This window comes from Rhinatrema bivittatum, chromosome 1 (assembly GCF_901001135.1).
Source record: "Rhinatrema bivittatum chromosome 1, aRhiBiv1.1, whole genome shotgun sequence".
Lineage (NCBI taxonomy): Eukaryota > Metazoa > Chordata > Amphibia > Gymnophiona > Rhinatrematidae > Rhinatrema > Rhinatrema bivittatum.
In genome coordinates this window covers 1,602,657-1,674,745 of record NC_042615.1, presented here as the reverse complement: position 1 = coordinate 1,674,745, position 72,089 = coordinate 1,602,657, and the positions used below count along the sequence as shown (strand labels likewise).

The 72,089-nt window shown below is 45.9% G+C and overlaps 1 protein-coding gene across 2 annotated transcripts; it reads right to left on the bottom strand.

The window, feature by feature from the left end:
• Positions 1-31,316: 31,316 nt before the first annotated feature.
• MAD2L1 (mitotic arrest deficient 2 like 1) lies at positions 31,317-65,748 on the bottom strand. 2 transcript variants are annotated; one of them, XM_029603067.1, is made up of 5 exons: positions 65,609-65,748; positions 59,184-59,330; positions 53,621-53,741; positions 42,387-42,490; positions 31,317-32,112 (listed from the first exon to the last, which is right to left on the bottom strand). In XM_029603067.1, exons 1-5 carry the CDS (start codon positions 65,625-65,627, stop codon positions 31,940-31,942), a joined length of 564 nt encoding a protein of 187 aa, XP_029458927.1. In that variant the 5' UTR covers positions 65,628-65,748; the 3' UTR covers positions 31,317-31,939. The 2 variants fall into 2 exon arrangements, with proteins under 2 accessions (XP_029458927.1, XP_029458115.1); XM_029602255.1 differs by lacking the exon at positions 65,609-65,748 and adding an exon at positions 65,113-65,541.
• Positions 65,749-72,089: the final 6,341 nt, after the last annotated feature.

Here is a 72,089-nt window from a genome sequence, read left to right as displayed (position 1 = left end):
TTAAATACATTTAAATTTAAATGTAGATCTGTACAGAGTAGTGGTCACAACCCTAAACAGCAGAGGCAGAACAGCATGAGGCCTCCAAGCAGGCAGAGTTGACCTGCATGGAGGGACTATGGTTAAAATCAAGTTTCAATGAACATGGAAAAGCTGGAGCTTTCTCCTTGTTTTTTGGATTTTTTAAACTAAAGTATCACTAACTTTGGTGTGGATTATTATAAAACTTGGTAATAAGATGCAGAAGGGGATGGTAGGGTACCAGTAGTAAGGGTAGAGGGGAGTATTACATTATTTGGGATTATGAACAATATCTAGAACATACTTCTATATCATTACCTAAAACTGAACCTAGAACAATGGAGGCAGTGCATGCAAATCTTTCTCACGCATATTCATTGTAGATATCCTGAAAACCTGGCCTGTTTGTGGCACTTGAGGACTGGAGTTCGCCAACCCTGACCTAGAATATCACTCTAGAACTTTAGCCTTGAGCAAGTGTTGACATCTTTGGACTTCAAATGCCACAAAACGTCAGGTTTTCAGGATATCCACAATGAATATGGCATGAGGTATAATTGCATGAACTGCCTTCATTGTATACAAATAACAACATTTGTTAATTTATTTTATTTATTTAGAAACTTTTATATACCGGTATTAGTGGGGACATCATACCGGTTTACATTTGAACAATAGAGGATTGAAATTACATTTTAACAGAGAGAAAGAACTGGGAGGGGGATAACAAGGCGCAGAGTGGAAAGACAGTGTAATGTAACATTAACAGGCATAAATAAACAGTATAGCTAGGTCCTTAATATAAGGAAGATGAGGTCACCAGGGGTGGTGTAGGGATAGCGTAGGAGGGCAAATATTCTGGATAGGCCTTCTTGAATAGTAGAGTTTTCAGTTTCTTTTTAAATTTGAATAGACATGGCTCGAGGCGCAAGTGTATAGGGAGGGAGTTCCAGAGAGCGGGGCCTGCTATGGAGAGCGCACGCTCGCGGGTGGAGGTGAGGTGTGCTGTCTTTAAAGAGGGAACGTGTAGAATGCCTGTGTTGGTGGATCTGGTGGGGCGGGTGGACTGCGGGGTATTGAAGGGGATGTCGAGCCAGTTGGAGTTGTGAGCGTGTATGGATTTGTGTATAATTGTGAGGGTTTTGTAGTGAAGGCGCGATGGAATGGGGAGCCAGTGAAGGTCTTTGAGGATGGGGGTAATGTTTTCGTATTTGCGTGAGTTAGTGATAAGCCTTGCAGCTGCGTTTTGCAGCATTTGTAGGGGTTTTATAGTGGAGAAGGGTAGCCCTAGGAGGAGAGTGTTGCAATAATCTAATTTGGATGTAATAGTGGCTTGTATTACTGTGCGGAAGTCATGGGTGTGCAGTAGGGGTCTGAGTTTTTTGAGTACTTTAAGCTTAAAGAATCCTGTTTTGAGAATGGAGTTGATGTATTGTTTCATGCTTAGTTGGTGGTCGAGAAGGACACCGAGGTCTCTAACAACGGGTTGTGCTGTGAGGAGATTGAATGTAGGGTTGTTGGGATGAGATGAGGAGGAGTTCAGTTTTGTTAGTATTGAGGGCAAGGTGTAGGTCGGTGAGCAGAGAGTTAATGGCTGTAAGACAATTTTGCCAGTGGTCGAGGGCATCAGAGATGGAGGTCTGGATGGGGATAATGATCTGAACATCATCTGCATATAGGTAGAACTTGAGTTTAAGTTCTGAAAGAAGATGGCAGAGTGGGGTGAGGTAAATGTTAAAAAGGGTAGAGGAGAGAGATGAGCCTTGCGGTACTCCTTGTTGTAGCGGGTGTGGAGTGGAAATGCTGTTTCCTATTTTAACAGAGAACTTTCTGTTCGAGAGATAGGATTTGAACCAGGCGAGGGCTAGTCCAGAAATGCCAACACTTTCTAGACGTGTTAGGAGGTGAGAGCGGCCGAGATATCGAGGAGGGCCAGGAGGAAGCTGCGACCTTGGCCTAGGCCTCTGAGGAGGTGATCAGATAGGGAAAGGAGTAGAGATTCGGTGTTAAAGTGTTTCCGGAAGCCAAATTGGGAAGTGTGGAGGATTGAATGATTTTCAAGGTGGTCCATAAGTTGAGAGTTGACAACCTTTTCCATTAACTTGGAGATGAGGGGGAGGTTGGATATGGGGCGGAAGTTGGATGGGTCTTTAGGGTCTAAGGTGGGTTTCTTTAGAAGGGGTTTGACTACTGCTTGCTTGAGAGAGTCAGGGACCGTCCCATGTGCTAGGGAGCAGTTGATGACATCTGCTAGGGCTCTTGCTATGGTGTTGGGAATAGCTAGTAGGGCTTTAGTGGGGATGGTGTCATTGGGATGTGAGGCAGGCTTGAGTTTTTTGAGGATGTTGACAATCTCTATAGAGGAGGTGAAGTCGAGTGTGTCCATTGTAGGTTGGGAGGGTGGGGGGGAGAAGGTTGAGGGGGGGAGGCATCTATTGGAGGGGGGAAATCTAGCAAGGATGTTAGAGATTTTATTTTGAAAGTAGTTGGCAAGTTCTTCACATTTGGAAGCTGCTTCGTTTTCTGGAATGGAGGGGGGGGGGGGGAGGGGTGGTGAGACTTGTGACGTATGAGAAGAGCACCTTGGGATTGTATCTGTGGTCGTGGATTCTAGTGGATTTGTTAATCAAGAGAGCAGTGAGTTAATCTGGCTGACTAACTGAATTGTTAAGGTTGTGTGTTTGATTTGATTAGGTACCATTGTTTGTTAATCAGAACAGCAGTGAGTCACTCAGGAAAACTAACTGTAGTGTAAATCTCCAAAGGGATTGTTTTGCAATAATTTACCTTAGAAGCACATTATATATTACAAGGGAAGAGCTCAGTAACCCACAATCCAGTGGGAGCACTGAGAGAAGAGGAACACTTTGCTGGTGGCTGGGGAATCAGTAAGTTTTTATTTATTTATTTATTTATTTATTAACTTTTATTTACCGACATTCGTGAAACACATCATGCCGGTTTTTTTTTTGCTTGGGACATTGTCTTTTTTAAAAATATTGAGGCAAAGTTAATTATTTGGGAATATTATTTAGTGTGTTTGTGCTTTTAATAGTCAGTAAGACAGCGAATAAACAGAAGTTAGACTGTATTTTTAAACAGTCAGTCAGTAAGGCAGCTAGTAAGCAGTAGTTAGTGTATTTATTTTTAATAGTCTGTAAGGTAGCTAGTAAGCAGATGTTAGAGTGTTTGTATATATATATATATATATATGTATATAAATAAGTATCCAGAAGCTAGAAATAAGCTAGGAGCAGTGTATACCTAAGTAAAAGGGTTGAAAAGTTCAGTTCAGTTACTCACCTTGGAAAGGTGTTGAGGTAGTGGGATTTGGTTTGATTAGGTACCAACATTTGTTAATCAAGAGAGCAGTGAGTCACTCTGGCTAATTGAAGTTTATTTATTTATTTATTTTATTTTTGGTTTTTTATATACCGATCTTCTTGCATTGAATGCAAATCAAACCGGTTTACAGTGAAACAATAAACTTGCCTAAGAGCATTACATGGAACAAAGAACATAGTACAAATAAGAGAGCTTGTGAGCATTACATAGAACGAAGAATATTTAAAAACTTTTGGCAACAAGGTATTAAAAGTAAACTTCTTATACAAGATGTAAGCAAAAAAGCCATCAACGTTAAAACGAAATCAAGCGTATAATAGTCTCGATTGAGATGGAGAACAGGGGGGGGGGGGGGGGGGGGGGGGGGGGGGGGAGTCGGAAGGCGGACGCGGGGAAGGGAACAGTGGAAAGTGGATGGGGGGAACAGTGGATCCTGGTTTTACACCCCTGCATGCAAGTACTTATAGTCTTGAATTTCTTAGAGAATGCAATAGGGAAATCCGAATAAGTCCCAGCATGCAATAGGGTAAAACCAACCTGTCCTGAAAATCTGGAGCCAGTTAGCAACCTTATGTACTGTATATGTTGATTTTTACACTGCTACCCAATGTCATCTTATGTTATTACTTAGCTTAGAGTCTCTGCAAGGTGTAGAGCTTTTTCCTGATTAGTTATTGATAGTTTCTGAGCTCCCTATAAGAACTATCCCTGTTTTGCTCCCGTTCTCTGTCTGTGTTCTTGCTCCTCTTCTTTTTGGTCCCTTTACCAAAAGCAGACTGAGACTGACTCATTTCCTGTGGGATTTTCAGCTGTAGAAAAGCTCTTAGCAAACTAAAAGCTCTCCTGTGTCCTCTGCAAGCTCCTAGAAGCATTTCTCTTTCACCTCTATTTCCCATCTGCTGCTATTCCCTACTATTCACTAGTAGCCACAACTTCTACATTAGCTGTAGCCATCTTAGTCTGGAAAATTGGAGAACCCGGGTCCATTCTGTGGCATTACTTGAGAAATTAACTCAAGTAATATGGTGCTGTACGATAAGATATGGGACCCGTACTGGAAATTCTATAATTCAAGATAGGTGACAGCGCACTGATGTTACAATGTATGCTACTCTGTATTGTATGAGAGAATTGTTTTGTTATGAAGTGGTAATGTGTCTGGTCGGACATTAAAAATAAAGTTATAAAAAACAAGAGAAATTCCTATTTATTTATTTATTAACTTTTTTATACCAACATTCGTGTGGCACATCATGCCGGTTTACAATGTAACTGAAGGAGGAAAATACAAAAAACCAGGGAAGGGGGAGGGGAGAAGCTGAGAAGAGAGAAGAACGAGAGAAGGGAGGGAAAGAAGGACAGGAGGAAATAATATAGGAACAGTACCTGAAGGAGAAGGTACAGAGAGGGGAAGCAACCGATATGCACTATAACTAATATTACAAAAAATACACTCAGAAGAGACAAAATATAACAAAGAAAATTTACAATTGAAGAGCACTGAAAACATTTTACAACTGAAAAGCATTAAAAACAACAATTTTTGATATCAATGGAGGAGGGGGTTTAAAAAAGAGGGGTGGAGGAGGGAAGAAAAATGCTGCAGGGAAAAGGAGGGATAATAAAGGGGGCATTATATACAAATTAGCCGACTTATAAGGTCGTCAACAAGGCGAGGGAAAGAGGATAAGGCAATTAGAATAGTAATGACAGGGCTCTTGATCTGGGGGATAAAGGGGAGCAGGGGGACTAAGTTGGGTCCGAGTCAGGGTAAGCCAATTTAAAAAGCCATGTCTTGACCCCTTTCTTGAATTTTCTAGAACATGGTTCTAATCGAAGCTCTATTGGCATGGTATTCCAGAGAGTGGGGCCTGCGATAGAAAGGGCTCTTTCTCTGGTGGAGGTGTGGTGTGCGATTTTAAGGGTGGGGGTGCAGAGGGTTCCTGAGAGTGCGGTTCTAGTGGGCCGACTGGAGGAACGGAAGCGTAGGCGCATCCTCGAGCCAGGAGTGATTGTGGTTGTGCAAGGAGTTATGAATAATGGTGAGTGTTTTGTATCTGATGCGGGAAGAGATGGGTAGCCAATGGAGGTCCTTGAGAATAGGGGTGATGTGGTCGGCTTTGCGGGTATTGGTTAAAATTCTGGCCATAGCATTCTGCAACATTTGTAGGGGTTTAATAGTAGAGTAGGGGAGGCCTAGAAGTAGAGAGTTGCAGTAATCCAATTTTGGAAGTATTATCGCTTGCAGGACTGTACGGAAGTCTTGGGTATGGAGCAAAAGTTTACATTTTTGAGGATGTGGAGCTTGAAGAAACCTCCCTTTATAATTGTATTAATGTGATTTTTGAAATTTAATTGGTGGTCTAGTGAGACACCCAAATCTCAGACAGAGAAGGGAGGGTAAGGTCACAGGCGGGTGGGTGGTATGGTCAGGGTGATTAGAAATGATGAGGAGTTCAGTTTTTGAGGAGTTTAAGGCAAGGTGGAGGCTGGAAAGGAGGGTGTTAATGGAGGCGAGGCAAGTTTCCCAGAACTGGAGGGATTTATTGAGGGATTCTTGAAAGGGGATGAGGATTTGAACGTCATCAGCATATAAGAAGAACTTAAGACCAAGGTCAGACAGGAGATGACAGAGCGGCAACAGGTAAATATTAGAGCGTGGAGGATAGGGAAGAACCCTGAGGAACGCCTTGGGTAAGGGGGATGTGTGAAGATTCAGAGTTAGCAATTCTTACAATGTAGTCTCTATTATTGAGGTAGGAGGTGAACCAGTGAAGGGCTGTGCCTGAGATACCAATCTCAGTTAGGCGAGTAAGGAGGATTTTGTGACTGACAGTGTCAAAGGCAGATAAAATGTCAAGGAGGGCAAGGATAAAGGATTGTCCATGGTCCATGCCCTTGAGGAGAGTGTCAGTGAGTGAGAGTAAGAGGCTTTCCGTGTTGCGAGACTTACGGAAGCCGAATTGGGAGGGGTGTAGAATATTATGGTCTTCCAAGTAGTCGGAAAGTTGGGAGTTGACTACCTTTTCCATAATTTTAGAAATAAAGGGGAGGTTAGAGTATAGGCCGGTAGTTTGCGGGGTCGTTGGGATCAAAGGTGGGGTTTTTTTTTAGGAGGGGCTTGACAACTGCAAGTTTGAGGGGTCTGGGACTTTGCCATGGGAGAGGGAACTGTTAATTATATTGCCAAGGGGTTTCGCAATGGTAGAGGGAAAAGAGAGGAGTGCTTTAGTAGGGATGGTGTCGGAGGTGTGGGTGATGGGTTTGGTTTTTTTAAATATAGATTCAATTTCTTTGGCCGAGGTTAAATCGAGGGCCCAAAGTTGGAGTGAGGGTTTTTGGAGAGCAGATTGGCTGGAGAGGGGTCAGTAGGGAAGCTTAGGATGTTTAATATTTTATTTTTGAAGTATAGTGCGAGTTCTCCGCATTTACTATTGGCTTGTTCATCTGTGGCAGGAGGGGGGGTGGATTTAGTGAGTTCTGCCACACACGAGAATAGTGCTTTTGCATTGAATTGGTAGTCATGGATTTTTGTCGAATAATAGTCACGTTTGGCTTGGAGGGTGGAGAGTCTGTAGGCGTGCAGCGAGGATTTGTAGACAACTGTGTGCTTAGGGGAGGGATGTTGTGCCAGATTCTCTCTTTATTTCTAAGGTCATTTTTAAGATTTTTTAAATCAGTGGTGTACCAGCGTTTTTTTGCTGTTTGAGTGTGGTATATTTCTTTATTGACGATAGGGCAAAATTCATTGGCTAGAGTGGTGGTGAGATTGTTCCAGGATGAAAGAGAAGAATCTGGGTTGGTAAGGTCTAGATTGTTAATGGAATTGTCGAAAGCGGAGATAAGATCTTCTGTGATGCAGAGTTTGCGAAAGGAGAATTTGTTACCATGGGTGGGGGAGATAGTGGAGGGGGCTTTTATAAAGAGGAGTACATTGATGAGGGAGTGGTCAGACCATGGGACAGGGATAGTGTCAGGTGAGTCGGGGGAGTGTATACAGGAGTTGATAAAGATGAGGTCGAGGGTATGACCTGCCTTATGTGTAGGAGCAGTGATGAGTTGTCTGAAACCTAGGGCAAGTAGGGAATTAGGAAGATCTCACATGAGGAGGTGGTGGGGATAGCATCCACATGGAGGTTGAAGTCTCCTAGTATTACTGCAGGGGTGTCTATATTGAGATTGTCAGAGATAAATTCAACAAGAGGAGATGGATCATGTTCCAGTAGGCCGGGGGGAAACATAATATAAGGCAGATTTGTAGCTCTTTGGCTTTGAAAAGGCCAATTTTTAGTTTGTGGGGGGCACTGATGTTTTGTAGTTTTGAGTTTCAGGTGTTTTTTAGCAGCAAGGAGGAGGCCACCACCTCTTTTTTTAGGTCTTGGGATGGAGAAAATGTCATAGGAGTGCATAGGCAGCTGGTTTAAGAAAACTTGGTCCGTGTTCTTGAGCCAGGACTCCGTGATAGCACAGATATCGGGATTGAGTCATTAAGTAAATCATGGAGTATGGGAGCTTTTTTTTAAGAGGGATTGAGCATTAAAGAGGGATATAGCTCGGGTAGTGAGGCCCAGAAACTGAGTAAATGGTGAAATCATAATTGGAAGCAGTGATTTTCGCTAAGCAAGGGGGGCAGGAGGTAATGAGTATGGGGGCTGCTACAGGGGAGTAGATAGTGGAGAGGGAAGAAATGAGTAGCTGAGACACTAATGGGCAACACTAAGGGGTGCAACAAGGGGCAAGCTCCTTGGTTGCGCTCCTTAGGCGCGCGACACCTGGGTCGTGGCCTCAACTAAATAGCGGCTATGAGGGCCTTGCTGCGTCTGGGCTGCGGTCAGCGAGGAGGGCGGTCCCCGGGAGGTGGAGGCATCAGGGCGGCGAATCAGGAGCTCCGAGCGAAGTAGGCCGCAGCCTCGGCCTCGATTTTGGGCTCAGACCCCAGCAGGTCTCCCACGATGGTAGCATCGAGCCGGGACATCGGGCGTCGGGGTAGGTTGCGTTCCGGGTCGGGTGCGGCGGCGAAATGGAAATGCCAGAATTAGCATCTAAGGCCTATAGCTAAACATCTCCCACCTTTGGATTCTGATGCTCAAATTCTACTCCTCCTTGGCAGAGATATCATGAGGCTACACAATGTTCGTCAACTGCACAATGGACCATACAACAGCCCCTGTGCTCATCACTTGACCTAAAGATGGGTGATAATAGATATCTGTATTGACAAAATGCATAAACCAATGTAAATACCTTAAGCAGGAGACAGCAGCCTACCTAGCTGTTTGTACTTCCTGGAGTGCAGTTGAAAGGTGTTGGAGAAGGCATCCCTTGTTTGCTGTGCAGAGCTAATGTCATTGAGAGCACCAGGGGAACCCTACAAGAACAATGGCCTGCTGGTGCACCGAAGCTGTGCACCAAAGGGACATGCACCTCTGCACAAATCCGTCTGGAAGCCATGAAAAGGAAAAGGAAACTGTAATTCCTCCAATGGTGTTGACTTCAGTAAGAGGTCCAATGGACTCTCATATTTTATCTCAATGTTTCTACTCAATCTAGTTCCCTTTGTGAATCTGTTGATACTTCTTTAAGTCCAGATACATGCCCCCCATCTTCATTAACCTAGCTTCATTCAATTGTGGATAGAAAGAAGAGCCCCATGAATAATCTGATTCTCCCTGAAAAGGTAACAGGAGTCCCAGAGTACAAGCTGTAGGTGATCTTACTTTGGGAGTGCCTTCTCTCAGGACTCCCTTGACTGAAAAGGTGATAATCTTGCCTCTAATTGTCAAATCATAAGGAAGACCAGGTGTTCAATCGGGTCTCTATTCCTGCTCCTGTGGCTCCTCTTAAAGTTTCAGGTGTTAATGAAGTTGTAGATGTACTTTCTGAACCAGCAGATATTTCTTTGAATGACATAGGGAAGGCAGTGGCTTATTTGGAATCCTCTTAAGTTCAATGAGTTCCTCAGTTGTGCTTGTATTCTTCTTGAACTTCAGCTAAACCCTCAGACCTGGATCAAAGAACCGAAGTCTTAAGAGTATCAGAAGTCTCATCTCATGTGGTTGCTATTAACACATTGCAATCTAATGCTCCCACTACAAAAAAATGATAACTTGAGCTTACATTTCAAGCAAGAACTTTTTTTATTTTTGACTTTTCAGATACATACAAAGTATGAAACAAATAGGAAATAGTATATAAGCCAAATATTGAAACAAGCATTACAAAGAAAGAAAAAAAGATACAAAAACTTAGCTTAATACATGAGCGAAAGAAAGAGGCTATACAGAGGAGTAATGAAAAAAACAAAGTAAGAAGAAAAGGCATAATCCCGAACAATGGAACTGCATAACATAACAACTAAAACATTAGATCCCTGTGAGTACTAATGCTGAGAAGAAGAATCAAGAAATACGCTCAACTGTTAAGGGGCAAAAGAAATCTTTAACAATCACTATCTTTAACAATACATTTACAAGGGTACCTTAGAAGAAAAGTTGCACCTGAGAAAATAGTTTCCTGTCTCATAGCAAGGAACCCTTTTCTCCTTTCCTGTGTAATCTTGGAAATATCAGGAAACATGTGAACATTAGAGCGTTAAGGTGATGAAAGAACCAAGACATTAATTTACTGATTACTTGTCTCTCTGATATCTGAGCAAGATAAGTGGAATGATCAATAATTTCAAAACCAGAAGATTCAAGAAAAGTAGTAAGATTTTGCATATCAAAAGGAAGTCCCCTGGAATCCACGGGTAGGTGTCTTTCGACTAAAGTGGTAGGCAAAAAATACACTTTGTTGATTAAAGGAAACACAGTCTCTGGAATAAAAAGGACTTCCCGAAGATCTCTCTTAAATGTGGATAACAAAAGTTCTCCCATAATTCTAGGAAAGTTAATTCATTTAAGATTCAGACGCTGCCGCCAATTCTCTAATAACTTAAGCCTTCTGGATACAGCATTTCTATCTTTAATTGTTGCCTCATTTAAGAAAGAACTTTTTGAAAATAGGATGAGCTCTAAGAATCTTTGTTTTTAAAATGTTCCCAAGTCAAGATTATTGTCTGGCACAGAGTTGTTTAAAAGATATGTGGTAGAGAATTTGCAGTTTTCCTCTGACAAAAGTTTCCTGCTTTCCAATTATTACATGCTAAGCTTTAGAAAGGTTCCCAATTTAGATGAGTTCTCCTGAGGTGATTGCCTCTTTCGATAGTTCTGATATGTCTAATTTTCTTCAATCCTCTCAAGATAATGTTTCCTTCTGCGGTACTCTTACTGTATCTTTTGTACTTGACTTTGATAAAGATATTGTTTTTCAACAGTATTTTAAATATAAAAATAGCTTATTCTGTGGGCAGAAAGTTCACATATTCCCAGACATCTCCAGGGAAACTCAAGTAAGGAGGAAGCAATTTTTGCAGCTTAAACAAAGTGATCTTGATATTGGTACTTCCTGCTGTCTGAAGTTCCCTGCAAATGCAAGGTGGTCTTTTAGAGAAATAAGTTTACATTTATCTCACTCTTTCCTTTGGAAACTTTTTTGATGGATAAATTGCAGGCAAATTAGGTTATTTGGATTTGGTGAGTTACACTTGGATAGCTTGTTGCAGAAATCATTTTTTTCCTGTATTTTCCCCCTGTTTCTTTATAATGAGGGCTTGAGATTCATTGCTATACCTTTTTTTTGGTTAATATATTTTCTTGATGTTTCTTTGCTTTTAGTTTTATTTCATGTTATGAGATAAAACTCTAATAAAGATAAAGTTTAAAAAAAACCCTGATCACTAATGTGCTGGAGGATGGACTCAGTTCCTTATCCAAGCCATGTCTGAACCACTTCATAAAGGGTGACCAAGTCATCATCCTTAGACCTACGTAGAAACCTTCACACCAAAAGATTGAGAGAATCATCTGGGAAATGCAGTATTACAAACAAGTCATCATCCTCAGACCTATGTAGAAACCTTCACACCAAAGGATTGAGAGGTTCATCTGGGAAATGCAGTATTACAAACAAGTCATCATCCTCAGACCTACGTCGAAACCTTCACACCAAAGGATTGAGAGGTTCATCTGGGAAATGCAGTATTACAAACAAGTCATCATCCTCAGACCTATGTAGAAACCTTCACACCAAAGGATTGAGAGGTTCATCTGGGAAATGCAGTATTACAAACAAGTCATCATCCTCAGACCTATGTAGAAACCTTCACACCAAAGGATTGAGAGGTTCATCTGGGAAATGCAGTATTACAAACAAGTCATCATCCTCAGACCTACGTAGAAACCTTCACACCAAAGGATTGAGAGGTTCATCTGGGAAATGCAGTATTACAAACAAGTCATCATCCTCAGACCTACGTAGAAACCTTCACACCAAAGGATTGAGAGGATCATCTGGAAATGCAGTATTACAAACTATGGCAAAACTGCCCACTCTATGGAAGACAAGGGGTTCCTGAAGATAATTTATTTTATTTTAAAAATGTATATTCCCCCAATCAATCTACCTCAGCAGATTCCAGGCTTCACACACAAATTGACAATAGAGTGTCTACAAATACATTCAATGCAACAGAACAGTTCAAAATAATAGTGTAGAGAAAATCAACACAGAAAATAAAAACACTGGAGACTGAAGTTCATACAGCCTTCCAATATCTATCTGCTGTCAAACCACCAACTTGATTAAATGTCAATGAGAACATGGGAGTTAATAGCTTCCTAAAATGAAGCAAATCTTTCTCCACCTGTATAATTTCAGGCAGCTCATTCCATGAAAAGGGAGTGGCAGCACCGAACATTCTCTTCCAGTGTTGAGCAAGTTTTAAAAGCTTGGTGGGGAGGTAACTGATGCAAATTCCCTGAAGAATTCCCTGGTGAAGCTCTTAATGTAGCTTCGTTTATAAAAGGTTTGGACAAGTTCTTGGAGGAAAAGTCCATAAACCATTATTAAAGGTAGATTTGCAGAAATCCACTGCTTATTCTTAACATAAGCATCTTGGACTCTATATCACTTGGGATCTTGCCAGGTTCTGTTATTGTTTGTAAGGTTTTGGGTGGACCCTTGGACACTGTGGCTGTTGACCACGCCCACAGGGGAAGTCCCGTGAGGGGTCACAGGTCAGGCTCAGCTTTAGGACACACAACCCAGATAGATTTTTTATTAACAGTATTGAGGAGCCACCAGAGGTGGCAGTAGTGAGCAGAGATGAGCACGGCTGGGCTTGTAGTCCCTCAGGGCTCTGGAACAGCGATCCCACAATGGCTGTGCTGTAGTGAAGAGAAACTGAGATAGTGAGTACAAAGAAGTATATGCAGGGTTCTGGAATAGAGCCTCGTTGGTTGAGTACTCTCACAGCGGTTTCTCTCGGTAGGAACACAGGAGCTGGAGTAGAGGCAGGCCCTCGAGGAGCGAGCACTTGGTTCCAGGGAACAGCTCTGAGAGAAGAAGATGGTAACTCACTGATGGTGTAGGCAGCAGTATCTTCCAGGCAGAAATGAAGTCCAAGCAGTGAGTCTGGGAACATGGGCCCTCGAGGAGCGAGTACCGGTTCCAGACAGCGACCTGAAAGAGAAGAGAGAGGGCCCCCGAGGAGCAGGTACCCCAAATAAAGTAAGTCCAATAATGGAGAGGCAGAGTAGCTAGGTATGGAGAGCGAATCCCATCCGTAAGGAGTTCCTGTACGAATACCTGTTGCTAACTCGATTAGCTAGCAGGAATGTAGGCTTTTTGTATCCGGGATGCGTGACATCACAGGGGGACGCCACTGAGGTTCGCGCCAAAGAAAGTATTTGAAGCAGGGCCACACGGCGTGCGCGCCCTAAGGCAGCTGGACAGCATGGCGGGAGGCAGCACCCAAGCCGGACCAGGGACGCTGGAGAGGACGGCAGGCAGACGCCGCGGCAGCCAAACATCCATCAACCGAGGGAGGAGTCGCCAGAGAGGTAAGGAGGGCGGAGTGGAGACATCGGGCAGCGACAATCGTAACAGGTTCTTGTGACCTGGATTGCTCACTGTTGGAAACAGGATACTGGTCTGACTCAGTATGGCAAGTCTTATGTTCTTATGTAAAGAAAGACTTGGCTGATATGATTAAATGGAAGAAGAAACACATAGTGGGCAAGGTTTTAAACACTAAGTGGCGGATTTTAAAAGGGTTAAGCGCGTAATATGTGCGTGTAAACCTTTTTAATCCGCTCCTGCATGCACCGAGCCTATTTTGCATAGGCCCGGCGATGCACGCAAGACCCGGGACGCGCGAATGTCCCGGGGCTTGAAAAAAGGGGCGGGGAGTGGGTGGGCGCGGGACAGAGGCCTCCGGCACAGCGGCTGTGCTGGGGGATCGCACGCCGGCACTTGGCTAGCACGCGCAACCTACACCTGCCCAGAGGCAGGCGCAACTTATAAAATAAAGGTAGTGGGGGTGATTTAGGAAGGGCTGGGGTGCGGAAGGAAAGTTCCCTCCGAGGCCGCTGCAATTTCGGAGCGTAGATTTGTGCGCATCAGGTTGCACGCACAAATGTACGCCCACACGTATCTACTAAATTTTGGCCCTAAGCATAAGAATTTAAATTGTATTTGCCAAATCAATGGAAGCCAATGAAGTTTAGCAAGTGAAGGGGTTATATGTTCCTGTGATAAAACACCAATTACTAAACGTGCAACAGAGTTTTGTATGAGCTATAAAGAATCAAGAGGAAAGTGGGAGACCTATATAAAGAGAGTTACAGTAGTCCACAGGAGAGAAGACAAGGACTAGAGCAATTAGGCGGAAATCAGCAGAACTTAAGTATGGCTCAACAGAGCGTAGCACACGCATTTTCTAACAAATTATAGAATTTGGGGTTGCACTGAAAGTGAGTCACTGAGAATGCCTAAATTACACACTTGCATGGAAATCTGAATAAGCTGGCCTTCAAACGTAAAGGTGACTGGCATATCTGGCAATAAAGTCTGACCCAAGAAGAAGATTTCAGTCTTCTTAAGATTCAAGGCCAGCTTGTTCATGGTCAATTATTTACTTCAGTCATACAACCATTGAGCCTCTCGAAAGTCAATTGCAATGGTGAACTGATAGGCATGAGGAATTGTACCTCGTCTGCATACATTCTGAAATCCACACCAAGGTTCCTCAGATCTGAACAAAGGGGGGGGGTCAAATAGATATTAAATAGCGTGGTGGATAGAGAAGAACCTTGGGGTATCTCTGGGATGAGGGGATAGAGATTAGAGGTAGCAGTAGCTATAAGAAATGAATGAAAGGAAAGGTATGAAGTGAACCAAGCAAGAACAATTGTAGACATTCCCATAGACACCAAATAACCCAGGAGAACAGAGTGATCAACTGTGTCAAAAGCTGCAGAAATACCCAAGAAAAGAGTAAGGTATTTAGTGCCTGTGTCAAACCCCTTCCAAATAGTTCCAGAGGAAGCTAATAGGAAGGTTTCTGTGTTGTGCAAGAATGAAACCCAAATTGACATTCATCTAACAGGTTATGTTCAATGTATTCTTGTAGCTGATTATGGACAATCTTTTCCAATATCTTTGAAATTGAAGGCAATATTGAAGTTGGGCAATAGTTACTTACATCAGCAGGATTCAAATTCTAATTTTTTAGTAAAGGCTGAATTGTTGCAATTTTCAAAGAAAAGGGTACAGATCCTTCTTCTAAGGATGCATTTATTATCCTAGCGATAAAATAACTAACATCAAAGTGCACTTTGAGCAGCGCCATGAAACAAGTATTGAACTCACCATAGGAATCTTTCAGTGCATTCAAGGTAGAAGCCATCTCAAAAGATGTGACATGAGAAAAAGTGTTCCAAGACTGATTGGCTGACACAGACGTGATTTGCCACAGGTACAGTCACATTATAGAACATTGAAGAGGTTAATAAAGACATCCTCAAAAATGAGTCAAACAGCTAGATGACTCCCCTCCTATTCTGAAAACCCAGACCTCAACTTCCCAACTAAAAGTTGGCTTACCTCACTGCATTAGAGCTTAAAAAGGGAGCCAGAGACAAGGGAGAACTTTGTGATGACACCAAGGACATATTAAATAAAGGTCATGCCGAGAAAGCCCCACCTCTGAAGGAAGGTGAAGAATTCAGGTATCTCCCTACCTTCCATGCATACCATCCTCAGAAACCAGGTCAAATCAGAGTTGTATTCGATTCATGTGCTCAGTTTCAAGGAATCTCTTTGAACAATGTGCTCCTCACTGGGCTTGAATTGGCCAACACCACTCTCTTAGGAATCTTAATTGGTTTCAGAAATGAGCCTATTGCCATCATTTTGTTGGACTGTAAACCGATGTGATATGTAAAATCGAACACCGGTATATAAAAATAAATAAATAAATGACCAATATCCAATAGATGTTCTACTGTTTTATAGTTTATGAAGACTATAGAAAATGAGATTTTAGTGGTACCAAGAAAATATCAGCAACAAGATTGTTTACAGGATGCATGTGCATGCCTTCAACAGCCCAGCACCCACAGTGGCTACCTATGGACTCAGGAGGACAGCACCGATGCCAGGCAATCGAAAAAAAGAGACTTCCTTGTAGATGATATATTGAAGTCTGTACAGAAGAAGCTGCTATCAACTTGTTAAAGAGAGCACAGGCAAAGTTAGCTGAGGCCAGTCTGAGGGTTCATAAAATAGCCTCCAACAATGCCAAGGTAATGAAAGCATTCCCTTCAGAAGACCATGCAAGAGATCTCAAGGACTTACATTTGAAACCACCAACACTCCAATGTAATCTTGTACTAAATTGGGATCTGAAAGGAGACATGTTCATGTTCCAAGTCTCAAGCAAGGAAAAACTATATACACGCCGTGGCATTCTGTCCACAGTAGTCAACTTATATGATCCACTTGGTTTTGTGGCTCCATACAAGGGAGGTCTTTAAGAGAACTTTCAACAGAGAAAAGAGTGGGAAGGCCCGCTGCCTCCAGAAAAGAAAAGAATAGGAAACATGGAAGGATTCCTTGCAAGATCTCAAGCAGCTCTATATTCAACTCAAAGAAAGGTAGATTGTTGGAGAGAACAGTACAGGAAGGTTTACTAGTTTTGTAATAAATTATAAAAAATATTCAGACTGCTTTACTATTTTCTGTGCCTGCCCAATTTTTTTTTTAACAAATTTTCTATTTCTTTGATTTAAACACTGTTCCTCTTTGAAAAAGACACAAATGTGGAAACACAGCTGAGTCAGGGTCTACTGCTTTTTACATAAAAGATAACTGTATAGTAATCAATTGTTCCTGGCACACCCAGCCTGTCCAGTTGTCCCCATCTACTGTGTCACCACAAACCCTACTGCTTTCCACCACTTCTGCTGGTAGGATTTTCCAGGCTTCTACCATGTTCTCATGTTTCCTCTGCACCTTCCTCCTTTTCTCCAAAGAGCACATTCAGAGTTCCTTATATTGGGGCATGTGGAAAGGAGCAATTATTTGGACTTAAAGCATTATTTGTGAGGTTTCTCACATTGGACTGTGCACTGTATCAGAGCTGGTTGGATCATGCCTGATATTTATATAAAAGTTAAAGTCTGCCTCATTTAATCATCATTGTTCTAGGCAGATAAAAATCACAAACACTCCAATTACATATTAGATACATTTTTAAAACATACTTAAATATATCTAATTATAACTAAATTTTCCTCCATTATACATAGAGCCACTGTCCAAAATAACCCAATTATAAGCACTTTGAGAAGGTGCAGGAAAAGCTTGAAGAAATAGCACAGTTGCTTCCCTGTAACAGGTGTATTCTGAGGACAGCAAAATGTCAGTCCTCACAAGTGGTGACATAATTTGATGGGGCCTGGCCTGAAACTTCTATGTCTACGTTTCTAGAACTCGGACTGTGCCTCACTGAGCATGCCCAGCATGTCATAATACTGCTTGCTCTTTATGCATGCTAAGGAATAAGGATAAGACAACTCCAAGGGGAGGCAGGAGGGTTTTTTAGAATAACATCCTGCTGTCCTCGGAGAACTTCTGTTACAGGTAAGCAACTCTGCTTTTTCTGAGGACAAGCAGGATGGGAAGCCCTCCCCAGTGGGGAATTCCTAGCTATAAATTGTCCTGAAATAAAAAAAAAGGAAATGCAGTGTCAACAGGCATAGCAATTATTTTATTTTCTTATGAGGGGCAGACTGGTTTCAAAAAAACAGGCCCTAGCAGGGAGTGGAGTTCGGTTCTACACCTTGGAGAGATTCAGCAGGACAGACTGGCCAAACCCACTGTTGTGTCAGGAACTCTTGTCCAAAGAGTACTGTGATGGGAATGTGTGGAGACAATGCCACGTTGCAGCTTTGCTGATCTTGTTCATGGAAAGCAATTTTAGGTGAGCCACCAACACTGCCATGGCTCAGAGTGAGCCTCGACATGATTCATGCCCACCTGGGCATAACAGAAGGAAATACAATCTGCTAGCCAATTGGATAAAGTGCATTTGGCAATGGCGATTCCCAGTTTGTTGGTGTCAAAAGAAACAAAAAGCTGGGTAGACTTTCTCTGGGCTTCAGTCCACACCAGGCAGAAGGCCAGGGCTCTTTCGCAATCTAAATTGTGCAGTGGTGTTCCAGGACCCGATTCAAGCTGTCCACCAGGACATTTTACATGACTGTGGACCATCCCCTGAGAGATGACCCAGTTCTATATCTGGCCAGGCTCCTGCAACAGGAAGTAAGACTGGCTCCCTGCTTGTTGATATAAAACAAACATTGCAACTTTATTGTCTATCTGGACCAGAACAACTTTTGGTCAATTGATCTCTAAAAACCGTCAGAGCATACTGAACCACCCATGGCACTAGGAAATTTATCTGGTGAATGTTTGCCTGAGCAGACCAAAGATCTGGAGTGCAGAGCCCTTCCTCATGGGCTGACCAGGTTGAATGCATTGGTGCTGAGGAGGAATGTGGACGGGCATGCCCTTGCTCAAATTGGACTTTGCCCCTCCACCAGAACAGGAAGTTCTTCAGCAGCTGTGTGATACGAATGCTGTCCCAAAGATCCTGAGAGGCCTGAAGCCACTGAGATGATGGAAGGGGTTTCCCGACTGGTTAAGGGTCATCCCTGCTAAATGTATTGAGTGGGTTCTTTGAATAGGGCATGCAGATGGTGAAGAGCATTTGGCTGAAGACATCTGGGGTAGCCTTTAACCACCCTCTCTTCCCTGACTAGAAAGGTAAAGCATGCCTCATCTCCCCTTCCATGGCCCCATGACTGCCATTAGTGCTAGCTAAAATCAAGTGTAGTAAACAAACAATTTTATTGCTGGATGAATCAGCCAGCAACTGATTTCAAGGACTGGCATAGGATAAAAAGGTAGATGCCGAATATCTCAAGAATTCACAGGAATCCGAGTGTCAGAATCACATTACCATGGCTACAATTATGAGGCTTATAGGGGCAGCCTCCCATCAGTCTTTGGAAACTCCGTGATACATTCTAACCAGATACTTTTCCAGAACCTTCCCAAATAACCTCATTTCCAAAACACCTCTACCCTGGAATGGGGTTCACCTCCTTGGATTTTTCCCAAACATCCCCTTTTCACATCCAAAAGGGACAATACAATTTATATTGCTAGCACTACTCAAGTCTCCGCAGTGTAAGACCTCTCACTCGACTTCCACACCAGATTGGGTTTCCCCAACCTTTCCCACATCATGAACCACTTGGTAAACTCCTCATCTTGGACTCACCCCAGACTTCTCTTCTCCTTTTATTTCATTTTAATAAAATGTATTAATCGCTTCACACAATAAATGGCTGAAGCGATGTACAATAAAGCATACATAAAAGCAAATATATGTATATATAACAAATAAAACAAACATATAAAAACATTAAGTAGTGAAACATTATAATATACAAAACAAAATCAGCATCTGACCCGCACATGAGAAGATCACTGCCCAATAGAGTCAGAAGAAATCAAGAGATCTGCTGCAAAAGCTTTTTTTATATTTCCGGCTTTTTTTTTTTTTTTGGTAATAATTTTTAGTTAGGTATTGTAAATGAGTTAGGGATTATATTTACACGATGTATTTTTTTTTTTCAAATCTTTTACTATATTTTATTTAATTTCTGTTTATTTTATTAATTTTTATTATTTTTGCCTTGTTATAAATTGAACTTGTAAACCGTTTTGGTCGGATACTCTCCGTGAAAATTGGTATATAAAAGTTTTTAAATAAATAAATAAATAAAAGATTTTAAGACCACTCTGAAAGGCTTTACTGCTAGGATTTAGTTTTTAAGTCAATTAGCAAGGAGTTCCATAAGGAGGCTGCTGCCATGCAGAAGGCCAATTCTCTAGTAGATGTTAAATGAGCAACTCAAACAGAGGGCACATCAAGGAGTCCAGCTGTGATGAGCGCAACTGACGAGTAGGATTAGATATTCTGAGTAGGGCATTAGCCCAAGGCATGTATCAGAATTCAATAGTTTAGCTACAATTAAGCCAACTCTAAAAACAATTATCTGATTAATTGGTAACCATTTCAGATTTAAAAGTACAGATGTTATATGTTGATTTCTCTTGGTGCCTGAAATAAGATGAGCTGCAGAGTTTAACAGTCGTTACAGTGCTTGTAGAGTAGATACAGACCAATGCAATCATCAATTGCCGGAAAAATAATTGCCTGAACAATTATTTGAACATCTGAGGCAAAAAGCAAATGCCTCAAACCTGCAATTACTTGAAGTTTAAAAAAATCTTGATCTGATCACAGATTTAATCTGGGGTTTAAAAGAAAGGTGAGTATCAAACAAAACTCCCAAACGTTTAATTGAATCTGAAACAGTAAATGAATAGTTCCCAGCAGAAAGCACTGGAAATGTTTTTGAAATATGAGATCGCTGAATAACCACAAAATCTGTTTTTGTCTTATTTAGTGCAAGCTTAAGATGTAACCAGGACTGAATTGAAGAGAGACAAATATTTAAAAGCTCCATTGTCTCCTTCCAGGTTTTACACAGACGAATAAAAAACTGCATATCGTCTGCTTAAATTTTGTATCCCTTGCAAATGGTTGCAAATGGGGCCAAAGAAATATTAATAGGCCTGCTGAACGAGCAGAACCTTATGGGACTCCCATCTCCATTGGAATTACTTATGACATTTCATTATGACATTTTACTTGAAATGATTGATTCTTAATAAAGGAGGTGAACGATTCTAAAAGGTTTCCAGTAATGCAGATTAAACAGAAGTATCTCACGATAAACGGTATCGAAAGTGGCAGAAATATCAAGCGATAAAAGGGGGAATTCCCTACCACTATTGGAGGGTATCAGTAAGAGATAAGAGCAAAAGCTCTGTACTCAGATTTTCTAAAGCCAAATTGGTGGAGTTCTAAGATCTCATTTTCTTCTAGATGAGCTAAGTATGAGAATATTGCTTTGACAGTTACCTTTACAACAAAAGATGAAGAAAGAAGTCTATAATTATTTAAAATTGGTTAGGTCAGATGAGGGTTTTATTTTTATTTTTTTTTTAAGATCGGTTTTACTATGGCCTTTTTGAAAATGTCTGGAAGATAACCTTCCTCAAAAGACTTGTTTACGATCGCAGTCAACACTGGACTCAGTATCTCTTTCAATGCTTTAAAAAAAGGCCACAAAGAACAGCTGCCACTCTACCCAGAAGCGGTCATTTCCTCGGGGGGAGGAGGAAGAAACCTCTCCCCTTGAAGAGCTCCTACAAGGTACTCTCACCCTGGGAGGGTTCCTGGCCCCACCTGCCCACAGGCTGGCTACTCTATGCGGCTACATCCCTGCTGGTCCCTTTCACACACCCCACCCTGAGAAGGGCAGGATCCAAAAGGGAAACCCTCACCAAAACTTTCCTACTTTTATACCTCGTGCTACATCTTGTCAGCCAGTTGTAGAAACTCACATATTTAAAAGGGAGCACACACCATTTTCCTCTAAGATCACATCACCACAAACAATTGCTCATGCTCTAAAATTTGTTTTTCTATACCGATGTTCATCGGACACATCACACCGGTTTACAGTGGAAGGAGTCTGTTAGAGTAGACTTCTTGTTTTACAATGGAACACTGTGTCATTTTAGATTAAACATTTTACATTGAACTATGTAACCTGTTATGTAGTAAGGCTTTACAGTCTTGTGTTGAGAGTTTGCGGTAAGGGTGGTTGCAGGTTTGTGGGGAGTCATAATGAGATATTTTAGGGGGAGAGAATATCATTGAAGTGAGAAAGCTTAGGTTGACCACAATATGTGAATATGCGGATTTGATGTGGGTGTTGAGGGAGAGGGGGTGGGGGGGGGGTGTTTTAGATCATGTGTTGGGTGGTCGTTGGGTATGCTTATTGGAAGAGCCATGTCTCTCTTGTGGTCATTTTGAGGTACTGCAACAGAAAATAATAAAGAGTTCTCAACCAAGTCAAAATTAAGTACAGGACCTCCCTTACTCAGAGCATTTTGGGCTCCTAGAACCCAAATCAATTCTGGAGTGATGACGGAAATAGCGTAGTAACTGCCACTCCATACAGGTTACCCCAAAGCTTTCTATCCATTGGGTTATCTTCATACGGAGACATGCCAATGGAGTTACACGGACTGTTGCTGCTGTGAGGACCAACAACCTCAACATATCCCACATTGATATCTGCTGACTTATTTGATTTTTTTTTCCATCAAGCTGATAGCCCTCTGTTATGGAAGGAAGGCTGTTGCCAGAGTCATGTTTAGTACAGCTCCAATAAACACCAACTGAGATGACAATCCAAGTGGGACTTGATGAAGATGAAGACTAAGCCTAATAACTCTAGAACCCAGATGGTTTTGCATATCAATTCTGTGGCATCCTCCTACAATGTGCACCGCTACCATGGCAAGACATTTGGTAAAGACAGGTAGGGCTGGCATCAAGTCAAAAGACAGCATGCAATACTGATGGTGACAATCCCCGATGATAAATTTGACAAATTTCCTGTGACATGTGAATCTCTCTATGTCTATGTAAGTGTAAAAATTATCAAGTTCGAGAGAGCATAGCCAGTCCCCCTCCTTTTGCAAATGTAGGATTAAGGTACTCAAGGAAACCAAGCTTTTGCAGAAACTTGGTCTAGGATGGGACAGTTTCCCCCCCCCCCCCCCTTTCTTTGGAATCAAGAAATACCTGGAGAAGAATCCTGCCCTCTTTCTCCATGGTGGAATGGGTTCAACTACTTTTGTCTCTTAGAGGGAGGAGGGTTCTTTGCAGCAGTTCCTAATGTGGAGAATGCACCAACTAGGGTCTGCAGGTCAGTTTGGAGGGAGACCAATTTGTACCCTTTTCTTATGATGCTGAGGACATACAGCCAAAGTTATATACCATGCCAACAGTTTACATAAAAGCTCAGCCTACCTCAAACAGGAAGGTCTACCAGCATGGGTACAGGGATGCAGCTATGCTCTCTGTGATACAAGCAAAACCCTATCTTATGTTTTGATTGCAGAGCTGGCTTGAGTCAGGAGCCCTCTGTTGCCTTGGATGGGCATGAGGGGCCCTATTGTGCATGGATCCAAAAAGGTAGAGAATAACTCCTCTTCGGCTGGAAGAAGCGTCTCCTCACTGCCATGGCTGGGTGCCTTCTGGCAGAGGAGGGTGGAATGGCTATAGAGAGCTTTGGAAGCTTTGCACAGTGCTCACAGATTTGTGTCACCGCTTCCTTGAACCTATCTTCAAAGAGATTCTCTACAGTGCACAGCACATGAGAGTGTCTTTCCTGGACCTCAGGTCAGAGGTCTGAGGTCCACAGCCAGGCAAGTCTGCAGCCACCACTCCCCACAGCAAAAACATGAGATTCCATCTTGAAAACAACAGTAAAATGGATCATGTGTTTTCCAGACTATTCCCTTGTCCACCAGCGACTGAAGGTCAACGTGCTGCTTCTCCGGATGCTGCTCAGCCACCTCCTGCCATCTGCAGGTCCTGCATATATGGGCCCATCAAATGCTGGTAAGCTAAGCAGACATTGAGCATAGCTCCCTGAACCATCTTCCTCCCAAGAATATCTAAAGTTTTGGAATTTTTCCCCAGGGACACAGGACTGGGTTCTAGTTCACTTGGCCCAACAGAGCAGATTTGACCACCCCAGATTTGGTGCTGTTGCTGCCTCTTTTCAAAGCTGGAAACTTTTAAGATGAGATAAATCTCATCTGCCGTGTTTACAGGAAGCACAGAGAGTGGGTTCTCCTAAATCCTCATTTGCAATTCCTGTAGGATCTTGTAAACTAAACTATAAGATTGCATATTCCACAACAAAAATTAAGATCAGCAAATAAAGCTTTGTTAATAATAGCAGACATTAGATCAGCGCACTTGAGTGAGGTCAGAGAATGCTCATTGTCAATCGCAGGACAGAGGTTGTGGAATCAGTTGCCAACAGAATTGAGATTACAGCAAGAGAAAGAAATTCAGGAAGGAGTTAAAAACGTGGTTATTTTGTCAGGCATATGAGATTGAGACTAAGGAAGGAGTTTGTGATCCATATAGTTATTACGATATTCCTGATCTCATCCTCCATCAAAAAGGAAAAGGAAATGACCTCTACCATTCCTTTGAATAAAGCTGGTAAAGGAGAGGTCCTCTGGAGGGGATTTTCTGTTCTCTGGTGGGGGAGAGGGGTCAGAGGGCAGACCAGTCTATCCCTCTTCTTCAGTGGGATCATTAGATCTGTAGCCGCATTCCCAGGAATACTCTAAATAAGATTCTGACTGGTAAACTGATGAACAGCCAGAAGGTGCCCATCCCACTAAGGCCTCAGAGAAGAAAACACTAGTGTGCTAGGGCTTGGAACCCAAAAAACTCCAGCATCTCAGGGAAGCTTCTTCCCCTGATCGACTGGAGATCACCATTAAGAGTAGCCACTAATGGTGCCATCAACGCAGATTCTCCCTGCGGGAACCAGCATCAGCACCAGTGAAAGGCTGCCGGGCAGCTGTATGGATTTAAGCATAGAAAACATAGGATATGTGGTCAGTAAAAGCCCAAAGCAGTCCACCCAGTCTGACCAATAAGGTTTTTTGGGAGTCTTTTTGTTAGGGGATGGGATGTTTTATATATTGTAATTGGGTATCATGTTGCTCTGTGCAGATTACTACCCACAACAGAAATCATAAGAACATGCCATACTAGGTCAGACCAAGGGTCCATCAAGCCCAGCATCCTGTTTCCAACGGTGGCCAATCCAGGCCATAAGAACCTGGCAAGTACCCAAAAACTAAGTCTATTCCATGTAACCATTGCTAATGGCAGTGGCTATTCTCTAAGTGAACTTAATAGCAGGTAATGGACTTCTCCTCCAAGAACTTATCCAATCCTTTTTTAAACCCAGCTACACTAACCGCACTAACCACATCCTCTGGCAACAAATTCCAGAGTTTAATTGTGCGTTGAGTAAAAAAGAACTTTCTCCGATTAGTTTTAAATGTGCCCCATGCTAACTTCATGGAGTGCCCCCTAGTCTTTCTATTATCCGAAAGAGTAAATAACCGATTCACATCTACCCGTTCTAGACCTCTCATGATTTTAAACACCTCTATCATATCCCCCCTCAGCCGTCTTTTCTCCAAGCTGAAAAGTCCTAACCTCTTTAGTCTTTCCTCTTAGGGAAGCTGTTCCATCCCCTTCATCATTTTGGTTGCCCTTCTCTATCGCAATTATATCTTTTCTGAGATGCGGCGACCAGAATTGTACACAGTATTCAAGGTGCGGTCTCACCATGGAGCGATACAGAGGCATTATAACATTTTCCATTTTATTCACCATTCCCTTTCTAATAATTCCCAACATTGTTTGCTTTTTTGACTGCCGCAGCACACTGAGCCGACGATTTCAATGTGTTATCCACTATGACACCTAGATCTCTTTCTTGGGTTGTAGCACCTAATATGGAACCCAACATTGTGTAACTTTAGCATGGGTTATTTTTCCCTATATGCATCACCTTCCACTTATCCACATTAAATTTCATCTGCCATTTGGATGCCCAATTTTCCAGTCTCACAAGGTCTTCCTGCAATTTATCACAATCTGCTTGTGATTTAACTATTCTGAACAATTTTGTGTCATCTGCAAATTTGATTCGCTCACTCGTATTTCTTTCCAGATCATTTATAAATATATTGAAAAGTAAGGGTCCCAATACAGATCCCTGAGGCACTCCACTGTCCACTCCCCTCCACTGAGAAAATTGTCCATTTAATCCTATATTTAATCCAAACGCACACAGTATGGCAGTTACCACTTGCAACAAAGGCATGGGGTAACTGCTGCTTTGTGCAGACCACCTCCATGCCCTCTGCCACAGGCAGCAACTGCCATTCAGCACAGGCTGCCCCACTTAACATAGGTTACCCCTTTTCTTCATTTCCATCCTCTAGCCACATGGGATCCTCTGTGTTTACCCCATTCCCTTTTTAATTCCAGTCTTCACTATTCCTGCGGGAGGGTATTCCAGGCACCACCATCCTTTGTGGAGAAATACATCCTGACATTGTTCGAGTCTTCCACCTCAGAGTTTCATATCATGACCCCTAGTTCTACAGCTTTCTTCCCATTGGAAAAGGTTTGATTCCTGTGTAAATTTCTTTCAGATATTTAAAAAAGTCAGTATCATAGCTCCTGTCTCTTTCCTCCATGATATGCATATTCAGATTTGTTTTACAGGACATTCCTTTTGTAAAACGATGTTGCTTTGGATCCAGCAACCCAGCAGATTATAAATAGTTCACTACCCTTTTCTTCAGCAAGTTTCCATTCATTTTCCCACATAAGAAAATGCCATACTGGGCCAGACCAAGGGTCCATCAAGCCCAGCATCCTGTTTCCAACAGTGGCCAATGCAGGCCATAAGAACCTGGCAAGTACCCACAAACTATCCCATGCTACTGATGCTAGTAATAGCAGTGGCTATTTTCTAAGTCAACTTGAATAATAGCAGGTAATGGATTTCTCCTCAAAGAAATAATCCAAACCTTTTTTATACACAGCTACACTCACTGCACTAACCAAGTCCCCTGGCAACAAATGGAATTCAATGTGCATTGAGTGAAAAAGAACTCTCTTTGATTAGTATGTAGCACATTTAAAACTAATTTCATGGAGTGCCCCCTAGTCCTTCTATTATCCGAAAGAGTAAATAACCGATTCACATCTACCCGTTCTAGACCTCTCATGATTTTAAACACCTCTATCATATCCCCCCTCAGTCGTCTCTTCTCCAAGCTGATCAGCCCTAATCTCTTCAGCCTTTCCTCATAGGGGAGCTGTTCCATCCCCTTTATCATTTTGGTTGCCCTTCTCTGTACCTTCTCCATCGCAATTATATCTTTTTTGAGATGCGGTGACCAGAATTGTACACAGTATTCAAGGTGCGGTCTCACCATGGAGCGATACAGAGGCATTATGACATTTTCCGTTCTATTAACCATTCCCTTCCTAATAATTCCTAACATTGTTTGCTTTTTTGACTGCTGCAGCACACTGAGCCGACGATTTCAATGTGTTATCCACTATGATTCCTAGATCTTTTTCCTGGGTGGTAGCTCCTAATATGGAACCTAACATCGTGTAACTACAGCAAGGGTTATTTTTCCCTATATGCATCACCTTGCACCACTGATATAAGGCTAGGCTATAGTTTCCAGCCTCTGCTCTACTACCACTTTTGTTCAGTGAGACTGCAACCATCCTTCTCCAATCTTGCAGCACCACGCCCATCTCCAAGGATCTATTGAACATATCTTTCAGTGAACCCACCAAGACATCTCTGAGCTTAGTATCTAGGATGCAACTCATCCAGCTCCATGGTCTTGTCCAGTTTAGTTTGTTAGTTCTACCCACTCTCCTCTCCTCCTGCCCCCCATCAGTACTCTTGCTACCCAACAATGATCTTTCACCTCGATCTTTTTTAGTGAATAGCACGATGAAGAATTTATTATTGCTTTCTCCACCCATTTTTCTCTAATGTCTTTTCAATACTATTTCTCCTTTCTCTGATATACCTGAAAACCATTGTCACCTCACTTTACCTCATTGGTGATCCTTTCTTCCAGCTGAGATTTTGCTCTCCAAGTAGTTGCTGGACTTTGGTTTGCACTGGCCCGAACCTAGCACCTTCAATAAAAGCATTGCTTGTGTCTAGGGAAGGGTAATTTGTATTGAGTTCAGAATCCAGTCATGTTTAAAAATGGAGTTCTCTTGCTGCTGATGCACAGAGGCTTCGTATTGCCTTGTCCAAAGCCTGTTGGATCTTCCGGGCCTGCTCAAAGACCGCTTCTACCAATGCTGACTGGGAGACAGGAAGAATGGATACATCGTCCCGGGAAAGCAGAGGTGGATCGATGGCTGACACCTGGACCCTGAACAGACTGGCATGGCTCTCAAGACCATTTCCAGGATAAGCTCTCATCTCCATGGGATCACTTCAGGATATTTATAGTTACAGCCAAAATGTCTCCACGCCTGGCACCAAGCGGCAGTGGAGACAGATACCTTTTATTTATTTAACAGCTTTTATATACCAAAAAATCTTGGGAACATCTCATCTGTTTACATATAACAGAATTAGCAACCAGCTTTACAGGGAACATATAACTGAGAAGGAGAATAATGTTAGAAGAGAGAACTTAGAAAACAAGAGCACTAAATAAACTTATTGGGAGGTCAAGGAGGGGGGTGAGGGGAGAAGGGGGATGGAGATGAGTTAGATTACATAAATCAACACAGAATTGCAAGGAGGAACTCATATCAAATTATATACAATATGTACAGTTAGCTCACAGTTAGGTGTAAGAGTGCTTGGATAGCCAAGTCTGCTCAATTCTGGAACTGAACAGGCCTGTCTCCTTACCAATGTATCACCAGCATCCAATGCAGCCCCTGGGTCCATCAATATCTATGCCAATTCTGATGGGCAGGTCTTTTGGTGCCTGAAGTGCTTTTCCATCAGCTTCAGCTGGGATAAATGTCCCTTTGGGTCACAGTCATGCACAAGTGACACCCTGGATCTCATGTAATGGCCCCTGGGCCAGGAAAAACCTACCAAATAGATCTGTGATAGACATAACCCTGATACACCAAGGCTAATGGTGAAAGCTGCTGGTTTATCTAGGACTGACAAAAAAAAAACAAAAAAACAAGGGAAGTAAAGTTGAAATAGATAACCATGAGTGGTTTATGCCAGCTGGTTCCATCAGCCAGGCATGATAAATAGAAAGGAAACTCAGAAAAAATGACCAAAAAACCTAAGACACAAGGGGAAGGGGGGGGGGGGGGGGAGGGGAGAAGAGTGCAGGGCCCCACAACAAACCAACCTGCCAACCTTTGCTTAAAACATCCAAAGCAAGAGAATGAGGAACTGTGATAAAGAGGGAGGAGCTGCACAGAAAAAAAAAAAAGACTGAAGAGGCCCCTGCGTGGACATGAGGCATAGTGGCATGCTGGGCATGGTCAGTGAGGAACAACGGTCCAGGCTGGGCTCCAGCAGATAGCACTCAGTTGTGAGAGCTGCCATGCTGCTGCCCTCGAGAAAAATAAAAGTCTTCCATTTCTTTCTGAGAGCACCATGTTCTTTATCTCAAAAAGTCATTCATTCTATAAAATTGGGCCAATAACTGAACGAGCTCTTCTACGAGTTGCCTAGAGCTTACACTTCCTTCACTGTGGGAATAGTTAACAGGTTGTTAGAGGAGCTGGGACATCATAATGGTATGAGTGAAGGAATCACCTAGTGTTAGAGCAGTGGGCTATGGCCCAGGGAAACAGCATTCAAATTCTGCTGTGACCCTAGGCAAGTCACCTTATCTCCCATTGCTGCAGGTACCACTTCGACCAGTGGTCACCAACCCTGTCCTGGGGACCCATCAGCCGGTCAGGTTTTCAGGATACCCACAATGCATGAGAGATACCCACAATGCATGAGAGAAAATTTGCATGCACCACCTCCATAACATTCTAATTCTCTCATGCATATTCATTGTGGGTATCTTGAAAACCCGACCGGCTGGTGGGCCCCCCAGGAGAGGGTTGGGGACCACCGACTTAAGCTCTTAGGGATAGGGACTTATACATGAAAAACATCGAGCTAAATTTGGAAAAGGTTGTCTAGAACCATTGATTTAAACAATTACTTTTTTGTGCTGATGGCTCGCAGGCCTCCCGTCTAAAACTTGTTTTTAAGCCATGCATAAGGAGACCCGAGTGTGACTCGGATCTCAAAGCTCCCCGCGAGCCTGTTTGCTGGACTGTGCCCAATTATAACAATACTATAACAACAGCCATAAACTTTTCTGATGCTGCTTTGGCTGGATTGCAGAGTACCTCAGAAAAACACATTCCTCCTTAGCTAATTACCAGGGGCTCTGGTTTTATCTAACGCAGGATGATGAGAGGCGGGCTTGTTCAAGTCAACCTCAGACTGGCAGATACCAAAGACAGCTGCTGCCTTCATAACCCCGGCTGCAGAGATGGAGGGGAACTTTAAGAAAAGCAGCGGAAACATTTCCCAAATGATTTAACAGATTTTTAACCTGGTACTGAACATTACCATGTTTTGTATGCCCTTTTGAACTCCTACGTAGGAGGCCGCGCACGCAGCTCGTTGATTAATAACTACAGCAGTCCTTCTTTATAATAGGAAAGTCAGGAATCAGAGGCTCTGACCCAATGGGTTTATTACCACAAATCCACTTGTCATGCTTTACTTGAAGGCCATGGTGAGTTATAGGGATTGCTGGTACCTGGGCCAACTGGCAGATCGTTTTGTTACAACAGATACTCTATATTTATTTTTAAAAACCGTATTTCTACTGCTGCAAACTATTCCCATACAAGAATACCACAACTGATATTTCCTAAAAAAGTAGTGCACTTGTGCCACCTGGTGGAATATGTATTGCCTGCAAAACTAGAGAATTACTGCCACAGCAACTAGGCAAGCTCGACAAGAAACACAAAGTCCAATAAAAAAAAAAAAAGGTATCACCTTCTATAGATATATTTGGATTTAATGTTACAAACTACTGTCCACAAGAAGTTTCACTTTGTCCCATATTACACTCAGACACACAGAAGAGCAATACCAGTTTCTGATTCTCTGTATTTTATTTTGATGTCATTTATATTCCACTTTTCCCACCTTCAAAGCGGATTACGCTCAGGTACCTAAGCATTTCCCTATCCCCAGGAGGCTTATAACACTGGTATATCATCTGCTTCAGTGATAAGATATGCTATTACTGATGCTGAGGTGCTGAATTCAAATATGACAATTAAGCCAGCTGATTTGCTCTTTCTATATTATTTACGTTTTTACATTTTATGTCTCTTGCAGAGGTAGAAGTGTTGTAATCACAAACTGTAAGTTTAGGTCTTTTTGTATATTTATGGTTGCATATTTGACCTGTTTATGTAACATTAAAAAAAAAAATTAAAATCGGCAAAAAGCTCATCTGCATATCCTACCCAGCAGCTATTAGGTGGCCCCTCCTATAGAGATATAAATAGTTGAATACTGTGAAGGCCTCCTCAGAGGCTCTCTCTCTCCACTCCACTCCCCTCAGCCCAGAAATGGCCAAAATGCAATTTGCACTATTTAACGCAGATTGTGTTATGGCTGTTTCGGGCATATCGCACAGCTTAACACAAGGAAAAAAAAAGGTGTAGTTATTGCCAGCATTAAAAATGTGCAATAGCATGGTGCGCTATTGTCCCCTATTTTCATTAATCCTGCCCAAACCTCTCCTGGATCCTACCCCTTCAAAACATTTGCACCATGCGGTAACAAATATTGTGAGTGTGTTATGCTATTATTGCACGTTAACGCAATAGGGTCATTCATCAAAATGCGTTATTAGTCTGAAAAGCCAAAACGCTTCAGGGGTAAGAACACACCAGCTCAAAACATTTTTAAAAAAAACCTTTTATTACTTAAAAGTACATACAGATAAATGATTGCGCACACATATACACCCCACTATAAAAAACCGTTCAGACAAATCTATAGTAAACCCGAGATACTGCAGAGGGCACAGGGTAGAGGACAGCAGACACTGTTGTGAAAGAAGCAACACGCACACACGGATAGATCAGACGCAACTGGGTCTAGGTTCAGCAGGGGAACAGCAGATCTACGAGAGAGAAGCAGAGCAGCAGTATTACCCACCATCTGCTTTCACAGTGGGAAGGGAAGACATGCTGCTAGCCCAAGAGCACAGAACAGAAGCTTCCAGCAGCCTCTTCAGAAAGAGCAACATTATCAGTTTTTCCTCTAGTCCAACGAGGAGGATCCTTTCACAAGCCAGGACCCATGCGTCATCAACCCCAAGCAGGAAATCTCCTCCTAGAGGCCACACTAAAATCTAGGTGAGGCTGGAACAAGCTTTTTTGGAAGGCTTAATCCAGAGGCAGCAAGCTATTATCTGGGACGCTGGCTACCGATTATTGCGGCCAACGAACTGAAATCAAGCAAGTCTCGTGAGCCCGGAAGACAGCCAGCAGTATCTGCACAGAACAAGTCTTGCCAGGTCACGGCAGCGAGTCGATCTTGTAGGCCACCATGCTGTTCACTTTGTGGATGGTGGTCGTGAAGGACCGCAGACGGACTTCCTCAGAGTTGGAGATGATCTGAGGTCCCGACTCCTCCCATTTCTCCGGCACTTCTAAATCTTTATCTGTGTAGATGAGCAGGTCAAAGGCACCTAAAGGAGGAAGAAAGAAGCCCATGATACTTTAGCATCCAAATGAAAGCTCCCTGCTGGAGCTCCAGCTACACCAACTTCTAGAACAGGCTCCGTTACCTTTTTTTTTTGACCAACCTAGGAAGAATGTCATACAGAAGTTTTCCAGACCGTGTGGTCTCAAACTCCTGTAGAAATATACATCTGTACTCAGCTTCTTCCAGCCTAAAGCTGAGGTACGTACCTTTTACACTTGTTAGACTCAGATGGGTTGAAAATGGCACTATCAATCTTCTTTGTAATTAATAACAGTATAGGGACAGACAGCTACAGGTAGCATGAAGTCCTGTGGCTCGAGTGACCTCCTTTACAAGCCTGTCCACTCCTCCGGCACAGAGGAGGGAACCCCGTCTGTACACAAATTTTAAATCAATGTATCAGATACTGATCTAGCCCTGAATTTGCCAGAAACGTTTAGCAATAATAATGTAGGGAACCTTGGGTACTAGATTGCTGGGCGACGTCCAGGGTAGATTTAAGAGAGGTTTGGGAACTGCAGATGCTGCGTTCTAGCTGCTTATCCTCAAGCACCAACGTGGACTTTTTACTTAGCCTTTCAAGAAGCCAGGAGCTCTCCATCTGCTGCCCCTGTGTTTCTTCCTCTTAAGGGTGGGTCTGGCAGGGTGACCCCATTTGCTGCTCTGTTACTCTTAATCCAGTTTTGGAGAATTCCCTTGCGAGAGCCTTGGTACTCATCACAGAGGATTGGGACGTCCCTGTGTAAGGCATTATCAAGGGGGAGGGTAGCCCTGACCAGTGACCCCATGCAGAGGAGTTTCTACTTTAACTATCTGCTTTTCCACCCTTCCCGTCTCTGCTTCGATTCTTGGCGTTAAATACCATGTGGTAGCTATTCAAACACATATGGCATAAGAAGCTTAGCATCAGGTTGTGATTCAGCTGGATATAAAAGGAGCGTTTCTGGGAGGGGTCCTGTTATCTGGCTAAGTTAGCCACACAACTTTAGATCTGCTCAGAATCAGGTCCAAAGTTATCAGCCTTCATGTAGCCAGATAACTTTAGACTTAACTGGCTGTATTCAAAGGAAAATTAGTTTCTTACCTGATAATTTTCGTTCCTGTAGTACCAAGGATCAGTCCAGGATACCTGGGTTGTGACTCCGCACCAGTAGATGGAGACAGAGCAAGATCTGTCGGACTTGGCTACATATAGCCACGTGCCTCACACAGCCCCTCAGTCTTACGTAATGTCAAAGTAGAACAAGCTAAATAACTAACCCCCAAAGGGTCCCAATTCAAAACCCCCAACGGGAACCAGGCTCCTCAACCAGAGAAGCAAACCAAGGAAAACCAGAAATTACATATCAGATTAGGTGAACAATCAAATAGCGAGCGGACTCTCCGTTACTTCAGAACACGGGTGGGATCCTGGACTGATCCTTGGTACTACAGGAACGAAAATTATCAGGTAAGAAACTAATTTTCCTTTCCCTGTAAGTACCAGGATCAGTCCAGGATACCTGGGATGTACCAGAGCCAAATTACCGAGGGTGGGATCCAGAGAGTCCCGCTCGGAGCACTCTCTCCCCAAAACCCCCAGAATCCATGGCCTGAACATCTAACCGATAATGCCTGGTGAAAGTGTGCAGCGACTTCCAGGTAGCCGCCCTGCAAATCTCTTGAGGCGAGACCTGCGAGCACTTCGCCCACGAAGTCGCATGCGAGCGTGTAGAGTGAGCCCTAAGACCCACGGGCATCGGCTTACCCCGTACCACATATGCCGAACCAATGGCCTCCTTGAGCCAACGTGCGATTGTAGTCTGGGAAGCCGCCCCACCTCTTTTCGGGCCTGAAAATAGAACAAAGAGGTGATCGGAAATCCTGAAAGGATTAGTGACTTCCAGGTAGCGAAGGAGGACCCTCCGCACATCGAGCTTCCTCAGTTCCCTGGATTTCGGATCCGACAAGTCTGTAACCGGGAAGGCAGGCAGATCAATCGATTTAAATGAAACGCCGACACAACTTTTGGCAAAAAGGAAGGAACCGTCCGCAAGGAAACCCCTGAATCAGAGATCCTCAGGAACAGTTCCCAACAGGACAACGTCTGTAACTCCGATACGCGCCTCGCCGAGGCAATCGCAACGAGGAACACAGCCTTCAACGTGAGATCCTTGAGTGTCGACCGCTTGATGGGCTCAAAAGGCGACGAGCACAAGACGGAACGTACCCAGTTGAGATTCCAGGACGGACAAGGATGGCGCAACAGGGGACGCAAATGCTTAGCCCCTCTAAGAAAACGCGCTATATCCGGGTGTAGCGCCAGAGACACCCCATGTACCTTGCCCCTCAGGCAGCCCAGTGCCGCCACTTGAACCCGTAACGTACTACACGAGAGACCCTTAGCAAGGCCAGCCTGAAGAAACGCTAGGATATCGGGAACGGAAGCCGAGATGTGTAGAGCGTAGCCTGGATCCTATCAGTCGTCAAAGACCGCCCAGACTCTGACATAAGCCAAGGAGCTGGACTGCTTCCTGGCCCGCAGCAACGTGGAAACCACCGCATCCGAATACCCTTTTCTCTTCAGACGCTGCCTCTCAAAAGCCATGCCGCGAGACAAAAGTCATCCGCATCCTCCAAACAAACGGGGCCTTGACGGAGGAGCCCCGGAAGACAAAGGGGAGTATCCACCGAAAGTTGGACGAGATCCGCGAACCATGGGCGTCGCGGCCACTCCGGCGCCACCATAATCACAGTGGACGAGTGCAGCTCTATGCGCCGAAGCACCTTGCCTATGAGTGGCCCACGGAGGGAACACATACAGCAACACGTCTGTCGGCCAAGGAAGAACCAACGCGTCGACGCCCTCGGCCCCTCGTTCCCGCCTTCGGCTGTAAAATCGTGGGGCCTTCGTGTTCTGGAACGTGGCCATCAGGTCCATGTGGGGCGTCCCCCACCTTTCGCTGATAACACGAAAGGCATCCTGCACCAGTTCCCATTCGCCGGGATCCAAGTGATGACGACTTAGGAAGTCTGCCTGAACATTGTCGACGCCGGTGACTTGAGACGCCGCGATGCTGCTGAGGTGGCGCTGCGCCTCCTCCGCCACCTGTGGACTTCTTGTCCCGCCCTGGCGATTGATGTAGGCGACGGTGGTAGCATTGTCCGATAACACTCGGACCGCCCGCCCCCGAATCAGGGGAAGAAAGGAGCGCAGCACCAGGCTTACCGCCCTGGTTTCCAGGCGATTGATATTCCACTGAGATTGAGCCAAGGACCACCGGCCCTGCACTGACCTGCTCAGGCAAACCGCTCCCCATCCGTAGAGACTGGCATCCGTAGTGACCACCGTCCAGTCGGGCACGAGCAGAGACACTCCACACGTTAAGTGGTCCACTTCCAGCCACCACTGCAGACTGACTCTCGCTGGAGCCGTGAGCGGCAGTGGTAGATGGAACTCCTCCGACACTGGCTTCCAACGGGAAAGCAATGCTGATTGCAACGGACGCAGATGGGCGAAAGCCCAGGGCACCAAAGCAAGCTTCGAGGCCATAGAGCCCAAAACCATCAGATAATCGCAAACCAGTGGGAGCTGAAGCGACAACAAGCGGCGCACTTGACTCTGCAGCTTGCAAACCCGCTCCCTGGAAAGAAACACCTTGCCCTGCTTGGTGTCGAACCGGGCGCCCAGGTACTCCAAAGACTGGGTGAGGACCAGATGACTCTTGTTGAGATTGACCACTCAGCCCAGGGAGCGCAACAGATGGAGGACCCTGTCTATCGTTTGCAGACATCGACTCTCGGACTTGGCCCGAATCAGCCAATCGTTTAAGTAGGGGTGCACCAGAAACCCCTCTTGTCAGAGCTGAGCCGCTACCACTACCTTCGTGAATGTGCGGAGAGCCGTGGCGAGACCGAAGGGAAGGGCCCTGAATTGATAGTGCCTGCCCAGAATGCAAAACCTGAGGAACAGTTGATAAAACGGTTGAATGCAGATATGGAGGTACGCTTCCATGAGGTCCAGGGATGTTAGAAACGCGCCCGGGCGGACCGAGGCTATTACGGACCGAATCGTCTCCATTTTGAAACGGGGAATGCGAAGACATCTGTTTACCCCTTTTAGATCCAAGATTGGCCGTGCTGTGCCGTCCTTCTTTGGTACAATGAAATAAATGGAGTAACGGCCCTTGCCTCGTTGGTCGGGAGGTACTGCCCCAAGCATTCCAGGCGCCGCAGAGTACCCTCCACGGCTTCGCACTTCCATGGACACCAGGAACTTGTCTGTGGGCGTCCTTGCAAAATCTAACGCATAGCCTCTTCTTATCACGCTGAGGACCCACTGATCCGGTTATTTTGGCCCATTCCTCGTAAAACAATTCCAGCCGAGCTCCTACGTTTGGGATGAGCGACTGGAGCTGATGCGAGGTATGGACCGGCCATCTTTCATTGGGAGGGCTTGGACCCCGAACCCCCCCCTTGCCTACCGAACCATTTCCCCCGAAAGGACTGCGACCAGGAAGAGGATCGGGAGGAACCCGCACGGTAGGAGGGACCAGAGGACCTCTGGGGCCGAGATTTCCTGTTCCCCCGGAACCTAGATCTACTAGAGAAGAAAGAACGAGTTCGAAACCTATCTTCAGGTAGCTTAAAGGCCCTGTTTTCCCCAAGAGACAACATCAGATCATCCAACTCCTTGCCGAACAATAACTTGCCCTTGAACGGTAGCGCCCCGAGGTGAGCCTTGGACGACCCATCCGCCGACCAGTTGCGGAGCCAGAGGAGACGCCGCACTGAAACTGCCGAAACCATGGATCTGGCTGAAGTGCGATGGAGGTCATATAGGGCATCAGCGCTATAAGCTATCGCTGCCTCCAGATGGTCGGCTTGCGTGGCTTCTTCCTGTGAGAGGTCAGCATTGGCCTGGAGAACCTGGGCCCAGAGCAGGCTCGCCCTCATGGCAAAGGTACTACAGATAGCCGCTCGGACCCCCAAGGCCAATACCTCGAAAATCTTCTTCAGCTGCAGCTCAAGCTTCCTGTCTTGTATGTCCCTGAGGGCCGTGGCCCCTGTGACCTTAATTGTCGACCTCTTCGTCACCGCTGACACTGCCGCATCCACCCTCGGCAACCGGAGAAGCTCCAGGGCATCCTCTGGCAGTGGGTAAAGCTTATCCATGGCCTTGCTGACCTTCAGGCCCAGCTCTGGCATATCCCACTCACGGAACAAGATATCGGACGCCGCAAAGTGGAATGGGAAACCCACGGCTGGTCCGGTGAGACCCAGGAGCACCGGATCCATGTTTGCTCAGGCCGAGATACCACCGGAGGCGCTTCCACCCCCAGCTCCTGGAGGATAGCTGGTATAAAAGGGCCCAGCTCGTCCCTCCGAAATAGACGGACCACCTTAGGGTCATCGCAGTCGACGGCCTGTGCGCCTTTACCAGTACCGGGCTGCGAGGAACCATCCCCCGTAGCACCATCGACCCCCCCCGGGGGCTCTTCAGCCAAATCTCCCTCGTCCTGCGACAAGGAATCCGAATCCGTGTCCGGCGGCATGCCTCTCAAGGGACGCGAGGGTTCTTCTGGAAACTGCTCCGGATTTTCTCTTCCGGGATCCGGAGCCGCCTCCTGATCCCTTGGCGCGAGATTTTTCCTTCCCGCGCTTGTGGCTCTTGTACTTTAGGACTTTGTGCAATAAAAGCGCAAAGTCCGAGGAAAACGAGGAGTCCGACTCCAAGAACTCACTTCCACTGGCCTCCACCAGCGAGTCAGCCCCCCCCCCCCCGCAAGTGCCCGTTGTGGGGAAAGCTCGGGAGGCAAGCCGCCATCTGCTGCGGCCTCCCGCGAAGTTTCCCGGGCTGACCCCAAAATGGCTGCCACTCCCGCGCTGACAGGGAAGAGATCTGCAGCCTTCCCTGCACGCGGTGGCGAACGTGCCACCCGGGACCGGCCCTCCCGACCGGCCCCGGACGGTCCCTCACCGCCAGCCACACACGCCGAACAAACCCCATCGCGCGAGAGATGCGCGCGGGCCGAGCCGCATGTGCGGCAGGCCGACCCTTGCGGCATCCGGCGGGACCGCGAGTCAATAGAAAAACTAACTAAATTAAATATAAACACCCGCGCCGAAACAGCCCCCCCCCCCCCCCGCGAAGGAACGGAGAGCCGGCACAACAAAATAAAGGAAACTTTTTTTTTTCTACTGACTTGGTGCTGTCCTCGGTCCTGAGCTCCTGCGGGGGTGAGTGAACCGGGCTCCCCGGTGTCACCCCCAATGCTGCTACTAGCAAGCCGGGTCCTCGACCCTAGCAGTGGCCTCTACCAGGGGGGGGGGATGGTCCCCTCAGAACCTTCCAACCCCCCCTGGGAGGCAGGACAGCCGGAGGATCTTCCTGCTGCTGTTCCCCAATAGCCAAAACTATCTTCCTTTTTTTTTTTTTTTCAAACTTACAAGAAAAAAAACTAAAGAAACCTAAGCCTAACTACCAGGCCTAGCCAGAGGCTGTGACTGCACCTGCACCATCTACTGGAGACAGAGTAAGACTGAGGGGCTGTGTGAGGCATGTGGCTATATGTAGCCAAGTCAGACAGATCTTGCTCTGTCTCCATCTACTGGTGCGGAGTCACAACCCAGGTATCCTGGACTGATCCTGGTATGTACAGGGAAAAGAATATAGTCTGCTAAGGTTTGTTCACCCACACTTACATAGTAGGCCTACAGGTCTCAAGCTGCCCCCCCTTCAGCCATCGCGCAAGACAGGACTGCCAGCAGAAGCACTGGATCATGGTAGGCAGCCACCGTGATCTGGGAGAACAGCTTCAATAAAGGTACGGGGCGGGTCGGATCTGGAGCCTACAAGATTTATGTACTTTTTTTGTAGATTTATCTACAGGATTTATATACTGATTTATGGTTCACAGTTACATTTAATTGAGTTTATGAAAGTTCTCTTTTAATAGTTTTCCTGTATACTTGTGTTAATGTATTCCGCCCCTGAGGCGACTGTTTTAATGTATTTCCGTCCTGGAGGCGACTGTTCAGTTCCTTGTAAACCGGTGCGATATGTATTCTTTACAGGAACATCGGTATATAAAAATTAAAAATAAATAAATAAGATGGACTTGTAAATAAAAGGGGAAGTAGGAGCAGGGGAGCTCCCGGCCCTAATACAATTTTTTTAAACTGTTAAATGGGCCATTTTTGGAAGGAGGCAGCACGTTTGGCCCTGTGAGGCCTTCCCAACTTGTGGCGGGGACAGATTAGGGCCTGTAGGCCCACAGGGTGAGGATTTTATTTTACTTATTTAATAGGAACAAAACTTAACCAGCTATATAGTCAAATAACTTTAGTCCTAACTGGCTAATCATAGCCAAATAATTTTATACATAACTGGCAATATTCAAAAAGAATATTGGGCTATGTTTAAAGTTATCCAGCTATGGTTCCATGGATAACTGGTCAGAGATATTCAGTGGGACATTTCTCTCACTAAATATCTCACTAATATCACTGAATAACTTGTCCACTAAATGGGCAACTGAACATGGACCCCCTATGTTTTTGTTCTTTGGAGTCGAGTGCCCTTGGTACCAGGAGCTCTGTATCCATTCCACTGGGACAGAAGCGATTTTCCTTCTGAAAGGACCAGAAGACTGGAGGAATCATTCCCAGAGGGAGTTTTGCCCATTGCAGAAAAGAAAAGGGAGTTAAGGGTTAAAGAGCTGCTGCCAGCTCCAATGAGTGGTACCTGAGAAGAGAGAGCTAAAGTATTGCAGAAGACTTCAGGAAAGGGAAGAGGCCTGGGAATATGCTCTGATAAAGTATTGGGACTGCATTGCTAGCTACGCTTCAGTTAGCAGAAGCTTGGGATTTAACTTTCGAGACCTCCGACTTAATATCGCCATGATATTAAGTCGGAGGGTGCACAGAAAAGCAGTTTTTACTGCTTTTCTGGGCACTTCCCCGGCGCCGGCAGAAATTAGCGCCTACCTTTGGGTAGGCGCTAATTTCTGAAAGTAAAATGTGCGGCTTGGCTGCACATTTTACTTACTGTATGGCGCGGGAATACCTAATTGGGCCATCAACATGCATTTGCATGTTGCGGGCCCAATTAGTTTCAGGAGCGGGTTGGATGTGCGTTTTCGAAGTGCTATTACCCCTTACTGTATAAGGGGTAAAGCTAGCGCGTCAAACGCGCGTCCAATTGCGGGTTAACAGTAAGTTGAATTGCATTTTTTTTTTTTTTTTTTTTTTTTAGAGCATCTAGTCAAAAAGAGGCTTTAGACGCTGTGTTGCCCTTACAGAGCCCTGCAATTAAGATGTCAGATTTCCAAAAAAGGATTAGTTTGCTAAATAACTAACAACCACCCTTCAAAAGCCATTGTGGACATACTATTGAAAAACTTGAATACAATTTAATAATTTAAGAACGTGATTAAAACTGGTGACCGTAACTGTACTCAAGCAAACAGAAGCACTGAATCCCAGCAATATTTCAGATGTCCGGATCTAGGGATAGGGTGATGGCTTACCTGTAACCTCTTTGGGATTGAGATTCATGTGAGATTCCTTGGCACTGTTCATGGGCAGCCATGGGCGGGATGCAGATGGGACTCAGGACTAATGGGATGTAGATACGCTACTCCGAAGAGCACCGCCCTCGCACAGGCTGTGTCTTCTTGGGCTTGGATGTCCAGGCGATAGAACCTGGAGGTGGTGTGCAAGGAAGACCACGTCACTTGTCGACGGGAGACAGTAGCTTAGCTTCCGCCCAGGATACTGCCTGAGCCCTAGTGGAATGAGCTTTAACCTGAAGGGGTAAAGGCTTCCCTGTCTCCACATAAGCTCCTGTGATGTCTTCCTTGATCCAGCGAGCTATGGTAGCTCATGAAGCTGCTTCGCCTTGTTTCCTTCCACTATGAACAAACAAGCGGCCCGTCTTGCGCCCCAGTTCTGTACGTTCTAGATACCTACTGCTGTTTAAGTGGGGTAGGAGGCAGTAGTCTTCAGAGTCCTTGCGTCTATCTAGGGATGGTCAGAAAATGGACTGGTTCAGGTGAAATTCCACGGCTACCTTGGCAAAAAGGAAGGGATGGTGAGAAGCTGCAAAGTTCCTGGGGTCAACCAGAGGAACAGCTCCCGACATGACAGCACCTGTAGTTCAGGGATGTGATGAGCACAGCATATCGCCACCCAAGAACACAGTCTTCAGCGTTAACAGGCGTAGAAAGAGCGCGCAGCGGCTGAAAGGAAGGTCCTACACTAAGAAGTCCAATACTAGATTGATGTTCCATAGGAACTCCTTTTGGGAAACAGGCCAAGTCCAGATGTGTCGACAGACTGGCTCAGTTCACCTCACCTCTGAAACAGGAGAGCACTGTTACTTGGACCTTCAAGGAGTTGAGGGACAGTCCTTTGTTCAGGCCATCCTGTAAGAATTCCAGGGCATCTCAGTTCCTTATCCTCGAGGGAGGAAGACCATATCCTGCTTGGTGTCAAACCAGATTCCCAGGTACTCTAAAGGCTGGAAGGGCTTGAGACTGTTCTTGTCCATGTTCACAACCCAACCAAGTTCCTGAAGCAGGGACCTGACCCTGCTGGTCACCTGGAGGCATCAGGACTATGTCTCCAAGCCAGGATCCAGGCAGAGGCCCTGGAGTTAGGACCCAGCCTTGCAGAGGGTGCAGCGACCTGCCGCATCCTTGGCCTACACAAGGCTGAGGCTAGCCTAGGCCTCGCCAGCGGATCCTCCCCAGAGTTGGGGGCTGGGGGAGATCCCCAGCATTTTTCCAGGAGGCCTCGTTTTCATTTTTTTTTGGGGGGGGGGGGGGGGGGGGGGGGGGAGTTTAATGTTTGATTAGGGTTGGGTTTTTTGGTTCATTTCACGTGTGTGAAACATGCCACAAACCAAAATTTGTGGGAAAAAATGCCTTCTGAAAATAATTGAACACAAATATCTCTCTGCACAGCCCTAATATTTCTGTTTTACTACTGTATATTGCCTCATGCAGTCTTTAAATCAAAATGACATGGAGTGTGGTGTCAACTATAAAAACAGGATTTCAATAGTGTCACCCCAAACCTCACTGCTGCTCCCCACATCCATACTCCTGCAGATTGCCAGGTGCACTCTGTATAGCGTGAGCTGGGCTTTATAATGCCCCTTTCTAGACTCCTTCTGTAGAAGTCCAAAACAAGCGAGATGCGCCTTATTGAAATGAGGGGTGTAGCATCTCCTTGAGACGTTTCATGACTGGCTGGCTCCCACAATATACTCACAGGCAGTCTCCAGCAAGGGCAGGAAGGTGACTGTAGCTGTAATTTGCCTGATGACAGACTTAATTTCATCTTGGATAGCTTTCTGAGATTTCTCTCTTGGCGCACTAAAAGAAAAAGGAACAAGATTCCATCAATGAGCAAAGCACCATCTACCCCTGGGCAACAGTCCCTGCAACCCTTTTGGTAGGAGAACACATGCTACAACCTAGGTACTGCCAATACAAAGTTAGATTTGTTTCAATTGTAAACTTCTTCCAGTCATAGGACAAAACAATCTAAAAAATGATAAGAGCCCAAATCTTATTTCTGTTTTAAGCTTTTAATGTAATCTGTGTTGAATATGGAAATTGAGGAACATTAAATGGTTTAAGCAAGCAAACAAGAAAAGATTAATCTAGAAACAAGATCTCCAGACTTGCTTTGTTAAGTGGTCAAAAAAAGCTACACACAAAATAGTATCACGCATTTTTGTAACCTAGAACACCAAAACTGCAAAGAATTTCATTTAAAAGGAGAAATTACTACTTACTGATAATTTCTTTTCCTCTAATGAAGGTAGGCCAATTCCCAGCAGTGGGTTATGCACCACTAGCAGAAGATGGAGATGGAGTTAAAGCTGACATCGCAGATATAAAGCCCTGCCCGGACATCAGCCCGCCAGTATTCTCTGATTATACTTGACAATGATTATCAATCACTCGTGCTTTCACTGAGTGCAGACAAAAATTAACATTCACTAAACTGAGGGTCTAGTTAAGACACTAAGCAGTCTGAACAAATTAGCAGGACCAGTACACTGCAATATTTGCAACAAAAAGGCAAACCAACGGTAAAAACAAGCAGCTGAGGCTTGGCCTGCCCTCAGAGGAAAGGAAGGTATTAGGTAAGGAGTCATTTCTCCTTCCACTGCACTCAGGCAGGCCAATTCCCATCAGTGGGATGTAGCAAAGCTACTCCCCAAGAGGGTGGGAGGCTGCCTGCGATCCAGACAACACTGCCCACGCAAAATGCGGTGTCCTCCCGAACAACTAAGCAGTAATGCGAGCACAAGGCGAGGATAGATGATGGCACTACTCAAAGCCTCAACAGAAGACAAATCAATCACTGCCCATGATAATGCCCGAGCCCTTGTGGAACACAGTCTGATTCGACAAGGGAATCACGACATCCTCAGAGACGGCAAAGACGATTTCCACAATCCAACGGGCTATAGCTGCCCGTGCCACTGGCTCAACCTGGTTACTGCCACCATGGAGCATAAACAGGCGAACATACTTCCGACTAAGTATCACAACTCCAAAACCACTTTCAACTAAAGGCGGCACAGTCCGAAATTGTACTGCTGGAGAGAAGAAACCTGCAGGTCAAAAAACAAGATATGCAGAGCAGATTGCCACTAGGAAAGAGGTCATGCAGCAGCCAAAAAAAGACAGACCTGCAGGCCCAGATTAAGATCCCACCGAAGGTTTGACAGATGCAAGGGAGGGGGGAAGATGTCCAACTCCCTTCAACCATTGGGCCACATCTGGATGGAAAGACAAAAGGGCCCACCAAAAAGACCTCTCTGCCATGCACTTGAACAGATAAGGTATTCAGGATCAAAGCATTACAAAATCACTCCTCTAAAAATCCCAAAATTAATGGTATCTCCATTTCGAGAGGCTGAGAAACTCGCTTCTCACACCAGATCTCAAAGACTCTTCAAATGCTAACAGGCATATGTAGAAAGCTTTTCCTGGCCTGAAGCAAAGACCACCACTGCCAGCAGAATAAAACATACTTCAGCAACTGAGCTCACTCAGGAGACCAGATCGACCAGGACGCCTTGCCACAACAGAACCTCCTGAAGCAGCAGAGTCTATAAAATCATATACATGACTCCCAGAGCCAATCCGAAACCACCAAAATGATGGCAAGTCAGGCTGACACGCCATCTTCTGAACAATCCTGTCTATCAGAGGCCAGGGCAGAAAGGCATACAACATGGCACTCTGCCACACCTGAGTGAAGGCATTGCCACCGAGCACTTTCGGAACCTATCTGCAGCTTAAAAAAAAACAAAAAAAACCCCACAAAACTTTCGTCTAGATAAGGACGGCTGCTGCACTCCACTATGCGTTGAAAGGCTTTGTCCACTAACTCCCACTCTCCTGGGACCATAAGAACATAAGAAAATGCCATACTGGGTCAGACCAAGGAATGTTTAAAGAAGGAAAATATGAGTGGTACTACTTTTTCTGTGGTAAAATAGATACTATTGTGTATAGGGAGCTTTTAGAAGAAATTAAATAAGTTTTGTATATAAAAAAATTGTTTTGAGAAATGTGATAACATTAAACTTATAATGTATTGTGTAACTGTGGATGAATGTGTCGTACGAGTTATTTGATATGTACTGTGAGATATGTATGTTCATGTACTTTAAAATTGATATAATCAATTTTGAATAATATATAAGCAGGTATATGGGATATATTATTTGTAGTTGTTCTCGGCCAGGTTCACCCCCCAGCCTAGCTCTTGCAGTAAGGCGACCAGCTTGTGAGGAATCAGGTGACTTTACCACATTCTGGGTGTGCATCAACCAGTCGTTCAGATATGGGTGAACTCGGATGCAGATATGCCTCCGCGAGAGCCGGAGACGTATGAAAATACTGCCGTTATTGTGGAGCATACAGCCTCCATTCTGAAGTGAGTTGCCACCAATAGTGATGACTCCTTAAAAAAATAGCAGATCCCTCATTTTATGACAGCCTGCATTTGCTTGTGATTCAGGAAAGGAAAATTAGTTTCTTACCTGATAATTTTCGTTCCTGTAGTACCAAGGATCAGTCCAGGACACCTGGGTTGTGACTCCGCACCAGCGGGTGGAGACAGAGCAAAACTTGTGGGCGGAGCCATATATAAGCCCCTGTGCCAGTCACAGCCCCTCAGTCATACGTAATGTCAAAGCAGCAATGCAACCAAGTAACAAACTGGCTAGAAAAATTCAAACTAACATCGAAAAACTCCAACTTGAACTGGGCTCCCCAACCGGGAGAGCTAAAACAAGCAAACAGCAGAACTTAAGAAATTATGAGCGGACTCTCCGTTACTGTAGCGAAGCCCTGCGGGTGGGATCCTGGACTGATCCTTGGTACTACAGGAACGAAAATTATCAGGTAAGAAACTAATTTTCCTTTCCCTGTACGTACCAGGATCAGTCCAGGACACCTGGGATGTACCAGAGCAAACCTACCGAGGGTGGGAAGCAGAGAGTCCCGCTCGGAGTACCCTCTCTCCAAATCCCCCGGAATCTGTAGCCCGGACATCCAATCGGTAATGCCTGATAAAGGTATGCATGGACTTCCAGGTAGCCGCCCTGCAAATCTCCTGAGGCGATACCTGTGAAGCTTCTGCCCAGGACGCAGCCTGGGAACGAGTCGAATGAGCCCGAAGACCCACCGGAAGCGGCTTACCCTTTACCAAGTACGCTGAATCAATAGCCTGTTTAAGCCAACGCGCAATCGTTGTGCGGGACGCTGCGGCCCCTTTCTTTGGCCCTGAGAACAAAACGAACAGATGGTCGGTTACCCGGAACGGATTAGTAACCTCCAAATAATGAAGAAGAGACCTTCGCACGTCCAGCTTTCGCAGTTCTTTGAACTGGGGATCAGTGGACTCCCCGACCGTGAAGGCCGGTAACTCCACTGACTGATTGACGTGAAAAGACGACACCACTTTAGGAAGGAAGGAAGGAACCGTCCTCAAGGATACTCCGGAATCGGAAATCCGCAAGAACGGTTCCCTACAGGACAGCGCCTGCAATTCGGAAATACGCCGAGCAGAGGCAATTGCCACCAAAAACACCGTCTTCAAAGTAAGGTCCTTAATAGTTGTACGCTTCAATGGCTCAAAAGGAGCGGAGCTTAGAGCGGAAAGAACCCAGTTAAGGTTCCAAGACGGACAGGGGGGACGCAATGGAGGACGGAGGTGTTTTGCCCCTCGAAGAAAACGGGCAATATCAGGATGAAGAGCCAGGGAGGTTCCTTGGACCTTACCCCGCAAACAACCAAGAGCCGCCACCTGGACCCGTAGCGAACTGCACGCCAAACCTTTGGTCAGACCGGCTTGAAGAAACGTTAGAATATCTGAGACTGAAGCAGAAAAGGGATCCAACCCTCGCTGCACGCACCAATCCTCAAAAACCGTCCAGACCCGGACATAAGCCAGAAACGTAGACTGTTTCCTGGACCTCAGCAAAGTAGCTATCACCGCGTCTGAGTAACCTTTTTTCTTCAGACGATTCCTCTCAAAAGCCATGCCGCGAGACAAAAGTGATCCGCATCCTCCAAACAGACAGGGCCCTGACGTAGGAGCCCCGCGAACCCCTGGAGACGAATGGGTAATGACACTGACAACTGGATGAGATCTGCGAACCACGGATGACGTGGCCATTCCGGTGCCACCATGATCACATGGAACGGGTGCAACTCTATGCGCCGAAGAATCTTGCCTATCATCGGCCACGGGGGAAACACATAAAGAAGTACATCCGTCGGCCACGGAAGTACCAGCGCGTCGACGCCTTCTGCTCCCCGTTCTCGACGCCGACTGAAGAATCGTGGAGCCTTCGCGTTGTGCCATGTGGCCATGAGATCCATGTGAGGAACTCCCCATGTCCTGCAGATGAGCCGAAAGGCTTCGTCCGCCAACTCCCATTCTCCGGGATCGAGGTGATGACGACTTAGAAAATCTGCCTGTACATTGTCGACCCCGGCAATGTGAGAGGCTGCTATGTTGCTGAGATTTTGTTCTGACCAGGTCATCAAGAGCTGTGCCTCCGCAGCCACCTGTGGACTCCGCGTCCCTCCTTGTCGATTGATGTCCAACGCAACGGTGGTTGCGTTGTCCGATAGTACTCGGACCGCCTTTCCGCTTAGTAACGGTGAAAAGGCTTGAAGAGCTAGGCGGACCGCTCTGGTCTCTAGCCGGTTGATAGACCACTGTGTTTGAGACGCTGTCCATAGCCCCTGGACCGACCTTCCTAGGCAAACTGCTCCCCAGCCAGAGAGACTGGCATCCGTGGTCACTACCGTCCATTTGGCTACCAGCAGGGACACTCCACAAGATAGATGCTTGGAGTCGAGCCACCAGTGGAGGCTGGATCTCGCTTGGTCCTCGAGTGGAAGAGGCAGGAAAAACTCCTCCGAGACCGGCCGCCATCGGGATAGTAAGGACGACTGCAACGGCCGCAGATGAGCGAACGCCCAGGGAACCAAGGCTAGAGTAGAAGCCATCGAACCCAGGACTGTCAGATAATCGCAAACTCGAGGAGTGTGAAGAGAGAGCAATCGCCGCACCTGAGACTGTAGCTTGTCCCTGCGTTCCTGGGACAGGATCACTTTGCCGTGCCTTGTGTCGAATAGAGCTCCGAGGTATTCTAGGGTCTGAGTCGGTTCCAGTTGACTCTTGCTGAAATTGACCACCCAGCCTAGAGACTGTAACACCGGGAGGACTCTGGCAACTGCTTGCTGACACAGAGGCTTGGATTTTGCGCGAATCAACCAATCGTCCAGGTAAGGATGAACCAGGAGACCTTCTCGGCGTAGGTGTGCCGCTACTACCACCATCACTTTTGTGAACGTGCGAGGAGCGGTCGCGAGACCAAACGGTAGCGCCCGGAACTGAAAATGTCGCCCCAGAATGCAGAACCGTAGGAATTTCTGGAACTCCGGCCGAATTCCCACGTGCAGGTACGCCTCCGTGAGGTCCAGAGAGGCCAAGAATTCGCCCGGCCTTACCGAAGCAATGACCGAACGAATCGTCTCCATCTTGAAGTGAGGAACGCGTAGGCATCTGTTTACGCCTTTGAGGTCCAAGATCGGCCTTGACGTGCCGTCTTTCTTTGGGACTATGAAGTAAATGGAGTAACGGCCTTCGCCGCGCTGATGGATCGGGACCGGAACGATAGCTCCCAAGCTTTCCAAGCGCCGGATGGTGTCTAGCACTGCCGCCTTCTTGTCCGGAGCTTTGCAAGGAGAGACTAGGAATTTGTCTGCTGGAATTCGAACAAAATCTAATGCGTAACCGTGTCTTATCACGTCGAGGACCCACTGGTCCGACGTAACCCTGGCCCAATCCTCGAAAAACAACGTTAACCGTGCCCCGACATTTGGGATCTCGTGCAGAGACTGAGGCGAGGATTGGGCCGACCGCATTTCATTGCGGCCCCTTGTGACCTCCCGCGGCCGAGGTTCCTCCCTGTTTGCCGAACCGCTTTCCTCGAAAGGATTGCTGCCACTGAGGAGTCCGAGAGGAAGAAGACCTGTACGAGGGACCCGAGGAACGTGGTGGACGTGATTTTCTGGAACCACGGAACCGTGACCTGGAGGAGAAGGAGGACCGCGGTCTGTACTTATCCTCGGGCAATTTAAACGCCCTGTTCTCTCCTAGGGAGACCATTATGTCATCCAACTCTTTGCCAAACAGTAGCTTGCCTTTGAAAGGCAATGCCCCGAGGTGAGCTTTAGAAGAGCCATCCGCTGACCAGTTCCGTAACCACAAAAGGCGACGTGCCGAAACGGATGCCACCATGGATCTGGCAGAGGTTCGCAATAGATCATGTAGAGCATCTGCTCCATACGCTATTGCCGCCTCTAGTCGATCAGCTTGAGACGCCTCCTCCGGGGATAGACCAGCATTCGCCTGAATTACTTGGGCCCAGCGCAGGCTAGCCCGCATTGCAAAGTTAGTACAGATGGCGGCCCGCACCCCTAGGGCGGAAACCTCAAAAATCTTCTTAAGCTGTACTTCCAGCTTCCTGTCCTGGATATCCCTGAGGGCCGTCGCTCCCGTAACCGGGATGGTAGACCTCTTTGTCACCGCCGAGACTGCCGAGTCCACCTTCGGAAATCTGAGTAGGTCCAGTGCATCTTCAGGGAGTGGATATAATTTATCCATGGCCTTACTAACCTTCAGGCCCAGTTCTGGAGTATCCCATTCTCTAAATAAAATATCGGTCGAAGAAAAATGAAAAGGAAAAGCCACTGCCGGTCCTGTGAGACCTAGCAGAACCGGATCCATGTTGGCTTCCTGACGGACCCCCACTGGCGGAGCCTCAATTCCTAGTTCCTGAAGAATGGCCGGAATCAAAGGGGTCAGGCTCCTCTCTACGAAAGAGGCGGACCACTTTGGGATCATCCCCTTCCACGGCCTGAGCACCTTTGCTCGCTCCGGGCTGAGAGAGGCCGTCCGCCGCTGTTCCATCGGCCCCCTTCAGGGGCTCTTCAGCGGAATCCGTATCTGTTGCAGTAGAAAAATCTGACTCCGAGTCCTGAGGGACGCCCCTCAGAGGCCGCTTCCCTCGCGGGGGATGACGAGCGGATCCGTCAACTTCCTTAGTCTTCCTTTTCTTTGGGGCGTGCTGGCCAGAACCCCCCTCAGGGGCCCCTCTACGCCTGCGTTTACTGCGCTTAAACTTAAGAACTTTGCGCAGAAGTGCAAAATCTTCAGAAAAAGAACTCGAGTCTGAAAAATCGGGTCCGGAGCCCTCCCGGGACTGAGACCCCTCCGGAGCGACCCCCCCAGCACGACCTGACTGTGGAGAAAGCGCGGGAGGCACGGCAGAATTTCCTGCCGGCTCCCGAGAAATTTCCCTGCCTGTGGCCAAAATGGCCGCCACTCCCGCGCTGAGCGGGAAAAGATCTTGCTGCTTGTCAGTGAGGACACTGGCAGGCGGTGGCGAACGCGCGGTCCGAGAACGGGCCCCCCGAGACGCCCCCGACGAGCCTTCTTCACCCGGGATACACGAGGCACAGAGGCCTTCCCTCGAGAGACGCGCGCGCGCCGAGCCGCAGGCCCGGCAAGCAGAGCCTCGGGGCAAAGCGGCGAAAAACGCGGGAACACAAGCAAAAAACGGCCTGACAGAAAAAATAAAAATTTAAATAGAAAATAGCACCACGAGCACCCCCTTGCGACCTGCGCCTCCCCCCCGACGAAAACGGAGCGGCAGCGCTAAGTAGCAGAGAGCCGGCACAAGAAAACAAACAAAAAAATTTAAACTTTTTTTTTTTTTTTTTTTTAATTTCCTACCGCTTGTCGCTGTCCACTGTCCTGGAGCCCTGTTGCAAGAGGGGTGAGTGAACCGGGCTCCCCGGTGTCAACCCCTAACGCTGCTACTAGTAAGCCGGGTCCTCGACCCTAGCAGCGGCCTCAACCAGGGGGGGGTGGTCCCCTCAGAACCTCGCAACCCCCCTGGGAGGCAGGGCAGACAGGACACCACTCACTAAAAACAACCAAATTTAAAAGAAAATTAAATTTAAGAGAGAAAAATCTGAAAAAACCTGACTAACTACAACAATCAGTGCAGGCAGAGGCTGTGACTGCACCTGCACCACCTGCTGGAGACAGAGTAAGACTGAGGGGCTGTGACTGGCACAGGGGCTTATATATGGCTCCGCCCACAAGTTTTGCTCTGTCTCCACCCGCTGGTGCGGAGTCACAACCCAGGTGTCCTGGACTGATCCTGGTACGTACAGGGAACTGGAATTATAGCCTTCAAGTCTAAATTATTCTGTAGTCTCCACTGCTGCTATCCTCTTAGGAGAGTTGCACGGAGAAATTATAAAGACATCGGGAGGAATACAAAGAAATTGACTAGCATAGCCTTTCCTAATTACGTTCAGGACATATTGGCCTGACGATCTGGACCCATCCCTGAGAAAATAGGAGACTGCCCATCTCATCCTAGACCTGTTGTCTATAATGCATTATCTTACCTGCTCAAGTAACCTGTAATTAACATGTAACTCATTTTGCATCCCAACATTTTCCCTTAATCAGCGCTTCAAAGTTCTGAGCCCTCCACCTAGTATTCAACAGCCTCCTAGTTTCCTTGTCTATACTTGAATGGACCCTAATCTTAATTTGTACTGAAGTTATTTATCTTGTTTTAAATGAACCTTTATTTTTTAAATGTTCCTTGTATCGCGCCCAAGCGACTGTTCTGTTTCAATGTAAACCGGTGTGATCTGTATTCTATACAGGAACGTCGGTATATAATTTAAAAATAAATAAATCTCCAGCCTCAGCAGGGGAGTCCACAAACTTCAATAAGATCGAGAGGCTCCACTCCTGAAGCCTGCATCCTTCCAGGGTTTCCTAGGGGGAAGGAAGGAGACCTCCCGAAGAAAGATGGCCTGTATGAAAATCCCCGCCCCCCCCCCCAAGAAAGAAGAAATTTGCATGCAAACTTGAAAGCAGCCACGTACCCGAAAATAACACTAAGCTGGCTTATCTTCTGGCAAACCAGGGACCCAAGTTTCCCCTCATCTATTTGCCATCTTCGCCACCTCACTGCCAAATGAGAGTACCCTTAAAGAGTAATCTTGTGAGATTGGATTAAGAAATGGTATCCGAACAATTTCATAACCACAGCAGCCACCAAGCCAAATATCACTGAAGCAACTCCATGTGCGGCAGCAGGACCAGGTCACAGCCAGCAAGCTCAGAAGGCAGCTCTCGGTTCCATTACCGCTCTATTATTGGCCCGGCTTCCTCAGGCTCCTGAGAGACGATGTCCAGCTCTAGCCACAAAATGCAACCTGCCACGACTTCAAGGCTCATTAAAGAACAGCTGCAATCCTCCTATTCTGAGCCACCATTAGATTTGTTCCTCCTTCCAACTGAATGGTGGTACGTTTTGTAACAGAACACAGTAGTGCATCTATCTTCAGGAATTACAACTGCTGTTGGGAATTATTAGAAAGGGAATGGTGAATAAAACGGAAAATGTCATAATGCCTCTGTATCGCTCCATGGTGAGACCGCACCTTGAATACTGTGTACAATTCTGGTCGCCGCATCTCAAAAAAGATATAATTGCGATGGAGAAGGTACAGAGAAGGGCAACCAAAATGATAAAGGGGATGGAACAACTCCCCTATGAGGAAAGGCTGAAGAGGTTAGGACTTTTCAGCTTGGAGAAGAGACGACTGAGGGGGGATATGATAGAGGTGTTTAAAATCATGAGAGGTCTAGAACGGGTAGATGTGAATCGGTTATTTACTCTTTCGGATAGTAGAAAGACTAGGGGGCACTCCATGAAGTTAGCATGGGGCACATTTAAAACTAATCGGAGAAAGTTCTTTTTTACTCAACGCACAATTAAACTCTGGAATTTGTTGCCAGAGGATGTGGTTTGTGCAGTTAGTATAGCTGTGTTTAAAAAAGGATTGGATAATTTCTTGGAGGAGAAGTCCATTACCTGCTATTAAGTTCACTTAGAGAATAGCCACTGCCATTAGCAATGGTTACATGGAATAGACTTAGTTTTTGGGTACTTGCCAGGTTCTTATGGCCTGGATTGGCCTCTGTTGGAAACAGGATGCTGGGCTTGATGGACCCTTGGTCTGACCCAGTATGGCACCTTCTTGTGTTCACCTTAGTTCCTCCACCTCATGAATAAAAGAGACCGGGTCATCCCTTTGACCTGCATACTCTGTAGCCGGAATAACCGAAGACACCAGGGGTGCTTGGCCAGACCCCAAACCAGTACCACCAGGAGCTATGAAAGCGTCTTCCGGATCAACCACCCCAGCTGCCTCACCCTGCAGGCGAAAAATTAAGCCCTGTGCTGAGGGAACCCTATTACTGGGCATAGAAGACCTCCTGGGACCCCCCGAAGGACCCTCAGTGGGCTGGACTGGTGAAATCTGTGGCTGTGTAGTCCCCAAGCCACTTTCTGTCTGGCCATATAGGCATCATGAAGTAACAAAACAAAGTCTGGAGAAAAAGTATCGTAAAGAGCCTGCAGCTGCCTCGTGAAGGGAGGGATCTGGACAACCAGGTTTACACCTCACGGGCGCCCAGACCAAGCACACACAAGGGTATAAACCCCTGGCTCGGCCGCCTCAACCGGACAGGGAAGAACCCTAAGGATTCTAAAAAAATAAATAAATAAAAGAAACCCCCGGGAGGAAGGCTCAAAAGAAAAAAAAATTAGTCAACTGCAGGATTAACAGCCTCTGCCATCTGCTGGAAACAGAGAAATGCTGACGAACTGCAGGTTGCACGGTTGCTTAGATACGGTGTCAGCAAGGTTTTTTCCTCTGTCTCCATCTGCTGATAGGGAGAGATGAACCCAGGTGTCTGGACTGATCTGGGTACGTACAGGGAAAGATAGGTTATTCCCACTTGCAGCTGCTGGCCAGCTTCATAAAGCCTCTGGAGTAGAGGAAGGGAAGGGAACCCACCTGTCATCCTTCATGGTCTTGTCACACTCGATGTCAAACTGCCATCTCTCAAGAACTTCTTCACCTTCAATACTGGAGATCACGACCACCAGCTTCTGTACCGAGCAGCTGTACAGCCAGTCTGGAATGGACAGCAAGAGATCATCTAACCATCAACCCTCAGCAGCATGGAAGCAGCCCAAGACACACAGCCAGCTCATGGTGGCCCGTTAAACGGACAGCATTCCTCTATCATCACACATGACATTACCATTAGGTCTGCTTACACTCAGCAAATAGCACAGCTGGGAGGGTGAGAGTTCGGTCAAAAACGAAGACCATGTGGCAATTTAAAAACTTATATTCTTCCCATGCACTAAAGTGGAGATTCTCTGCCAGCAAGGAAGCTCATTTGCTGCGACCCCCTTCCCCAAGTGCATGCCCAGCAGCTGTTTCATTTGTTACTTTGATCTTTACTTTTGCTTCAAGCTGCCCATTTGTTAGCATGCAGCGAGTACTCAGAAGCAGGTGGCAGGAGGAATCCCCCCCATTTAATGAGCGCTTCCTGCTCCTACGGTACAGCAGTTTCTGCACTACACAGGCCTATATGAAACTGACGAGGAACCCTCCCCCTCCAGAGCAAGCTAAGTGTTATTTTTTCCCATGCTTCAAAGGCGTGTATGCGCGCACCCATGCCCGGGTCTGCTGGAAGCAGTGTCATGGGGTAAACTTGGAAATCTTGACCTGCTTCAGAAGAGTTGCTTTGTTAGTGGTAAGACGACGGCAGGGGCCAGGGGCTCCAGGTTGTCTGCCATGCGTAGAAAAACAAACGTTTGACATGGTAATCAATTCTAAATGAAAGGACAGCTCAGTTCCCAATCTTTTTAAATTTGATTTATATTCCATCTTTCAGGCATTTCAAAGCAGAACACATTCAGATACTGTAGGCCTCAATCTAATTCCTAGAATGATGAGGTGTGAAAAAAAGGGGCATTGCTATATTGGGTAGCCGGCCACATTGCCGCACACTATTGCCCCCCCGTGTGCCACGGGAAAGGTGGTGTTATTTCCTGCGATGCTGTCAGTGATAATGTGGAAAACGTTATTGCCGGCAGCGCTGCCAGGCCATAACCCTGCCCAAATCCGGCCCACACTCCTCCCCTTCCCCTAATTAGCATGGCATTGCTGCGATGTGGGCATTATCGCGTGCAATAAGTCCCTAACGCATGCGATAATGGCCCAGTGCAGAATAAAGAATGACCCTGTAAGTTTTGTAACGCAGCGGTGACCATGTTTAGCTCAATTCTGGACACATCAGAGCGCCTCAGATTTAACAGAAAACCTTTGAGAGATGTAGGATGCAATTTAAAGTATGGCCACTAGAGTACTTTCAGATTTTTCCGATTTGTAGGTCTCTCCTACCATATATGCAGGGGCTGCCCCAGGCGAGATGTCACACAACCCCCCCACCCTGTCCCCCAGGTGCAGTGCAGGTAAGATTAGATCGGGGGGGGGACGACGACAATTTAAGGATCAGGATTCCCAGAGTGGCGGCAGGTAGTGCTGGTGGCAATATTTCTAGGAAGCTAGCAACTCTACACACTTCTGAGAACCCTACACACTGCCTCCCGCCCTTGCCCAGCATCTCTCCCCTCCAGATACAGGATGGGTGCTAAGGGTTTTGTGTATGGTGCAATCTCGGGACTGGTGCCAAAATATCAGATGCCCAGGTAAAAACTTTACAGCCTTAAAATAGATTTTACCTCTTCTGGAGGTAAAAATATCACTTACAAGGGTGTAGGCTTGGCCCTAAATCAGTTTATTTATAGCTAAGTAAACCTCCCATACCAAAGCAGAACTACCCGCACGCCAACAGTACTGACTGTCCAGGGAAACAATGCAATACACCTCGTACTGGGAAAGCAGAAGGCAGGCAGGCCCCTCCATGTTAACACAATACCTCCCCTCAGTCATACGTGCAGAACACAGATCCTCAAATGGAGAATAAAGAGGCCGATACAGTACAGTGTGCGCAGGCGGCATTTGGACATGCGTTTGATGCGCGCCAAACATTTTCCAGACCTTATCATACACTTGGGATATGGAACACGTCCTTGCTTCTAGTAGGGTGGCAACCCCCGCATCCGAATAGCCTTGCTTATTTAGTTTACTCCTTTCAATAGCCAGCACTTTAAGATAATATGAACCTATTCCCTCTAATAGTGTTGGGCCCTGCTGGAGCAAACCTCTGGTTTCCCCTAACTTGAGGGGCCCCCTCCTTGCTCAATCTCATCAGGTCTGCATACCATAGGCACTTGGGCCAATCCGGAGCCACCAGGATGACCCATCCATCATGGTCCGCCACTCTTTGCACTTTCCTTGAAGTCATTGGCCACAAAGGGAATATACAGTAACTTGGCCACTGGCCATGGCTTGGTGAGTGCATCTATTCCCGGTCTGGCTGAAAAACTGAAGGAAATGCTTTGGTCGGCTTCTAATGTCCAGGAGAATTGGTCTTCCTGTGATTCCATATCTTCCTTCTGCCTCTTGAGAGGACATTCCCAGCTCTACTGTCCCGAAGAGCCTGACTGTGGTGTCCTTGCCCTCTCCCACCTCTTCTTCATCCTCTGTCCGCCCCGAGGCACCCACTCTTATGTTCCCCCACATGCCGGTTCTAAGTTACATGGTGACAAGTGTGCCAGGGAGAAAACTATTTTAAATTACTACCCACCCTTCCAGCGTTCAAGGTGGGGTACAACGCTGAACACACACTAGGTAAAATAAAAATTTCAAAACTAACACACAATCAAATAGAGGAGCATTCTTCTACCCCCTGCCGAGGCAGGGATCTGCAACTCCTTTCTTGTGAATCAACCAAATCCATTCAGAATTTCATGTCGTCAGCCTCCATTTGCCCCAGTGCCACGAGTAATGCTGTTGACCTGCTTCTATATCTGCAGCATCCTCCTACTCTGAGCTCCCTGCTCAAGCAGACATCCCCTGTACTTCCCACTGCGCTGGCATCAGCTGTTCCCCCATTCAAATTCATTTTTAGGCTCTCCTTCTGGGTTCCCCAGCGTACCTGTTTCTCCACCGAGGGCTCCGAGCCATTGCATCTGAGACTAAATGAGCCTCCTGCTGCCGCACTGCATGTATTCCCTGCCTCTGACAGCCATAGTTGGGCCGGGAGTCAGGGGCTTCCTAGCCGGTCTACTTTGACTCTCCCAGCATTTTTTTTTATCTCTCTTCTTTGTCCAGTGCTATGTGGACAGCAACGTGGCTCCTTTGCACCAGGCCCAAATAGGAACAGGATTTCTTTTTAATTTTTTTCTGGGAGGGAAAGAGCCTCACCTGGTTGTCTAGCTGACCTCCCTCCTGATTGCATCCTTTTGTTTCATCTCCTATCTCACGTTTGCCGCCGCCAGCTGGACTTAGAGAACTGACAGTCCATCCTATCATCCCAGAATATACAGCCTTAAGTAACATTAGAAAAATGGAGTTATCTGTCTCCACCTGCTGGTGAGCAAGGATAATTCCACTTGTCTGGACAAGTCTAGCAGGACTAAGAGGAAATACTATTAACACCTCCAAAAGAATCTGGCATGTCAGATACATTTTACCTAATGGGTCTGGGACTTTCTCTTACTGATGCACTCAGAAAATAACATTTTATTTTGCCTTGTGTTGTGACCCTTCAGAGAACAGATGCACATTTCTGGGTTAGGCTTTCCCATCTACACAAGAAAGAAAAGCATTAAAAAAAATATTTTTTTTTTAAACTTTCAGCAAGAACTTACTGAAACCAAGGCCAACTTATCCCTTCTGCTAAAAATCACACCACAGTGAGCACGCAAAACTGCACAACATCTGAAACAAAGAAGCTAATAGTTTCCACAGCCAAAGACCTTGGCATTATCCTAGACGAAGACCTAAACTACAAAAAGCATATTAACAATATTACGAGGCGGATTCTTCAAACTACAAATCCTAAAGGGAATCAAACCTCTACTATACACCCATGACTTCCGAACGGTCCTCCAAGCACTGTTATTCTCCAAATTAGACTATTGTAACGCCCTCCTGCTTGGCCTCCAAACAACCACTCTCAGACCGCTGCAGCTACTCCAAAATTCAGCAGCAAGACTACTCATGAACAGCAGAAGATCGGACCACATCTCACCAATCCTCAAAAACCTACACTGGTTACCCATTCAATTCAGAATTCATTATAAAGTCCTCACTCTCATCCACAAAGCTCTCTACACTGACCAGTTTAACTAGATGAACACATCCTTCTCCTTCTGAGGCCCAAAAAGGAACCTTGCTCCAACACTGGTCTCATTCCAATCCCCTCTCCAAAAATAATCCACCTGACCGGACCCTCTCTCTGGAATAACTTACCATTACATCTAAGGCTAGAAACAACAACACAAACCTTCAAAACAAAAAACTTAAAACATGGCTTTTCCAAAAAGCTTTCACCACCACCACCTAATACCCGCTTCCGATTCTACCATACGAAAAGACACTAGGTAAGGACATGTGTTACATCTCAATATTCACGTTATTATACAACAAGACACTCAACAAGACGTATTATCGTAAATGACCCATACAACATCCTTTCCAAGAATTAATGATAAAGTCATAACAACAAGACTCTACGTTGGACATACTGCCATCACTGTTTCAGGTTTAATCTCCAAGTAAGAATTTAATAAAGTGTAAAGTTACAATGTTAAATAAGACTATATTGATGATATAATGTAAAAACAGGAAGTCCCTACTTCTTGAACACAGTTACAATGTAAACCGATGTGATAAAAACTAATAAATAAAATGTAAGATCATTCAGACTTATTATTTTGATCAATGTGCATCTTTTCTTAAGTTAAAATTGATAGCACCTGCAGTGTAACTAGAGAGTGCACGTAATGTAAACAGATTTCTGCCCTTGCAAACATTTGCTCCATCTTTTCATTTGTGTGAGTTTAGAATATTACACCAGGCATCGCATAAAATATATTGAGTTTTTTGGGGTAATTTTGATCCTTGACACGTCACGATCGTGGACTTACACTGCACAGTTATAAAGAATAATTACATTTGGAGAGGTCCCCCTTTCCTGTAATTGTATTATACCCCATAATAAGAGCCCTGTTTTGCATGAATTTGGAATAAAACAAAGCTAAATGTTAGAAAGTGCACGCCAGAAGAAGAAATGCACTTTTGTGCCATGCTCATTTCTCCATCAATTCCCCCCCCTCACCTCGAACATCCCTAAGCCCTCCCCTTTACTGCACATTCTGTCCCCTCCTTTTTGTAGTCTGGTTCTCCGGCTAGAAGCACTAGCCTTTTTAAAATCTCACTGCTTCCGACCCGAGGACATGCATATGGACAGACGGACTGACCATTAACAATGGGCTCTCTTGCATTAGCAAAAACACCTCTAAACTGCGGTTTGAAACCAGTGGCAAACACTGCCTCTGAAGTACCGGCTTCACCATCAGTTCACAAACTTTGTATGCTGCAAGGTGATTAACAGCGAGTAAAGGTCTATTGCTAGCCTTCCATCCCCACAGACCTTTCAGCTGCTCTACCACATTGTTCAGGTAGAACTTCAGTTTGGGGTCTGTCGTTTCAAGCAGCGTGAGCCCATACTTCTGCACCCGGGTGAAGGTTTCAGGTGGATAAATCCCCCGCTGATATAAAATGCTGTTGATCCCACAAACTGAAATAGAAAAGCAAGCTTTAGTTTACAGAACTGAAAACAGAAACGTGTTGGTAGAAAGACCATATGGCTCATCTCGCTATGTAAAAACAATAACAGGCATGAAGAGACCACAGTTGGCAGGCAGAAGGCAAACTGAATGGGTCACCTGTTTCTGCTACTACTTAAACAAAGAGACTTCGGCGTTGCATTCAAAGTCAGCAGCCTGCTTACAGATGCACAGAATCATTTTTGGATAGTTTGGAGTCCAGGAATAAAACTCTTATTTATTCTGGCTTTATTATTTTGCTTTTTACATATTTTGTGTTTGCTTTTTTTCCTCTCCTGTTTCTACCAGCCTCTTCACCTCACTCCTGCAGCTGCCTGGCACAACTTCTACTGTCAAACCCTGTCAACCATCAACAAAAACCCATTCAGCCTTCCCAGCACAGCACCACTTTCGTCCAGTGGTTACCCTGGAACAAGGCCTGAGAACTGAAAATGAGCATAGACCACTGGTTGCACTACTTCAGCTGGGGGAGGGAGGGGGAGGGGGGGGGGGGGGGGAAGAGCCCTCTTCTTACTTTCCCTGGTGAAAGTCACCTCCTTCCCTCTCTCCTCTCCCCACCTGGTGAGGGTCATTTCCTTCCCCTCCCCCAGTCACCTTCTTTCCTTCCCTCCTAAGGTAGGGGCAGGACTTGGAGCGGGGTATGAACGCAAGTGAGGACCACTGCCCCGGGTGTCAAGCCAAAGAAGGCAACATCAGCTGGATGGTTTTATCTATGGGACTAACAGGGATCCCCCTATTGGAGAAATTACTTACCTGATAATTTCGTTTTCCTTAGTGTAGACAGATGGACTCAGGACCAGTGGGTTATGTGTTCTTCTAGCAGATGGGAGTCGGAGTCAGATTTCACCCTAGATATACCCCTGCGGTGAGCTCAGCTCTTCAGTATTCTGTTCGAAAAGCCATTGTGGATATACATTTGCTTAAATAACTGATTAAAACTGATTACACTTGATTGAACTGATTCAACTGATTTCAAAAACTGGAGACCGCCAGTGCACTCAACCAATTAACGCCGATACCGGACAAGCTGTGGGTGTCTTGAACTAGGGGTAGGCAGTGCTTACCCGTATTTGCTTAGTCTCGAGGTTTGCTATCCTAGGTTCTTCTTTTCTGGGGCAGCCGTGGGTGGGATGCTGAGTCCATCTGCCTACACTAAGGAAAACGAAATTATCAGGTAAGTAATTTCTCCATTTCCTAGCGTGTAGCCAGATGGACTCAGGACCAGTGGGATGTACAAAAGCTACTCTCGGACAGAGTGGGAGGCTGCTCATGATCCACTTAGTACTGCCCTTGCGAAGGCTGCGTCTTCTTGGGCCTGAACATCCAAGCAGTAGAACCTGGAGGTGTGTAGGGAGGACCACGTTGCCGCCCTACAGATCTCGGCGGGCAACAGCAGCTTGGTTTCTGCCCAAAAAAACTGCTTGGGCCCTCGTAGAATGAGCCTTAACCTGTAAAGGTAAGGGCTTTCCTGCCTCTATGTAGGCTGCCTTGATTACTTCCTTGATCCAGCGGGCTATGGTTGCCCACGAGGCCGCTTCTCCTTGTTTCTTCCCACTGTGAAGAACGAACAAGCGATCCGTTTTGCGCACCAGTTCCGATCGTTCTAGGTACCGCACTAGGAATTTGCCAACATTTAGATGTCAAAGAAGGCGTGAGTCTTCCGAGTCCTTATGTGCATCTGGAGATGGTTTGGTTCAAGTGAAACTCGGAAACTACTTTCAGTAGTAAGGAGGGGACAGTGCGCAGCTGTATGGTTCCAGGAGTGAACCTAAGGAACGGTTCCCGACAGGATAGTGCCTGTAGTTCGGAGATGCGACGAGCTGAACATATTGCCACCAGGAATACAGTCTTCAACATTAAGAGGCGTAGTGACAGACCGCATGTTGCTCTGAAGAAAGCCCCAGCTAGGAAGTCTAATACTAGATTGAGATTCCATAAAGGCACCGGCCACTTTAGGGGTGGTCGGAGTTATTTAACACCTTTCAGGAACTGGGTCAAATCCGGATGGGTTGATAGCCAGATACCGTCCACTTCGGCTCTGAAGCAGGACAGTGCGGCTACTTGTACCTTGAGGGAGTTGAGTGACAATCCCTTCATACCATCCTGTAGGAACTCCAGAATCATGGTATTCTGTATTGGACGCGCGCAAGTTAGGGGCATCAGTCACCCGGCCTATCACACGCATACCACCGGTCAAGAAGGGAAGATGGCGCCAACGACTCCCATGCGTAAAATGGCACCCCCTGAGGGTCTCCACGTGTGTGGACCCTTGTACCAGATCGAGGCCTAGCCCAACCAAGGCTGCTCAATCCGAACGGTGCTCCCTTTTAACCTCGCCGGAAGAAGAATCTGGTACGGCAATCCGAGCTCTTCTGAAGACCTAAAATTTAAAGATTTTCTCTTACCTGGTCTTGGCGCTTACCGATCGTGTGCCAGACGGTCTCCAACTGCAGGGGGAAAGGGAACTATCTTCACCACCATGCTCGTTTCTGCACCCGCTGCCTTTCAGTCACACTGGGGGCTAAGTCTACACCAGGAACCGGCTACAGGACCAAAGCACCCCTCTGAGGGATATCTGAGATCACCTCAGGAATTCTCAACTGGGGGAGGGACCCTTAGGTATCACAGCAAGAGAGCGGGGCCTGGTCTTAAGGTAAATTTTGTTTCTTCTTGCTGTAATTCTTAACACTATTCTAGTGTGTGGGATAGTGTCCGCATCTGCTAGGAGACGGAGAGATACTGAGGTGCTGAGGTCACTGCAAGGGTATATCTCGAGTGACATCAGCTTTGAAATCTGACTTAGTCTCCCATCTGCTAGCAGAAGAGCACTATACCCCACTGGTCCTGATTCCATCTGGCTACATGCTAGGAAATATGTATTTGCTGAGGCTCTGTATGTGTGAAAGAGGTGAAGTATTCTGCTAGCACAGGGATGGGCAACTCTAGTCCCTAAGTGCTGTAAACAGGGCTGGTTTTCATGATACCCTTCATACACATGAGATATTTGCATGCACTGCCTTCATTGTATGTAATGCCTCATGCATATTCATTGTGGATATCCTGAAAATCTGGCTTTCCTGTGGCACTCGAAGACTGAAAATTGACTTTCCCTGTGCTAGCATTTAGGAATATAACATATAAACAGGGCGACGTAATACTGTGCGCACAGGTTAACTCACAGTTGGACGGGTGTCCATAAACCCTGATGCAATAAGGGGATCAACGTGTCCAAAATGCATATCCAAACCAGCACGTAGCTAATAGCCTCATCAACATGGCATTTACATGTGATGAGCGCTATCAGCGAGTATCCCCATGTAAAAACTAATCATGCGTCCAAATCGCACATTTTACTCTTCAAAAACTTCACACCAGCCTCTGAGTTATCATTAAGTCTTGACAAGCCCTGGAAGTTTAACAGAAAAAAAAAGTCTTGACAGTGGTCAGGTTTGCACAACAGACACTCAATTTACAAGCAGCTGTTTTCCTAACCCATGCACAGTCACTTCTCCTGGGTGCCCGATGCTGAGGAGGTGCTAGAAATGCACAATTTCCACTAGCACTTCCTTTTTAACATAGTAGCTCATTAGAATACTGCACTGCACACCCAGGAGAGGTGGATGGGTGTGTTAGGACAGCAAGCACTCAATCATGAGCACCCGTGCAATGCCCATATTGCATCGGCCTGAAAGTTATATAGTAATAACAGCAGAAAAAGACCAAATAGTCCATCCAGTTTGCCCAGCAATTTTCTTATGGTAGTAACTGTTATTCTGTGCCGGTTACCACTAAGCCTTATATTAAGGGCAGTAATATTTACAATATATAACTGTAGTAATCCAGTTTCATGTTCTCTCACTAGAAGTTATATTAGTGTTTTAGGACCTGGTGGAATAGTGTTTCCTTTTCATAAAGGGTTGTTGCTGTTTGATTTCTGGGAGTTAAAACTGTTTTGGTATGGCAGATTTGTTATATAGGTTCTGAGTTACTCTTTGCAGGGTTTTGTATTACTTCAAAGTGCCTGATAATAGAGGCACGTCACTGCTTTTCTGTTACAGTTCAGCCCAGCCAGCCAGCCATTTCAGAGACTACCTTAAACCAACATAGTATGAATTTCTTTTAACTGACATATTTCTTGGGATTTTTTTTTGTAGTCTCTCCCCATAACATAACATTCCCCATAACATTCAGCAGACAATGAAGTCAGAATATGAGATTTTAAAGTGATTTTCTGGGAAGGGTTTTAGTAGGGACATGATTGTTGCCCAACATCTTAGGCGGTAGGACACCAGGGGCTTGAAAATTGGAAGGGGGCACAAGGATGAAGATTAGGGAGGTGGATCCCAAACCTATCATAAATATTCAGGTTTTCAGGAAATTTGCAATGAATAAGATTGTGGGGAAGAAGACTCAGGGCCAACCTTAGTGTCTGTGAGACTGCGATGGCTCATAAGCCCTACGCTGATTTTGCTAGTTTCTGCAGCTTTTGCCACTACACAAAAATCTACAGTATTGCAACCCAAAGAGTGTAGGAGACAAGAGAAAGAAAAGTGAAGAGTTTCTGTTACTGAGCAGGTGGCTGAGAGAAAGGGCTGCTGCTGGGAAGAGGGTGAGAAGGAGAAAGCTGCCAGACAAGACATAGGCATCTTATCTAGACGGGCACACCAACCTTTGGGCATCATCTGACCACAACTGGGGCACCGATGAACAGTGTGGGAAGCCCCAGGCAGAGGACACAGACGTCATGCGGATCCGTGATGGACATAATCCGCAGGCACTGGGGACACTTCCAGAAGCTGGTCGCCATCGATAAAAGTCAGCATGCGGTTGGCAACCACTGAAGAGAAGACGCTCGGGAACCAACCGCAATGCCACAGGATCCAACTCACAAGGGGGGGGGGGGGGCGCCCAGGAGCAGGAAAAAAGCAGTTGAAAACAGACACTTTCTTCATTTAACAAAGAAAAATGAAGAGCTCCAAAACCAGTGAGGCAACTGCACCCTGGAAAAAAGGAGATTAAGGGGAAACCCCACATGGCTGCAGAGATAATAGCATGCGGGGCATGCTCAGTGTACCAGTCAAAATTTCCGTGCTGGGCTCCATCTGATGTCACTCACATGAGAACTACCATCCTGCTTGTCCTGGGAGAAAGAGAAGGAACGCTTCCCGATAAGGGGGGGGGGGGGGGGAGAAGAGAGAGGAAGATGCAATAGGAGAAGTGGGAAGACGAATGCAGGACAAGGAAAGAATGGGGGTGCAAAAGGAATCTGCAGGACAAGTAATGGGGGGAGCAAGAGAGAGTCAGGGCAATCAGTGTGTGGGGGGGGGGGGGGGAACAAGAAAGAGGATGAATGCAGGGCAAGGAAGGAGGGGAGAGATGAATGCAGGGCAAGGAATGGGAGGAGAGAAAGAAGGGGGTGCCGGATGGGCAGGGAGGTAAATGGGGTGCGTTGCTGGAAGCACAGCTATCAGATAGACAACTGTGCTGTGGCTGCCACTGCTAAGGGAGCGGGGGAATTGGCGACATAATTATGCACATCTGCCCCGGGCGCAGAGAAATCCAGGCTCAGCGCTGCCCTCCGGGGAGGGTCTCCTCCTTCTCTCTAGCCAAGGGCTGGGGGAAGAGGCGACCCCTTAACTCCTGCCCCTCCTTCCTTTTACCGCCCCCCCACCCAGTGAAGGCCTCACCCTCTCTACCCCCCCTCCCCGTCCTCGGGTTTCGCTCGCCACTCACAGAAAAACTCGGCCACGATCTCCGCACTCCCTTTCAGGGTGATCCCGCTGCGGTTGAGCTGAAGCGCCATTACGGCAGCTCCTGCCGAGCCAAGGAGCAGACTCCCGCGTCGCACCGCTGCCTGGCCGGGCAGAGAGTAGTGAGGGCCCGCCGGTCACCGGGCCAGGGTCCGGTCCAGACCTGCAGCTCTCGCTGGTGCCAGGCTCAGGCGCGCGCCGATCCTTCTCTTCCCGCCTTTCTCTTCGAACGCCGAATCGGGACCCGCCTCCTTGACACCGCGCAAGCGCACTGTGACGTCAGAGCGTGCGCGTGGAATCCGATAACTTTATTGTCAGCACAAGTTTGCACCCGATGCCAAAATAAACCCAGACTCATTAAAATGAAAAAAGGAAGGAATCAATTAAAGCAGAAGAAGAATCGTGGTTACAGGTTACGCAGAGTACAATGTCAGGCCCACGGCTCAGGTTTTTGGAGCTGCTAAGGGAGAGCGACGCACCACAGTGCCCCCCATCCATCCTTCCGGAAGAAACCCTTCTGCCTTCACGAGCAGGGCGGAAGTAGCCGGGATTCGAGGCCAGGGCGCGCGCTGCCCCTCAGCCCCCTACCTCCTCTCCTATCTTCTTTTCACTTCCTTCTCCCTGGTTGCTGGTGCTTTTGGCTGGTGGGCGTGAGGGTGCGAAGGTGGCGGACCTCACGCGTCACCTAGATAGGATTTTAGACAGTGCTGGGGAGGAGCCGGCTGTCGTGGTACATGTGGGCACCAACGACATAGGAAAATGTGGGAGGGAGGTTCTGGAAGCCAAATTTAGGCTCTTAGGTAGAAAGATTAAATCCAGAACCTCCAGGGTAGCTTTCTCTGAAATGCTTCCTGTTCCACGCACAGGTCACCAGAGGCAGGCAGAGCTCCGGAGTCTCAATGCGTGGATGAGACGATGGTGCAAGGAAGAGGGATTCAGTTTTGTTAGGAACTGGGGAACCTTTTGGGGAAGGGGAGTGTTCTCTGAAGGGATGGGCTCCACCTTAACCAGGGTGGAACCAGACTGCTGGCGCTAACCTTTAAAAAGGAGATAGAGCAGCTTTTAAACTAGAACAAAGGGGAAAGCCGACAGTCGCTCAGCAGCGCATGGTTCGGAGAGAGGTATCTTCAAAGGATGCTAATGATGCATTTGAATTAGGGCATCCCGACACTGAGGTTCCAATAATAAGATATAATTGCGATGGAGAAGGTACAGAGAAGGGCTACCAAAATGATAAGGGGAATGGAACAGCTCCCCTATGAGGAAAGACTAAAGAGGTTAGGACTTTTCAGCCTGGAGAAGAGACGACTGAGGGGGGATATGATAGAGGTGTTTAAAATCATGAGAGGTCTAGAACGGGGAGATGTGAATCGGTTATTTACTCTTTCGGATAGTAGAAAGACTAGGGGGCACTCCATGAAGTTAGCATGGGGCACATTTAAAACTAATCGGAGAAAGTTCTTTTTTACTCAACGCACAATTAAACTCTGGAATTTGTTGCCAGAGAATGTGGTAAGTGCAGTTAGTGTAGCTGTGTTTAAAAAAGGATTGGATAAGTTCTTGGAGGAGAAGTCCATTACCTGCTATTAAGTTCACTTAGAGAATAGCCACTGCCATTAGCAATGGTAACATGGAATAGACTTAGTTTTTGGGTACTTGCCGGGTTCTTATGGCCTGGATTGGCCACTGTTGGAAACAGGATGCTGGGCTTGATGGACCCTTGGTCTGACCCAGTATGGCATTTTCTTATGTTCTTAAGAAAAGTAGTCCAAGGGCCTGTAACTAAAAACTCACCTGAGCTAAAAAATTCTAACTTATCTCTATCAATTAAAAAGCAGAATGAAAATTCAAACATAAACCACACTTTGAAATGTTTGTATGCTAATGCCAGAAGTCAAAGAAATACAATTTATTTTATTTACAACTTTTTTACTATACCGACATTCAAGATGGGAGAATTAGAATGTATAGTAGTGAATGATAATAGAATAACCCAAAACAAATCCTTCATATTGCATATATAACTTCTCTTAAATGGAATTCCTCAATTCTCAAAATAGAGTATAGTAATTCAACTGTTATAAAGCAAAAAATATTTATGGAAGGAGAGGAACGTTTCATATGCAATAATCATAAATCCCCATCAGGGTGATCTGACTGTCAGTCTAATCATCAACGAACCTCCTCCGACCAAAGTGTATAATCAATGTGCAAACATTTTTTAAAAGTGAATTTTTCTATGTGTATCCTTTAAGACATTTATCATTTCACTTATTAATAAAAGTGAAGTGATTCACTCCAAAGTTCCAAATATTTTTTCAAGTAAACACTCCTCGCAGCCTTGTAACTGATCCCGGTGAAGGGTATGAAGCAATGTTTTCAAGGCAACCTAGATCGGCGTAATAGGCAGTCTTTTATGGCTTAAACAAAAGCTCATGCAACACCCCGACTTATCTGGTGGTTGTGCGGGTCACCGACGCGGCCACGTTTCAGGTCCACTCTCGGACCTTTCATCAGGGAAATTCGTCCTCTTACGATGTCTCGTCGGTCAATGTTGAGCCGTTGCCTACTAGGTTCGTGGCGTGAATCTTACGATTCTATCCAACTAGGTTCGTGGCGTGAATCTTACGATTCTGTCCAAGGCTATTGTCAGCCGTTGCCTACTAGGTTCGTGGCGTGAATCTTACGATTCTATCCAAGGCTATTGTCAGCCTTGGATAGAATCGTAAGATTCACGCCATGAACCTAGTAGGCAACGGCTCAACATTGACCGACGAGACATCGTAAGAGGACGCGACCTGGGGGCGGGTCCGGAGGGCGCAGCCACGCCCCGGGCCGCCCCGGGCCATAACCACGCCTCCGGGTCCGCCCCCGAAACGCTCCCGGCACGCCCCCTAAACGCCGCGCGGTTCGGGCACGCCCCCGACACGCCCCCCTCGAAGAACCCCGGGACTTACGCGAGTCCCGGGGCTCTGCGCGCGCCGGTAGGCCTATGTAAAATAGGCTCACCGGCGCGCAGGGCCCTGCTCGCCTAAATCCGCCCGGTTTTGGGCGGATTTAGGCGAGCAGGGCTCTGAAAATCCGCCCCTAAGAGAAATTAGAGAAGCTAACCAAATTGGTAGTGTGGTAGTAATGTGAGATTTCAATTACTCCAATATTCACTGGGTAAATGATTCATCTGGACATGCTAGAGAGATAAAGTTCCTGGATGGAATAAATGACATTTTTATGGAGCAATTGGTTTTGGAACCAACGAGAGAGAGAGCAATTTTAGATCTAATTCTCAGTGGAGCACAGGATTTGGTGAGAGAGGTAACGGTGGTAGGGTCGCTTGGCAATAGTGATCATACTATGATCAAATTTTAATTAATGACTGGAAGGGGGACAGTAAGCAAATCCACGGCTCTAGTGTTAAACTGTCAAAAGGGAAACATTGATAAAATGAGAAAAATAGAAAAAAACTGAAAGGTGCAGCTACAAAGGTAAAAAGTGTGCAAGAGGCGTGGTCATTGTTAAAAATACCATCCTAGAAGCACAGTCCAGATGTATTCCACACATTAAGAAAGGTGGAAAGAAGGCAAAACGATCACCGGCATGGTTAAAAGGGGAGGTGAAAGAAGCTATTTTAGTCAAAAGATCTTCATTCAAAAATTGGAGAAGAATCCAACAGAAGAAAATAGGATAAAGCATAAACATTGGCAAGTTAATTGTAAGACATTGATAAAACAGGCTAAGAAAGAATTTGAAAAGAAGTTGGCCGTAGAGGCAAAAACTCACAGTAAAAACTTTTTAAAATATATCCGAAGCAGAAAGCTTGTGAGGGAGTCAGTTGGACCGTTAGATGATCGAGGGATTAAAGGGGCACTTAGAGAAGATAAGGCCATTGTGGAAAGATTAAACGATTTCTTTGCTTCGGTGTTTACTGAAGAGGATGTTGGGGAGATACCCGTAATGGAGAAGGTTTTCATGGGTAATGATTCAGATGGACTGAACCAAATCACGGTGAACCTAGAAGATGTGGTAGGCCTGATTCACAAACTGAAGAGTAAATTACATGGACAGGATGGTATACATCCCAGGGTTCTGAAGGAACTCAAAAATTAAATTTCAGACCTATTAGTAAAAATTTGTAACCTATCATTAAAATCATCCATTGTACCTGAAGACTGGAGGATAGCAAATGTAACCCCAATATTTAAAAAGGGCTCCAGGGGTGATCCAGGAAACTACAGACTGGTTAGCCTGACTTCAGTGCCAGGAAAAATAGTGGAAATTGTTCTAAATACCAAAATCACAGAACATATAGAAAGACTTGGTTTAATGGAACAAAGTCAGCATGGCTTTACCCAAGGCGAGTTTGCCTCACAAATCTGCTTCACTTTTTTGAAGGAGTTAATAAACGTGGATAAAGGTGAACCGGTAGATGTAGTGTATTTGGATTTTCAGAAGGCGTTTCACAAAGTTCCTCATGAGAGGCTTTAAGGAAAAATAAAAAGTCATGGGATAGGTGGCGATGTCCTTTCATGGATTACAAACTGGCTAAAAGCAAACAGAGAGTAGGATTAAATGGACAATTTTCTCAGTGGAAGGGAGTGGGCAGTGGAGTGCCTCAGGGATCTGTATTGGGACCCGTACTTTTCAATATATTTATAAATGATCTGGAAAGAAATTCGACGAGTGAAATAATCAAATTTGCAGATGATACAAAATTGTTCAGAGTAGTTAAATCACAAGCAGATTGTGATAAATTGCAGGAAGACCTTGTGAGACTGGAAAATTGGGCATCCAAATGGCAGATGAAATTTAATGTGGATAAGTGCAAGGTGATGCATATAGGGAAAAATAACCCATGCTATAATTACACAATGTTGGGTTCCATATTAGGTGCTACAACCCAAGAAAGAGATCTAGGTGTCATAGTGGATAACACATTGAAATTGTCGGTTCAGTGTGCTGCAGCAGTCAAAAAAGCAAACAGAATGTTGGGAATTATTAGAAAAGGAATGGTGAACAAAACGGAAAATGTCATAATGCCTCTGTATCGCTCCATGGTGAGACCGCACCTTGAATACTGTGTACAATTCTGGTCGCCACATCTCAAAAAAGATATAATTGCGATGGAGAAGGTACAGAGGGCAACCAAAATGATAAAGGGGATGGAACAGCTCCCCTATGAGGAAAGACTAAAGAGGTTAGGACTTTTCAGCTTGGAGAAGAGACGGCTGAGGGGGGATATGATAGAGGTCTTTAAAATCATGAGAGGTCTAGAACGGGTAGATGTCAATCGGTTATTTACTCTTTCGGATAATAGAAGGACTAGGGGGCACTCCATGAAGTTAGCATGTGGCACATCTAAAACTAATCGGAGAAAGTTCTTTTTCACTCAACACACAATTAAACTCTGGAATTTGTTGCCAGAAGATGTGGTTAGTGCAGTTGGGTTTAAAAAAGGATTGGATGTGTTCTTGGAAGAGAAGTCCATTACCTGCTATTAAGTTCATTTAGAGAATAGCCACTGCTATTACTAGCAACAGTAACATGGAATAGACTTAGTTTTTGGGTACTTGGCAGGTTCTTATGGCCTGGATTGGCCACTGTTGGAAACATGATGCTGGGCTTGATGGACCCTTGGTCTGACCCAGTGTGGCATGTTCTTATGACTTTTCCCACTCCCTTAGCAGTCCCTCAACAGCACTTTTCAGTGCTATTGGGAAAGAAATATTAACATAAGAATTGGAAATCAAATGTTGCACACCTGTGAGAGGAGGTCTTGTGGATGGCGGTACAAAAAGCCCCACAATGAGTGGCATGATCCCTGTGGCGCCTGCACGGACCTTGATCCGCCTTAGCTCCCAACTTTCTATTAAAGCTTTGAGAGAGTTACTGTTCACGCTTACCTCAGGCAATATTTAGCTGTCTATAACTTTAGCAAGCTACTATGAACCAGGTTCCTGTCTCCACGAGCTTATCATGTATTGGATCCTTACAATTTGGCCAAGCTGCCTCTGGATCTACATGTTTGTGTTTTGGACCTGTCAACAAGGGATTTCATCCCTGCAGAGACTGCAATCCATCTCACCCAAGGTGAAGGAATATAAAAATACATCAAAAACCCTGTGTGCTCTTCTGTGAAAGATAAATGTTTGGCAAGAACCACATCCAGCATGCAAGGTGTTAAGCTGGGGAAAAGGCTGTACTGTTTAGCCGGCCCAGAGAACAGGAATAGAGGAGTATATCTGGCAGCTCTGCAATAAGTTCTTTTCCTGAAGAGCTAATTATCGAGAGGGAGAGACAGAAGTCTGCACTCTGAGGAAATACAGAGGTAGACAGCTGTTCTTGCTTCATAGCTGAGCTACATGGAAAATCACAACAAGGGACAAAGGACCCAGGAGCTGAAAGACTTTCTTTCCAGAGATTTGCAGGCCAGGAGCACATGGCTGGATCACTCTCCTAAGACTGATTTAAGTAATCTAAACTTTGCATAGAGAGTATCTTAGCAGAGGACAGAGAATGTTTTATTTCCTTGCCTTTGTCACAAATTCAGTATCTCATCTTAACTGCTTCAGCCTTTCAGTCGAAGTCAAGCATAAACCCTTGCACAGCCTCATGAGATAGGTCAGGGAAAGAGAAGCTGATGGATCATGATGAACCCAGTCCTGCTTTCTGTTTAGTACCAAGTAAACCATTTGGGGAATCTCCCCAGGAGAGAGAGAGACCTTCCCCACACTCTGCAGTGCTCATGTATTTGGTTTCTCATCTCGCCAGCTCCACCATCACGAAGGACATTTTCATTTCTTGATTGGTTTTTCCCCACACAATTTTGTGTTTGGGACAGGTGCAGCCTTTACAAACTGGTGACACTGGGATGGATCTCTTCCCCCTCCCCTTTTTGAGTACTCAGGGGTAAAGACAATTTTTGAAAGCTGAGTACTTCACTGCCTTTTCCCCCCAACCTGATCC

What these genes read in the sequence shown, in the direction of transcription:
- MAD2L1 (XM_029602255.1), bottom strand. Translation starts at nt 65,182, where the DNA reads ATGGCGCTTCAGCTCAACCGCAGCGGGATCACCCTGAAAGGGAGTGCG. An exon ending in AAGACCATGAAGGATGACAG is followed by an intron (nt 42,491 to 53,620) that starts GTGGGTTCCCTT and finishes TTTTTCTTTTAG; the next exon opens with TGCGCCAAGAGAGAAATCTC. An exon ending in GCCCTTGCTGGAGACTGCCT is followed by an intron (nt 32,113 to 42,386) that starts GTGAGTATATTG and finishes TTCCTCCTTTAG; the next exon opens with GTGCCTTTGACCTGCTCATC.